Below are 72,089 nucleotides of genomic sequence, written 5' to 3' on the forward strand. Positions count from 1 at the left end.
TTTTGTTGTTTTTTAAATCCTTAACCCCCTACTGTGAGAGTGGTGTGTACTTTATCTTCCTTCCTGTCATTCTTGTGCCCACGATGGATTTGCAGTATCATGTATGATGTATTCACTACTGGGGCTGCATCCTCAATATGTTTTATTTAAAGTAGTGATTCATTTTTAAAGACTGTTTTGTTATGTTGTTGGCAGCCGGCTGTTACAATACTCTACTCCAAGAGTTTTCAAACCAAACAGGAGACCAACTGCTATGGATGAAACTTAGCTACTACTATAGTGCAGCATGGATGAAAAAATGCAGAAACAGAGTAGGTAAAAAGGAAAAAAAACATAACAGTGAGTCCTTGCCATAGTTCCTGAAGAAGATGGCTAAGGAAGGTCCCAGTGTTAGCATCCCACATACAAACCAATCAAGAGAGGAACTTATTTGTATGGCTTTTGGAAGTGGCATGGCAAAGCTGCTTACAGGAAATGAACTGACTGCAGAAGCCTCAACTGGAAAAACACCACAGTTGTGATAAATGCTGTTGTTACCTGCATATGATCCCATTAAATCCCTCTCTACTACTTTGGTTTTCTCCTGTGCTGAGTAAGTACCGTGGTTACTAAAGGAGTGCCACAACCAAAGGCTGGATCAGCAGTTGGAAAAAGCCCCAAACAAACAGTCATGGCCCTACAAGTGGAAACTAGCAATGTCGATGGGCTTATTGGGACTTCTCTTTTTTTGAGAAGACAACTTTTATAATAGAGATTATAGAATTAGTGGCATGTCTAATTATCAAGTTGCTCTAATTACCATACGACAGGGACTTTTCCAATTAGTTTTTGGTTCACTTCAGCTAATTTCATTGTTCATTTCACTGTTGTTGCATCCTTGTTTTGTTTTAGTAACAGCATTTTAAAGAGAGAAATGGGAGCTATAGAAGTGACACCTTGGCATTAGGCAATCCCAAGTTTCCTAGCTGCTAATTGTTTTTTATGTATGTCATATGGGCATGGGAGACTGACAGGGACCAAAGATTTGATTTAATAAGGATTTCAGCTTTAATTGCTGAGTAGGGAGGTCTACTCCAGAGTCCCTGGGGTAGGGTCCCTTGCTTCTGCTGCTTCAGCCCAAGCTTCCTCAGAACAGTCACTAAGCCACTGCTGCCTCTGCACCAGCCATTGCTTCCAAAGCCACCTCAGCTTTACTCTGTCCTCTGTTTTGTAACTGCCTTATCTCAGCTCTTTAGAGAGGGATTGATGGAATATAGGACCCTTGACACAATCCTCCCCAGCAGGGAGGTACTCCCAGAAAAAGGTCAGAGCCCCTTTCTTCTTTCTGTTTCTTTAGCCATCTCCAGGCTCCCTTACCCAACCGAATTTGACCATTTGATCATGGTCAGTCAAGGTGACCCTTTCCCCCAAGCATAATTGGTGTAGATCTCTTTTCCCTTCCCTTCCCACTAGGGACAGTAACATTTTGTTGCCCCTAAACTGAAAACTTAACTGTATTTTATCCAAACTGTCCCACACTGTAATGCAAATGGGGCCTGGCCCATTCAATCATTCCCTCTTGCTCACTAACAGATGCTGGCAAAGAGCTCCCTCCCCAGCAGAACCCCTGCCCATCTGGAGCTCTCAAGCAGCTCTGGGCCGCTCTTTTCCCTGTTCACCAACAGGAGTCACTAGTGAGCTCCCTTTTCTTGAGGCCTTCAAGCCACAGCAGTTACGTACAGCTACACAGCAGCTCAGGGTGAATTTCAAAAAGGACTCATTTCAAAATGTTCTTTTTGCCAAAGTTAGCAAGTTGACCAAAATAACAAACTGTCTAAAATACTATGGGAAATTCAGCTGGCCTGTGAAGAGCGATGCATTCAGCTGGCCTATGAAGCAATCTCCATTGTCTACATGATATCTCTGAGAAGTCTCCACTTTTATAGGATAGTCCTTGTGAGTGTGGTCTTCCTTTATTGGGCCCTCAACAGCATCTAGCTGCTCCACTGTTGTACCTGAAAGGCTGGTTGTGGATGTTCCCAATCTCACAACATATTTCAGTAACACACACATAGCAAAACTTCATAACTCCACATACAATGATAGCACATACAATCCAACAGGATATTAATGTTCAACAGATCAAGACTTTAAAATGATACCTGACAGGGCATACTTTGTATACAACATGTCATAATTATATGACAGTGGTGAATACAGGGGTTCCAGGGTGCTGCTTTGAGGCACAGCGTGCCACACCATCAATTTGGCATTTTCAAATCTGGCCACTTCATTTAAGTGCCTAAATGCAAGTTAAGTTCTTTGAAAATCTGGCCTATAGTGTGTGGAGAATAAATTCACTCATTAGAGTATGAAGAACGGGGATTTTAGTCCGCTTCAAGTCCAACTTTCACTACAATATTAACTATGGAGCTGCTAGGGCAACTCCACCATTTCATAAAGTCCAAGGATGAAATCCTAGCTCAACTGAAGTCAATGGTAAGTCTCCACTGACTACAACAGAGCCAAGATTTCACCCCCAATATTTAAAGTGAACTGCTGATTTGAGGGAGGAGAAATACCTTGGTTATAGCAGCTGGTGTTGCAGCTGGAATGATTTCTGTTCTTGCCACTGTCAGTGTAGACATTGCAGTGAGCACCATTTGCCTCTTGGCCTTTTGCTCTATGAGGCAGGAAGTACTGGTTAGGCCACAATTTATTTCATTAACTTACTTTGACCCAGGAGTCTAATTAAGCAGCCAGCAGCAAACATTTCTGTTTTGTTGTAGTGTGAGAAAATGAATGTACAAAGTTTCTACATACGAAACAAAGCATGGAAAAAAAATCTCTTAGTTTTCTTATCTTAGTTTCAGTATCTCAGATTTCACTGAATAGGCAGAGGCTTCTCCGGAAAAGCTCTTAAACTATAACCTTATATATATTCCTTGATGAGTTTCTCTAGAAGTAGGGCCCACAGAAGAAAGAAAAGCCCACTGGAAATTCCAAGGTGAACTTCATGGAGTTTCCTTCCCATCATGGGTGCAGCAGTATGTGACTGAGCCTCCAAACAACCATCAGATTAGTGATTTTCCCCACATGTAGCTTTTCCTTTTACTCTTTTCCTTCCTCTTTTCTCCTGATAGCTATCCCCTCCTCTATCACCATCACATGCAAACACACTTTACTCCTTCAGGTGCTCACCCCTTCCATTTCCTATCCTCCCTCTCCTTATGAAATGTAGGGATAATAACCTATTTTGTACTGATACAAGAGCAAACTGTGGCCCAGCTTTATATCCCTCTTTCCCGAACCTCTGCCAAGCAGCTTCCCTAGATCACCAATCCAGAATCAGGGGGAGAACAGGCTGTGAGAGTAGAGAGGGAAGAGAGGCAGGAGAGGGTGAAGCCTTGACTCCCCTACACTCTGCAATGTGTTAGCCAGTGGAGTCAGCACAGGTGGGGAACGTAATCAGCTTCTGGTAAGGGGCTGTAGAGCAAGGCAGAGCAAGGGGGTGCTGGAGGAGAGGGCTGGGGGAGGGTACAAGGGGAGAGGTGCAGGTGAAGGGAGAGTATAAGGGGAAGGGGTGCGGCGAAGGAGCGATGGGGGGAGGTACAAGTGAAGATGCTGCAAGCGGGATGGGGGGGTGCAAGGGCTGAGAGGGGCAGGCGCTGACAGCTGCTTCCCCAGCCCCGTGCAGACAGAGCCGAGAGGACAGGCACTGACCCCCAGGTGCCCGAGCCCCGGGGCTCCCCTGGCAGGGCAGTATCTGCTGCCCCGCTGGGAGCTGGGCTCTGCCTCTCCCTGCCCAGGTCAGGCAGCGCGGGGCTGAGGTGGGGGAGGTGTGTGACGGGCTGGGTCACAGGAGCAGGAGGGGGTGGCAACAGTTCCCTGGCAGCTTGGGCTGCCCAGCCACTCGCCCTGTCAGTGCGCAAGCCGGGATCCGCGCCCCCTGCCCAGCCTGGCGGTGCCCTGCACAGCCCACTCTGGCGGGGAAACGCCGCGCCGCCCTAGGGAGACTCAGAGCAGCAGCAGCAGTGGTGGTGGCAGCAGGACCCCTCCTCCCTCCCTGCATCCCTGACCCCACTTCCCTCCCTCCCCGGCTCCTCACACACTCCAGGAGCCCCTCTCGCCACCGCAGCCCAGGCTCGGCTCCAGGGGACAATGCTCTGTCTCTCTAGCGGCAGGGCTCTGGCCAGGGCCGGCTCCCAGCTTTTTGCTGCCCCAAGCAAAAAAAAAGGGGGGCCAGAGTGCCGCCCCTTGGAAAGTGCAACCCCAAGCACATACTTGGAGCGCTGGTGCCTAGAGCCGGCCCTGAACACAGCTATGCCTGATGTTTTACAGTTTCCCCATGTGTGGGGAAAAAATGTATCATCTCAAAATCAATTTGATTTCTCTCATTGTCTACAAGATAAACCAAGATTTTAATAACAGGACTTCAGTCAATGAATAGCTTCTATGGAATACATTATCTTTGTAAAGTGGCAAGCCTTGAGCCACCTTCAAATATCTATTTAACCCCCATGACTTCTAATCTCTGAGATTCTCTTCCTTCTAATATGTATTATAGATTCCATCACCCCCTCTAGGTCTAATCAGTTTTGTTCTATGTATCCTGGAATAACCACCTGAGAACTCAAATAAGAAGTGCTGCTTTTAAATGCCCCTTGGCTGAATTCTTTATCACAATTCAGGGCAGGGATGACTTAGAGGAGATAGGGATCAGAGCCCCCATGGGATGAGATAGGTGTGGAGTGGAAGAAAGAGAGGTTACTGCTGCTGTATCTTGTTCTATCACTTGTTCTTTCCCTTTGATAGCGGAAACACTGCCTGCCATTTTCACATTATGTATTTTCTCCTCTTAGGTTTTAGGATGTGGTGGAAGGTGCAGTGAAGATGGATTAAGTTAGTGCTGGTACAACATTTCTTCTCCCTGACTGCCGCTGATTTTTCACATTGTTTTGTTTCCTTTCATCTCCCACGTAGTCTGTCATACTTTCCCACAACTGTTTCCTACTCATGTTCTCTGCCACACAATCACAAAACAAAAATTATTATGAAGCTGTTCTGCCATAATTATATGGCTTGGTGATTTATCACCTAGTCCAGTTTAAACAGATCAGCCTCTATTCTGGGCAGCATTCCTTCTAACCCAGTGGTTCTCAAACTTTTGTACTGGTGACCCCTTTCACACAGAAAGCCTCTGAGTGCGCCCCCCTTATAAATGAAAAACACTTTTTACTATATTTAACACCATTATAAATGCTGGAGGTGAAGCGGGGTTCGGGGCAAAGGCTGACAGCTCGCAACTCCCCATGTAAGAACCTCGCGACCCCCTGAGGGTTCCCGACTCCCAGTTTGAGAACCCCTGTTCTAACCCCTTTACATTGTTCCTTGCAAAAGTGAATAAAGTTCAGTCTCTCTTACAAGCCCTCCGCTGTGTCACATGCGGTCAGAAGGAAGCTACATCTTTCACAAAAACAGAGCAAGTGAAGCTATCTGAATTTCTTATTATGGAAGAGAATAGGGCAGAGAATTGGAAACTTTAAAACTGTATGAGAGTACTAGCAACTGATGTGAAAAAATCCTGCTTCAGCAAACAGAGCAACTGGATGATTTAATAGGTACTCTTAGGGCTTGTCTTCACTACCCGCCTGGATCGGTGGGTAGAAATCGATCTCTCGGGGATCAAATTATCGCGTCTCGTCGGGACGTGACAATCGATCCCCGAATTGACGCACGTACTCCATCAGCCCAGGTAGGAGTAAGTGCCGTCGACGGGGGAGCCACGGCGGTTGATTTGCTGCCGTCCTCACAGCGGGGTAAGTCGGATCGGATACGTCGAATTCAGCTACGCTATTCGCGTAGCTGAATTTGTGTATCTTAAATCGATCACCCCTGCCCCAGTGTAGACCTAGCCTTGATCTCCAACATCAATGATTATATGATTAAAAGGCCATCATAAATACACGTATACAATTACTCCTTTGTCTCTCATAGGTTAATTCTTAGAGGACCTTGTGGTTAAAACAACATTGTCAGATGTATTTAATATGTTGATTGTGCCTTTTTATCTAGAGATAGAACTAAATTGCAACACTTTGGTCTGGATTTCAAATACCGCAAAGATGTATAGTGTTTGCATTCAAGGTTTTGGCTCAGCCAGTTTTAGACAAAGGGGACAGAAGCAGAATTTGTATCCAGACCTGCTCTCAGCAAATGTTGGTGAAACCCACAAGCAAAGTGTGTTTCTCATCCTCCTCTAGTGATGGTCCATGTAGAGGATGACAACCTGTTACTGCTATCATTCTGCCATTAGCTCAGGTGTCAAAAGCCTATGTGGTAGATCTGAAGTTAGGAATGTCAGAATTGAGGTCTCTTTGTGTGTATGCATTCTGTTACAGTCTATAATTACATGGTCACATACTATTTTTTCCATAGGACCCTATCTCATTCAGTACACTGTATGGACGTGCTCTGGGGATGGAGCAGGGTAATGCAATAAAGGAGACTTGTCTGTAGGACCCTGTCTTCGTTTGTTACAGAAAAGAGTGACTACAGCTATGCAAATAACTGATTTTTTTGGCTCATTCCAGTTCATAAAAAAAAAAAAAATGTTTTAGGGCACCCAAACTTGAATTTGTAAAAGATTTTCAGTGAACTGAAAAGTCAGACTTTGTTTTGGGTTTAAAAAAATGTTTTGTTTCATTTTGTTTCCAGGCATTTTTAACTTTTCATTTTATAAAATCAACTGAAATTTCAGGCTAGATTCGTAAAATCAAGGGGGATGTGTCCCACTTATAGTCAATAGCCCATTGGTTAGGGCACTCACTGGGATATAGAAGACCTGCTGCAGAATGGGGATTGCAGTGAGTGGGCTATTAGATACAAAGGAGCACCACTGCTGTGTTTTCTGAATCTAGCCTCACATTTCCCCCCATTTATTTTGACAAAACAATTGAGCAAAACCTGTATTAATTCTTAAAATATTTCAGTCAACCAAAGTCTGCATTTTTAGGTGGAAAAAAGTTATGGCTAGAGACAAGGGATTGTGGGAAGAGAAAGAATGTGCGTCTAGTTAAGACAGTGAAATGCTTCCCTGGAGAACTGGATTTTATTCCTGTCTCTGCCTCAGAGTTCCTGTGTGATGCTGGGCAATAGGTTGGCCAACCCTCCAGGATTGTCCTGGAGTCTCCAGCATGGTCGGTGAGTTCTATGGGCCCATGGTGCCTGGGCACCAGGAATATTCCTGGCCCAGGGCCCGGCTCCAGCAATGTTTGAGGCTGGGTCTCTCCCTTGGCCCTGCCTTCTGCCCCCACGCATCCCCCGGGTGATTTCAAATGGCCTGGGGCCCCCACCCACCACCGGCAGCGCAGCAGAGCTGAGCGACTTCCTGCCTGCACACTCCACGTGGCTGCCGGCCCCTCCCTGCGGCCCCTGGGTGGGGTGCGTCGGGTCTGTGTCCATGCATGCTGCTCCCGCCCCAAGCACCCCTGCGGCCAATAGGAAGCTGCGGGGGCAGTGCCTGGGGTAGCAGCACGCAGAGACCCCCCAGCCCGCCCTGCCTAGGAGCCCCAGGTAAGTGCAGCACCCCCCACTCCCTCCCAGAGCCTGCACCTCCATCCCTTTCCCAACCCCTCCAACCCCCAAACTCCCTCCCAGAGCCTGCACCCCTCATCCCCTCCTGCACCCCCACCCCCAGCACAGAGCCTGCACCCAGCACCCAAACTCCATCCCAGAGCCTGCACAACTATCCCCTTCCCACATACCCTCTCCTGTCCCCAAACTCCCACCCAGAGCCTGCACTCCCAGCCCAGAATCTGCACCCAAACTCTGTCCCAGAACCTGCATCCCTCACCTCCTCCCGCCCCCTAACTCTCCCAGAGCCTGCACCCCACCCCCTTCCCAAACACCCCCTCCTGCACCCAAACTGCCTCCCAGAGCCTGCATCCCTCACCCCCTCCTACACACCTGCCCCTTGCCCCATCCCAGAGCCTGCACCCCAGACTCCCTCCCTCACCCAAACTCCCTCCCAGAGCCTGCATCCTGCACCCCTCCTGCACCCCAATCCCCTGCCCAGGTCCTGCACCCCAGACCTCCTCCCCCCATGCAAACTCCCTCCCAGAGCCTTAGGCAGGTGGGAAGCAGAGTTTTGGGGGGGCCCTCTGGGCATTCTGGGAACCACCAACATTTCTAAAAGCCTGCCACCCCTGGTCTTGAGGAATTAAAGATTAATCTTTAATAAAAGATTATGTCGTGTGATGAAAATTCCAGGAATACGTCCAACCAAAATTGGCAACCCTACTGGGCAAGTCACTTAAACCAAAGACTTTACAGTTGGCCACTATGTGTTCCTCATTTTCTGTGTACCCAATTTGAGATTGCTGGCATCTGATTTGCAGAAGAGATGAGCACTCACAGCAGCCACTGAAATCAATGGGAGCTGAGTTTGAACATATAAAATGCAGTATAATGCTAAGGACTCTCGAAAATCAGGTCCTAGACATCTCAGATTGGAAACCTAGAATAAGTGGATACTGTTGACCTTAATCTCTGTGTGCCTAAATTCCCATCTGTAAAATAGGGATTATACACCCCACTGCCCTCCCCTCAGAAGCGCATTGTGAAAATAAATGTATTAATGTTTTGAAGCATTCAGATATTGATGAGTGCCATAGAAAAGCCCATGAGAAAATGAATAATTCTGTATTCAGAGCAGGGTTTGAACTGTGTGCAGGAAATAAGGCCTGGAGCCACACCTCAAATGTTTTGTGTAAGCAAAATATGGAATAGCTGCTGATTAAGTGAACACTGCCCATCCTGTGAACGAGACAGGAGTCGTGTAGTTGGAAAAAATAGCATATGATCACGTAATTAAAGACTGTGTCATAAAGCATACATACAAGGGGGCTGAATTAAGGTTTCACAAGAACCTGAATTCGGGCTGTGACGGTACCTCCCGTCTTTATGGAAATATGCTTAGAATGCGTTTTATGCTACATATGCCATGTAACATATCTCAAAGGTTCTGGGTCTATGTTGGAGTAGATGGGAGTGTCTGGCTTAGCAAGACAGGGTGCTAGAGTCCTGAGCTGGCAGGGAAAACAGGAGCAGAAGTAGTCTTGGCACATCAGGTGGCAGCTCCCAGGGGGTTTCTGTGATCCAACCCGTCTGCTCCAACACAGACCCAGGGTCTGAATTACTTGACCCAAAGCTGCAGGTTTACCTGAAAGCAGCTAAGAGAAGTGTGCTTGTCTCTAACACTCAGATGCCCAACTCCCAGTGGGATCTAAACCCAAATAAATCTGTTTTACCCTGTATAAAGTGTATGCAGAGTAAACTCATAAACTGTTCACCCTCTATAACACTGATAGAAGATATGCACAGTTGTTTGCTCCTCCAGGTATTAATACATACTCAGAGTTAATTAATAAGTACAAGTGATTTTATTAAATACAGAAAGTAGGATTTAAGTGATTCCAAGTAGTAACTGACAGAACAAAGTCACCAAGCAAAGTAAAATAAAATGCGCAAATCTATGTCTAATCAAAATGAATACAGATAAGATCTTCACCAGTTCCAGAATGCTCCCCTTTACAGACTAATCTCCTTTTAGCCTGGGTCCAGCAATCACTCACACCCCTTGCAGTCACTGCCCTTTATTTCAGATTCTTCCAAGTATCCTGGGGGGTGGAGATGTTCTCTCTTTAACCAGCTGAAGACAACATGGAGGGGTCTCCCTGGGGTTTAAATAGACTTTCTCTTGTGGGTGGGGACTGCCTTCTCACTCCTATGCAAAGTCCAGCTCCAAGATGGAGTTTAGGAGTCACCTGGTGTCAAGGCTGTATCCCCACTTTGAACTTTAGGGTACAAATGTAGGGGCCTGCATGAAAACTTCTAAGCTTAACTACCAGCTTAGCTCTGGTCCGCTGCCACCATTTCCCAATTAGATTCCCTCCCTGGGAAGCCCTGAGAAACCTTTCACCAATTCCCTGGTGAATACAGATCCAAACCCCTTGGATCTTAAAACAAGGAGATATTAACCATCCCCCCTTCTTCCTCCCACCAACTCCTGGTGAACACAGATCCAATCCCCTTGGATCTAAAACAAGGAGAAATTAACCTTTCCCCCTCCTTCCTTTCACCAACTCCTGGTGCATACAGATCCAACCGCCTTGGATCTAAAAACAAGGAAAAATCAATCAGGTTCTTAAAAAGAAGGCTTTTAATTAAAGAAAAAGGTAAAAATCATCTCTGTAAAATCAGTATGGAAATAACCTTACAGGGTAATCAAACTTAAAGAACTCAGAGGACTCCCCTCTAGTCTTGGGTTCAAAATACAGCAAACAAAGATAAACACTCTAGTAAAAGGTACATTTACAAGTTGAGAAAACAAAGGAAAACTAAGACGCCTTGCCTGGCTATTTACTTACAAGTTTGAAATAGGAGAGACTTGTTTAGAAAGATGTGGAGAACCTGGATTGATGTCTGGTCCCTCTCAGTCCCGAGAGCGAACACACTCACAAACAAAGAACACAAACAAAAACCTTCCCCCCCCCCCAAGATTTGAAAGTATCTTGTCCCCTTATTGGTCCTTTAGGTCAGATGCCAGCCAGGTTACCTGAGCTTCTTAACCCTTTACAGGGAAAAGGATTTTGGAGTCTCTGGCCAGGAGGGATTTTATAGTACTGTACACAGGACAGCTGTTACCCTTCCCTTTATAGTTATGACACCTTGGCAAGTCACATGTCCATGCATGACGCACAGTTTTTACAGGTAGCATCCATTGTTTACATGCTACCTTGAACATCCTCAGGTAGACTTCTTATGTGGATTGGAGCCTTCCAAGATGCATTGTCCTTTAAGTGTTTCTTGATTAGGTACTTAACTTCAACATTCCTTTCTCCAGGAACTGACCAAATGCTTTACTAAGGTTACTTAGAAAGCAAGCCAGTACACAGCCAATATTCATAACTTCGAATACAAGAATGATACATGCATACAAATAGGATTAATAGATTCAGTAGATCATAACCTTTGAGATATGTTACATGGCATATGTAGCATAAAACGCATTCTAAGCATATTTTCATAGAGCCTTATGGGAGGTACCGTCTCACAGGCATTTTCTAATTTTTGAGTGCTTGACTTTACAACCTTATAATGCTCTTGTCATTTAGTTTTTGTGTTTAATGTCGTTTTACTTGCTCAGCATTGAGACAGTCATTGAATCCAGTGCAAACTGAGTGCGAAGTGGACAGTTCAGAATGGCAGCATTTTATAGTCACTTGACTGCACAATGGAGTCTCATTGATGATGGAGACTCAGGCCATTATATCTGATATACATTGCTGCAGTCTCTTAGGGCAGGTCTACACTTAAAAGGCTGCAGTGGTGCAGCTGCCCTGTGGCAACTGTGCTGCTGAAGCGCTTCAGTAATGACACTACTACCCCGATGGGAGAGCTTCCCCTGTTGGTGTAGTTAATTCACCTACACAAGACATGGTAGTTATGTCAACGTGAGAGATAAGGGGTTAGGTTGGTATAATTGTGTTGTTCAGGGGTGTGGATTTTTCACCCCCCGAGTGATGTAGATACACTGATGTAAGTCTGTAGTGCAGACCTGGTCTTACGTGCGTTCATAGACTTTCAGCTGTTGTTTGCAATGATCATACTTGCTGACATAGAAGCAAACTGAGTCAGAACACTGGGGTGATGATAAATGCTCAACTACGAATGAAAGATCAAGTCAGAAAGTTCTGTAGTGTCATGCAGATTATAGTGATACGATGCAAGTGACTGAGAGGCAACAGGAAACTTCCAGTGGTCTACAGTGATAAATGTTTATGCTGTAATCACATGCAGAATCTACAACAGACAAAAATGATGCTTGACGGCAAGCTAAAAGTTAAATAGATAACATTCTTGCACACACATCAAAAATTAAAAATCATTTGCTCAAGAATAAACCCTGCATAGGGAAATCTGCAGGGATTTCTAAAGAACATAAAAATATAGAAATGTACATAAGAATGGCCATACTGGGTCAGACCAATGGTCTATCTAACCCAGTGGTGGGCAACCTGCAGCCCGTCAGGGTAATCCACTGGCGGGCAACCAGACAGTTTGTTTACATTTGCACGGCCTTACGCAGCTCCCGGTGGCTGCAGTTCTTTGTTCCTGGCCAATGGGAGCTGCGGGAAGCGGTGCGGGCCACAGGAACGTGCTGGCCACTGCTTCCCACAGCTCCCATTGGCTGGGAACGAAGAACTGCAGCCACTGGGAGCTGTGTGCGGCCACGCAAATGTAAACAAACTGTCTGGCAGCCCGCCAGTGGATTACCCAATGGGCCACGTGCAGCCCGTAAACTGCAGATTGCCCACCACTGATCTAACCCAATATCTTGTCTTCCAACAATGGTGAATGCCAGATGCTTCAGAGGGAATAAACCAAACAGAGCAATTATTGAGAGATCCATTCACTGTTATCCAGTCCCAGCTTAGAATAGCAAGATTGGAAGGAACCTCAGGAGGTCATCTAGTCCAACCCCTTGCTCAAAGCAAGGCCAATCCCCAGACAGATTTTTGCCCCAGATCCCTAAGTGGCCCCCTCAAGGATTGAACTCACAACGGGTTTAGCAGGCCAATGCTCAAACCACTGAGCTATCCCTCCCCTGGCAGTCAGAGGTTACTTACCTAATTCTTTTTTGAACCCAGTTATACTTTTGGCCTTCATAACATCTCCTGGCAATGCATTCCACAGGTTGACTGTATGTTGTGTGAAAAAGTGCTTCCTTTTGTTTGTTTTAAACCTGCTGCCTATTAATTTCATTGGGTGACCCCTGGCTCTTGTGTTATGTGAAGGAGTAAATAACACTTTCTTATTCACTTTTTCTACACTGTTCTTGATTTTATAGACTTCTATTATATATCCCCGCCCCTTTGTTGTCTCTTTTCCAAGCTGAACAGTCCCAGTCTTTTCAATCTCCGCTCATATGGATGCTGTTCCATGCCCCTAATAATTTTTGTTGCCCATTTTCCATGTCTAATATATCTTTTTTGAGATGGCGCGACCAGAGCTGCATGCAATATTCAAGGTGTGGGCTGGAAGGGACCTTGAGAGTACATCTAATCCATCCCCCTTCGCCAAGGCAAGGCCGTGACTGGTGTTTGTCTAACCTGTTCTTAAAAACCTCAAAGGACGGGGATTCCACAACCTCTCTAGGTAACCAATTTCAATGCTTAGCCACCCTTACAATTAGAACATTTTGCCTAATCCCCCAACCTAAATCTCTTTGTACAAGAGCAATTTCTTCTCTTCTCAAAAGTGATTACTTCTTGTTCTACCTTCAGTGGACATGGGGAACAATAGATCACCGTCCTCTGTAACTGTAGCTAAAATACCTTTTAGATATTTGAGGACTGTTATCATGTGCCCCCTCAGCCTTCTCTTCTTTAGACTAAACATACTCAGTTCTTTCAACCTTTCCTCATGGGTCAGGTTTTCTAAACCTCTTACCATTATTGTTTCTTTTTTGCTGGACTTTCTCCAATTTGTCCACATCTGTTTTAAAGTGTGTGCCTAGAATTGGACACAGTACCCCAACTGTGGCCTCATCACTAGTGAGGAGAGCAGAACAAATACCTCCCGTGACTTACATATGACACTCCTATTAATACACACCAGAATGGAATTTGCCCCTTTTGAAATGACATCACATGGTTGATGAGCAGATGTAAGTCTGAGCCCTTCCACCCACGGCTTGAATCTGAATGTTGCCATTCTGCCCTTCTTCCCATGCACAATATTTGTTTTCAGTCATGGATTAGTCCCATAGCTGGGCTGCAATGCAGGATTTACAGGGTCAAATTCTATGGCCTGTGCTATACAGAAGAACAGATTAGCTGGCCATAAGGGTCCCCTCTGAACTTAAAATCTGTGAAGGTGTACTAAGTCATATTGTTTCCTCATTGTGCTCTGACTGGGCTGACTAACACTGACCAAACTCTTTAGTTCCTCTCTGTCTGAGCGCACAGAAAATATTGTCACAACAAGTCTTATTCACTTGATACTCACCAATGATATAGCTCCTGCTTTCCTGCCTCCACCCAGCGCATCTCACCCATGCTTGGATGGGCACAGTCTTTACACATCTCTCAACAAAATGAGAATGCAAAGCTAGCACTGGTAGGGGCACTCTCTACATCAAAGGTGGTGGGGAATCACTGGGCATTGGTGAGACGCAGACCATGTATCTGCACCAGGTGCACTACACTTTCTTAAGTGAGATTGGAAGCTTCTAGACGTTTTGGGAGCTTCTGGAGACATTGTGTCTATGCCACCTAGAGCTCTCACTCTGCCTGCAATGAGGGGTTGTGCCCTATAGGCCCACTAGAGCCCTCAGGCCATATCATTCACAGAATAGTATGAACTGAAGGCCAGACTAATGCAAATTGGCTCCATTGAGCTAAACTGATTTAAACTGATAAACTCATTGAGCAGCTGAGCATCAGACCTTATTATTCCTTACTAATGTGTCTTCCTCCACTTCGTACAGCACAGAGCACACTAAGAGTGCTGTGTTGGTAATAAAAATACAGTGCTCTGCACTGCAGACAGGAACGACCAGTGTGAACTTTCCATTTGCATTTCCATCAGCTGTTCCATGGAATGTGTAGCAATGCAAAACCACAAAGAAGAAGAAGAAGTTATACACGGGCTATTGTTTATTTGGGTCCCTAGAAGAAGGAACAAGTAAATTGTCTGAGGCAATTTACTTTGCTGAGATATCCGATGATCAAAGGCCCTTTTCAAACTGAAGATGAGGTAGGGGAATAAAAAGGAGAGGAAGGAAGCTCGTGAGAGCAGCTGCAGATGCTGCAGGATGAGATAGGTGAGCAATTCTGAAAGCAGCTAATCCTAGGTGAAGAACACAATTGCTGGCAGAGGGCCAGGAGTTGCTTATTGGACCAGAGCCAAAGATCACTGAACTCAAAGGGAATATTTCCATTGACTTAATGAATGCTGGGTCAGGCCCTAGGAGAGAAGGCACTGTCCTTGCTCTCTGGGTGATTCTTTAGCAGCTGTCACCTGGCAGCTTACAGCCTTGCTCAGTTCAACCTCCTTCAGCATCCATGCCTATAAATGATGAACATGTTCTTGGTCTTTGCTCCTTTTGGGACTGAGGGAGGCTGTTTGGACCCTCCTCTCCATCCTGACATGGGGACAGACATTGGGGATGTTAGGCTGGAGCAGAGGGTCCAAACTAACTTGGCTATGGCATAGTCTCAGGGGCAAAGGGAGCAAAGACCAAGAGGGTGAGAGTGAGTTAATCGTTTATACGTCCCCAAACAAAGTCTTAAAACTGAGCTACGCCTTGATTCACAGGTGGCTGCCCTGCAGAACAGATCTCAGGGCTCACAGCATCTTAGTTCATGGACTGAAGATCATTTATCTGTGAAAAATATATAAAAACAGGTAACTACCAAGCTAACTGAAACGGTGGTTAACTCTTTCCCTGCTAGCTCCTGCAGCATCTCTGTGGAGTCAGTTTGTTTTACGCAGTCGGATTGTCGCCTAGGCATGCTCAAGGAGATCCCTTCCTTAGGGTTTGTCTGAGAACCCACTGAAATCAGTGGGAGTCTCTCTGTTGACTTTAAGGGGCTTTGGTTACAATCCCCAATGTCTTAACATGGGGATTGGTTTCTGAAGTCAATGGAAGTCCCTGAATGAAGAAAAGGGGAATGTAGTAGCCTTGACTTAAAATATATCCTTTCCAAAGTATTTCTTTAGTAATTATGGGCTAGTGAGGGGAGTGCTAAAGAACTTTTTCCTTGTGTCTTCTTTCCTCCCTGGGCCTGGAATAACAGCAGCACCTGCCCTCTTTCCTACAGCTGCAGTCCAACTGAGATTTAGCCAATAGAAAGTGTGGCAAGAAAAAAAATCATCTTATGGCCCTTGTACAGCAACCAGGGGACCACTTAGCTGCAGAGAGGAAAACATACTGCATCCTCTTCGGGGCTATAGCAGCCGCTGTTCTTCCCCAGAATGCCAGAATATTCTGCCCCCTCTCCTTTGCTTACTCCTGGGTCCTGCTCTCCCCCTGCTTGTGGAACTGTGGTCAGTAAGAGAGCCAGGTAATGGAGTGTGTCATCATGGTGCACTGGGTCCTGGAGTGCCTTCAGTGCTAAAAATACCCGTCCCCCAAAGCAGATCAGAGGCTAATAGGCATGATTAAGCCTTATACTAGTAATTATTATTATTCAATTACTATTATTCTTCTGCCTAACAGTGGTATCACATAATGTGAATAACATAGGCAAACACGTGAAGTGCTGCTGTCCTGTAGTAATATATATTTCATTCATACATTTGTATCTACATGAAAATTAATTTTTTGTTTCCTGTTGTCATTTCCTCTAGTTCCTTCCAGTCTCCGATATTAAGTGGATTTGCAAGTATGGGGTTAGTCCTTCAAGCCCATGCAGCAATCTTTATCTTGGGCAACCTGGTGGCTTCTCAACCACTTGCACAAAGTAAGTTGAACTTCCAGATATTAATTTTAAAAACTGATGTGCAGATTCACATTATTTATGTGGATGCTTTATTTGCTTCATGTTTTATCCAGTATAATACCTTTTAAAAAAAATAAGGCCTGCTTTATCACTGGTGTAACGTCACAGTAACATCAGTGGAGCTACACCAGGCATGAATTTGACCCCTATTTCTTTACAAATCTATAGGGATATAACAGAAATATTTAAAATGGTTTCTTCCAGTTAACATTCAGGGAAGACCTTTGTAAATTTGTGTTTGAAAATAATGGGAGGGCCTCCTAAAACTCTGAGGAGTGGTACACAGTACCAAAGTTATAAATTATGCTAGCAGGGATCATGTACAAAAAATAGAAGTGCAATCTTCTGGCCAGACATTCATATTAAAAACCAGAGATTAAAGTAAGACTTAAACAATTAATATTCTCTCATATTAAACAGTATGTGGGAAAATATGCAGCTATCCATTGACCTGTGGATACTGAAAAAGTATATACTTAATTATACATTTCCCAGGGGGAAAAACCTCATTTATTATTAATTCACAGTAACAGAATGGATATTTGGTAACCTGGACATTAGAATATCTATCTAAGACTTTAGTTATATTGCATAGTATCATTATTACTCATGCTAAGAAATAAACAGATTGACTTAAAAATCCATAAAGAAAACCCACCCAGCACACATGGGTGATAATTTAACCTTCATTCTTGTTAACACTAAGTTACTGTTTTTCATTTCTGAATTTCATGAAAAAAATCATGGTTTAAGATTCTTCTAACACTTTATCAATTTCTTTATAAATCTGTTCTATATTATATTATATGTCTGAAACATATCACTTATGGCAACTCAGTGACACACGGACCCATGTTCCAGTGCTAATTACCTGGTGCAGTTATTTACAAAGTGGATGTAACACTCTACTATTCACATATGTTAGATCCAATTTGAACAAACATAAATGACCTCACAAGATGGAGGGCTGTGGAGAATCAGCCTAGTAGTGCCTAGATACTGCAGTGTCTACTGATCCTACCAATTGTTTGCCACCTCCACCTGCTATGAAGCCCAGTAGATGTAATAAGGAATACATCTCCCCCAGGCATATGCACTCTCTTTCTCTCCACCTCACTCCCTCTCATTTTTAAGACAGGGATTCATTTACCCTTTTATTCTGAGTCATGCAAGCTCATTTCTTGCTTTTCAGTGCTTACGCTGAGTAGCGGTATTTCCTACATGTAGTTCTACTGACTTAGATGAGATTGCTGTCATGGATAAGTAATATTCAGTGCAAGTAGCGGCTGCAGGATCAGTTGCAGGGTATCATTCTCAGGTTGGTTCAATACAGGAGGCTAGGAGCTACTGCATGTGTGGTTGCTTATTAGGTTTTAATCAGTTTGGGGAAATCAGAAGTGGTTTTTCTTGTTTGTTCTGTTTTGTTGTTTTGGTGAGACTGCAACAGTTCCAGAACATTTGTGTTCCATTCTGTTATCTTTGTAGATAAGTGTTTTTTGTCTGTTCCATTACATTTCGGCTTATTACGGTGTTCCTTTTGGTTCAATAATAAAGAAAAACATAACTTGTGGTTCGCAGTTCTGCTGCTTACCTAATTGCTCCGAGTTCTACTTGCATAAATTATTGAGGATGGTGGGCTCAACTAATAGTTACATTTTCTGCTTATTTTTCCTATCAGACGACCTACTGCACATGCAGAGATCATGTATTTCACGTATTTATGCTTCTACACACTTCGGTGCATTCAGCGCTCAACTGTGCTGATAAGACCCTGTCTTTGAGGGCCATGTGGTGCACCATCAATCCTGTTGGAGTTCCAGCAAGAATTTTCCCACAGAGAACAAAAATAGAGTTCTCCCCAGAGCTGGAAGAGTTTGACCTTGCTGTGGCCCTTCCAGCAGTGCAGCAGGCTCCTGACTGAGTTCCTGGCCATGTCCACTGGCTAACACAGGAGAGCATGGATCCAGGACAGCTCTTCAGGGCAGGCACTGTCTCTTTGCTGTATGGTTGTACAGAGCCTAGCACAATGAGGCCTTGGCTTCCAGCCATGCTACAGTAACAAATAATTATAATGATAATAATGATTATTAATTAATAACCCTGCTTCTTCCCTGTCATTTTGGGTTGTCATGTGACCTCCCTGCTCTTGTGCAACTGTGGGGCAGTGGGCAAAATAGGGGGCTACAATTATTATGAAATGAGGCATCAGCTTGGCTTGTAAAGATCCTGACTGTGTGGATAGTTCAATGTTTGAGACCATCCCACTTTCCCTCCTTGGAATCATGAAGCCTATGAAAAGGGGAGAAAATATCTCGTTTTATCGCTCTACCCTGTTCCACCCCCCCAAGTTAAAATTCTCTGACTTCACTCCCATGAAAGCCACTTTCCACTGGCAGAAGATGGTTCTCCTTCCAAAAATGCAGTGTCTGCCCATAGAGGACAATAAGCATCCCTGCAGCAAAAGGGGCAGGAAGTGTGGTGCGTAAGAGGGGGTTGTCAACGTTCGGATAAGCTATGGAAAAGAATCCAAACTACTGGATGCTGATCTGAGTCAACCTTTTAAAATATTATATAATACATTTTCTTTATTTATATTCTTATTTGTAAAGATGCCCACAGTACTGTCCCAATACTTAAGGAGAGAGCATGGGTCCAGATCCTCAAAAGTATTTTACTCCCATTAATTTCAGAGGGAGTCTGAGGATCTGGTCCCTGGTCCCTTCTCTGGAACACATATTGTATTGGAGAGGGCTGTGAAATGTATATGTAATACTAAAGCAAACCCAAAAAGTGCAGAGTCTGATGTTCATTTCCTCAACAGCAATGCATACTTTAATAATCAAATGATTTTAAAATGTATTTAAAATGATATAAGTCCTCTGTAATTGAATACATTCTTTTAAAATCTTTAACAGGTTATGTCATCACTTACCTCTTATGAAGTTCCTAGAAACCAGAGTACATCAGATGGTTCCTACCTGACCAGATGATTTATTATAACTCCCTACTCTCTTTCTATTAATTAATCACTGTTTATTGTTAATGTATTTACAAAGTGTGCACATCAGTGACCATGTTTGCTAGATGTCAAATAGAGATGTGAAAATCTCAGAATTCCAGTCCATAATATGCAGCTGGCCTATAGTTACGTGCAGAATAAGGCCATGATTCTGCAAAGATTCCTGCATGTGGTTAGCTTTACACAATGCACATAGTCCCACTGAAGACAAGAGGACTAAATGTAAAGTTAAGCATATGGGTAAAGTATCAGAGGGGTAGCCGTGTTAGTCTGAATCTGTAAAAAGCAACAGAGGGTCCTGTGGCACCTTTGAGACTAACAGAAGTATTGGGAGCATAAGCTTTCGTGGGTAAGAACCTCACTTCTTCAGATGCAAGATTCTTCAAGAGGTGCCATATGGGTAAGTCTCTGCAGGCTCGGAATCAAAATGACAGTCTTTAAGGTCAAACAAAAAGCATATAAAGCCACAATATAAGGTCTTTATCCAGGGTTAGATTGAGCCTTTAAGGCACAGCCTATACTATAGGATAGTGTGGAGCTATCCTCCCACAGGAGACGGACCAGGAGGCCTTCTTCGTGGGAAGCAACTTACTCTGTCCTTTGTGACCAATCATCTCTATTGGCTTTTTCATGGAGGACAAGAATCCCTGGCCCCACCTCCTCCCCATCCCTTTCCATCCCCTCTGGGATGTCAGAAGGAAGTGATCACAGAGCCTGGGATTCTGCCTTGTGCTTATGAGGGATGTGTAAGGGTGGGTGTGTGTTCTCGCTAAATAGGAAGGATCTGACCCTCAGTTTCCCCAGCAGCCTTTATTTTCTTTTGAAAGGGAATCCAGAGGAGCCCAGGTGGCTTCCCTGATGTGTCCACTCAGAGTCTGCAGATCTTGAACAGTACATAGTTCCTGATGAGGGGCCTCTATGGGGTGGGGGGTTTATGGGGAGATTTGCCATTTAGGTTCCCCTTTGCACATGGAAGGGAAAGGCAGGATCTCAATCAAGGACTTCAGGATTTGGCCTTGAGGAAGGATTGGTTCAGAGGATCGATAATGGGATTACAGAACCTTTTACCTTAGTCACTGATTAGTATGGAGAGGAGGTCAGCAGTGATCAAATGCCCTTAGCATATGATGGCTGTGAGGTGTTCTAAGTAAAATAAGTTACATTTTCTGATCCCATTCTCAGTGCACTTGTGTCCACATCCCCAAACTACCCCAGCATCACAATTAGCCCTAGAGCTGGCATCCTTGTTGGTAATCTCACCATTGAGATCAAGGATTAAATGCCAATCTGACATCTTCCACAGGGATTAGTTATTCCTTGTTAAAAACAATAAATTATAGACTTGTTCAAAAGGACAGGAATTGTGGTTTATTTTTTATGAGTATATTGAGAGGTCCTTGTGATATGTACTAAAATGACGAGGAAACTTCCAGATATGTACTGATAGTCACCACAAATTTGAAGGGGAATTAACACAAAAATGTTCACATCTGGCCACCCACAATATTTCTGAGGGGTATATAAAGAAATTCAGACCAGAACTTTCCCTAAAAAAAGGACAGTGCTATATCTCACAGTTCCACAGGCCAATAGCTGGCTGAAAGACATTAAAGAAGTAATTCCCCTTGAGAAGGACACATATCCAGCAGACAGCATATGGGCTTCAAGGTACTCCAGAGTCATTTTGGATCCGACATACAAATGCTCCATGTGAATAGGAACACCTCTTTACTGCCTGCCATTATGTTTACCTATAACTCAGTGCATTCTGACATTGGAAAACTAAATGAGCATTGAATTTGACTTAGCCTTGAAAGTATGTGATTAAACAAGCATGCAGTGCAAACATTCACTATTTGTTTTTTATGATTCTAACACATGAAAGTTAACAGTTCCTACTTGGTTTATATAATGAAAAATTGTCACAATAATATTAATCAAAATATTTATTTGCCTGCCTCTACAGGCTGTTGTGACGACTAATGAGTTAACGTGTGTAAAGGGACTTCAAGATGTGCAGTGTTCCGTATACACTAATATAAAAATATTTCAATTTTTTAAAATTTAATAATATGGGATCTTTATTTAAAAGAAGAGATGTGATGGAAAAGTAAGGAAAAACACATTATACATTTGTCTAACTATTCACAGATATAATTTATGCCCACTTTAAGGCCATTTCACACTGCCAGAGATGTGTAAAGTGGCCTTTGTGTCAATAAGACTCAGGCCCAATCACCTGTATCCTGCAAGTGCAGAATTGTTCCCTATAGTAATTTTTCTTGTAATATATGATACATATTTTTAAATGACTCTGAACTGGAACCATTTATAAAGCTCATTTTTAGGAGTTTTGTTTCTGATATTCAACATGAATTTTCTTACTCTTGATTTCATTCCACTACCTATATTTATGCTTCTTATATAACCCAGAAGAATTCCTCTGGTTCCTTGATATATGCACCCTTCAAATATTTGTACCCTGTTTATCTTGGCTGTTAGTCAAGCTCTGAGGAATATTCTTGATATACCACTGTGGTATTCTAATCAAGCCTGAATAACTGGAAGCAGCATTGGCTTTGATTAGATGCCTAGAATCTGAACAAGAGGGAAGTCTGGTAGTGGGGAGCAGGAGGATGGGAGCGGAAAGAGGATGTGACGATAGTAAGATGCTCTGAGGTGACCTGGCCATAAGGAGGTAGGGAGAAGTGGCCAGGTCCATTGGGAGAAACCATAAAATTTCTTTTTATCCACTGATCCAAATCTGGGACACTAGCCAACTAATTCAGAAGGAGAGGGATAAAAAATGGCCAAATCAGTGATGCTGCATATACTATATGGAGGCAGTGCCTCTTTCTAATGATTCCACTTCAAGCAGGTATTTGAAATATTATTTGGCTGAAGCAAATATCAGAAAGTTGGCTAGATTTCCTCTGAAGAGCTATTCAAAGCTGAATTTCAGTATAGCCCCACAAGTTACCCAAATTCAGATCTGATACTTCTCTCAGACTGCAACCAATCTGCAGTAAATCTATTGAAGACACTGGAGTTACACCTATTCAAAACTGGCGTGAGAGAAGAAATCAGGATCATTGTTCTTCTTTCCCAAATACTTAATAATTTTGTATTGCTACTCTCTGCATTCCTCCTAATCTGCTGACATCTTTCTGGTATTGAGCTGCACAGAACAAAATGAAATATTCCAGGGCAGTTATGCTGGATTTGTATAATGAGGGATTGACATCAACCTGCTCTGCTGTGTGATGTCTCTGCACATGTTTATGGGCTTATTGTGCTGCCACATGGCCTTGCAGACTCATATCATTGTTGTACACTATTGGCTTGTCTACACTTGAAATGCTACAGAAGCACAGTTGCAGCACTGTAGACATTACCTACACAGACAGGGGGGTTCTCCCATCGGTGTAGGTAATCCACCTCCCTGAGAGACTGTAACTATGTCAATGGAAGAATTCTTCTGTCAACCTAGCACTGTCTACATGGGGGGTTAGGTCAGGCATCGCTCAGAGTGTGGATTTTTCACACCCCGAGCAATGCAGCTGGGCCGATCTAATTTTTTAGTGTAGACCAGGCCTAACAGTCCCTAGGTGTAGTTCATTCACTACTGTTCTCCAGGTTTCTCCTTCCAAATGTTTCAGATTATATTTCTGCAGAGGCCTTGTTTTGCACTTTTCCAATCTCAATGCCATTATTATTTTCCATCCATATTTCTAACCTCTCTAGGTCCTTTAGTCTTATTTCCCTGCCTTGCAAGTCTTCACATCACCTCTCATTTTTTCTGTCCTCTGTGACTGTGGAGTAATTAAATCGGAACTACTGGTCTCTTAACAAATGTGTGGTCATATCCTTGATTTCTGGGGTTGAAATTGTTTTGTTTGTCATTGCAATGACAGGGTTGAAAGAAACCATCAAAATCACAGCAGTCAATTTCAATGGTGAACAGATGCAGATCACATGGGCAGCTAAAGACTATTTCCCTGACAGGACTGTGACTTTTTTTTACAGGTAAGTACTGGCTATCCTCTTCCCCTTGGTTAATGGCTTTGCTTAGTGATTCTGAAAGTATGTCTACACTGCACTTAAATACCCATGGCCTCTGTCAGCTAACTTGGGCTTGTGGGGGTCTGGCAGCCCGTCTACACCACAACTTTACAATCCCGTAGCCCAAGCCCTGCGAGCCTGAGTCAGCTGACATGGCCACCTGCAGGTGTTTTAATTGCAACGCAGACCTACCCTTAGACATCTCACTCAGTCCAAGTTGTGTTTGAGCTACACCCGCAAATGAAAGAGAAGCTTATATTTGATTCAGATCAATATGCAGACTTGTTTATGTTCGCTCCACACCACAACCCTATTTTCCAAACTAACCATCAGATCTGCTGAATACTTAGTGGCATGCAGGTGGTTACACCCACAGTTTTGTCCATTCTTGTGATGCCCACCAGTGTATCAGAACATTTGGAGCCATTTTTCACACACACTCACAGCTTTAGCTGCTGTTTAATTGAGAGCTGTGTAGCAATCAGTTGATGCTGCAAATGGAAATGAAACATTTATAGTTGCTTTGGGTCAATGACAAGTCAGCCAGTAGGAGGTTTACTCAATTGTTAGTGGGTATCTGAGGCAGCATTCCCAGTAGAATGGTGTAGAAATAGGACACTGTCTGACACAGCTGTTAAAGCAAACCCTTCCCTTCTTAGAAAAGACAATATTAAAGAAACCTCACAATCTCAAATTGTAATGAACAGATGTCTGAAAAGTCAATGGGGGGAGGGATAGCTCAGTGGTTTGAGCATTGGCCTGCTAAACCCAGGGTTGTGAGTTCAATCCTTGATGAGGCCACTTGGGGATCTGGGGCAAAATCAGTACTTGGTCCTGCTAGTGAAGGCAGGGGGCTGGACTCAATGACCTTTCAAGGTCCCTACTAGTTCTAGGAGATGGGATATCTCCATTTAAAAAATATGGGAATTGGGTACTGGACTCCCCTTCTCCGCTTTGAAAATCCCATCTATAAATCTCCCATGCAAATATCATTTGGGAGAAGTATTTTAATAAGCTAAAGTGACAAAAAGCAGCTAACTCATTTCAATAGATAACAAAATAACTGCATTAACTAATTTTATTTTGTTTTTACTTGCAGATTTGGCACAGCTCTTCAAAACAGAGCTTGGAAGCAATGCCCCAACTATATACTTGAGCAAGGTTACAATTCTGGCTGTCTCTTTAAGACAGAGGGACCCACTCTTACCATCTCTTTAAAGGATAAGAATGGAAGCGAAGAGCTTTTCAATTATACGCTAAAATCTGATTTCTTTAGTAAGTGAGTGAGCAACGACATTACCAAATTCCTTGGTAATGCTAGTGCCTTCAGTGATCTTCTTTTGTATTGAGTCTGATATGAAGAGAGAGAACTATTTCAGAGAATAAAATATTATCAAGGAAGATGACAAATTAGTCAAGTGTATAAAATATTATCAGGAGGGACAAAATAGAATATTGTTCTCTGTTTGGGTATAGTGAGGCTGCTTCTTCAACACTTACTTCAGTAGTCAATTGTCTTCACTGGGGCTACTTGTTTTGAATAAAGGCCCCCAAATTCAGATCGAAATCTGGATTTTGAACACTCAAAAAGTAGGTATGTTTGAATTTTGAAATATTTAGTATAGTTGACTACGTAAAACATATAAACATACATGTAGCAACAACTGGAAGCCTTGGTTCCATTTTCATAGTGTAGGGGTAAATATATGATATCACAATGCCAGAATGACAACAGGTTACAGTGAGAAAGCACTGGAAGAGTAAGAGAAAGGCATTTCCATTTCTCTTACACTTTTATTGGTTTTATGTATGTAGCTGTGTCTTATGAGTTCAACATGTAATGACTATTATTGCAAAGAAATCTACAGAATAGTCGGAACGAATAGTAAATAGAATAAAATAAAATAAACCAGCTATAGAACATCATTGAGCATGTCTTCTAAAGTTAGGACAGCTTCCCAGGAGGAAGGGTAGTTTTATGGCTAAGGCACTGGAGTGGCATTCAGGAACTCAGGTTTAATTCCCAGCTTTGTCACAAACATCCTGTGAGAGACTGGGCAAGTCACTTTGGATCTCTGTGCCTGAGTCTTCCATCCCTAAAACAGAGATAATAGCGCTTCAGACCTCACAGGGGTGTTGTGAAAGTTCAGTAATATTTACCAGGTGCTCAGATACTACAGGAATGGGAGTGAAGTAGTTAGATTTCTTTGCAGGTGGTGTGGATCAAAAGAGAGGGTGCACTAATGTACTTGAGGAAGGGGTGTTATGCTCCAATTCCCATGAAGATGCAACTTCCACTGCTAAGAGGTAAAAAATCAAAGGGTTCAAAATATTGTGCCCATAACAGCTGACCATCTGTAAACAATGTGTCAATTTAGAACAGCACAAGTGCATGATGCCATGGGTCTGAATTACATTTTGATGTACAGAAAATAGGCCAGCTGGAAAACTAAACCTTTCAGGAGCTCTGAACTGCATGACAGTCTAAAGAATTCCAGAAATGTTTGGGCGTGGGGGCGATGGTTTGAAATGAGTTGTAGTGATCCATTTTAAGAGTGTATTGTGTAATTTATATCTCTTTTTTTCCCTCAGTAAAACCCAATCCGCCTGAAAATGTAACCTTCCATTGGAAAGGAGATACAGTTACTATAGAATGTAATAAACCGAAGACGGCAGCAAGGTGCTTGGAGCTTGAACTTCAGTATAAAAGCAAGTATGACAAAGAATGGCAGGTGGGTAGAGTTTGCAATTCTCACTTAACATAGGAAAGAGATGGGACTGGCACCTCCATGGAACAGACAGCATAGATTTTCCCAGCAGGCCCATCCCAGCCCATTAACATACATTTGATGGGCTGGAAGCAGAATAAGGACTAAGCTTCACTGCAAAAAAAAAGGTGCATTTTTTCCTTTGGGGTAACTAACACACATGTGCTATGCTGAGGTAAATACATGCTGAAGGCCAGACACTTTACTTTAAAGAAAGGTAAAGTTGTCAAGCAAAACAGTCCTATATCTCCTTCAGGGATTGGCCTTGAGGAGTTTACCTCATGGTTAACTAAGTGGCTGGTCTTCACTGTATTTTTACCTCAGGATAGCTCAGAAGTGTTAGTTACCCCCAGTAAAAAACACATCATTTTTTGCTGTGAAGGCAAGCCCTAACATTTGCTAGACTACTGGATAGCTAATGTGTGCTGAATGTCAGCATTCCAGTAAATGGCCACATTTCAAGGGAGTTACACTTCACTGCTTATGCACATGTCAAGAAGACATAGAGGAAAGGCAATAATTAAAGTATGGGAGCAGGGAGGTAGAGTCATAAATGGGAAATGAAGATGAAAAATGGGAGAAAGAAGAAAAACAACAGAGAACAGGAGATGGGAAAGAGACAATGTTCCAGGTATTTTATTTATCTAGAACATAAATACCAGCTTTACATTTCATTTCATGGAATTAATTCTTCCTAGGCTCATAACTAACATGTGTATGCTTTGTGGACCAAAGCTAATTTTGTTTGTTTCACTGCAAATAATTATTGAGGCATAAATGTAACAAAGAACTATATGTTAACTTAACTGTAACATTGTTTATGCTAGAAATGGGTCTGAATGAGGAAAATCCACCCAAGATCCAGAACTCCTAAACTTTTTGGGGATGTTCTATTTGTGTCAGCTCATTTCTTATGTTTGTTATTACAATGATATAGTATAATACTGTGAGAAGAAAAATATATGTAGGAACTAATCATTAATGATCAAATATCTTTCTGTCCAGTCTAGAAAATCTGCATGTTGCAAAGTTGAAGAGCAAGGGTTTGATCCTGAAAAGTGCTACTCCTTCCGGGTCAGATTGGAAAGAACATCTGTTTGCAATAGAATTCCTTATGCCAGTGAATGGGCAGAGGTAACAGTTTGGAGAAATGGCAGCTTACTAGGTAAATGCTAAGCTACATTCATATTCTTAGCTGGAAATATAATCAGAGGAGGGGAGGCTGGGAGATGGGATGTCAGGTGGTGCATCAGATTAATTCAAAGTAAAGATCTAGTCAACAATGGAACAACCGAGTCTAAAGCAGCACCGAGCATCCTGGCCTTTGCCCTGAAGTGCATCATTGATTTAAGACATTAATATGGAAGTGGAGAATTTCCCTTGAATCTGTTAAATACTTGGGAAGTGACACAGACAGTTGCTGCCATGTTTCAGGCTCTTCAGTGACTTCTGTGGGGAGGTCATGACATCAAGCTTGCTATGAAGTTGTGGATCTACACAACCGTGGTTATACCATCTCTGTTGTATGGCAGTGAAACTTGATCACTGCTCCATATTAAGTGGCAGGACAAGATCCAAAATGAGAATATTTGAAACTGAAACCAGCAGCCACCTCCATCAATGATGGTTTGGTTTCATTGGCTTTCTTGGTACAGAGATATTAATAGGATGGAATACCAATGAATTATGAAGCTTGTTTATCTAGGAATGCTGCTACACAGCTGACAATCATCTGGTCACCAAAAGCTTTGGTGGCACAATAAATTTGCCAGCAATAGACATAAACTGAATATCTATCCAGACCACCTAAGGAACCAGGTAGAGATTGATGTGGGTGGTGCTCAATCTACAAGGAGAATACATCCCTTTGCAATTTGCCATCATGATGATAGATGGATCAGGTTAATTCCTAGCCCTTTCAAACATAATTTGATTCATGAGTGCAAATTGGGGTTGGTGGCCTGATCCTTCAATTCACATCTATGTTACTACAGCTGTCGCAAGCAGGTACTGATTTGGCCAGTAACAAATAGGCTTTGTATTACAGTAGCACCTAGATACCCGAAATGAAATTAGTTTCCAATTGTGCTAGGCCCTGTACAATTTCCCTTTAAAGTGGGAAGTTTGTCACTGCACGATTTCAGAATTACAGTGACACTGATAATTATACACAAAGCTGATTCATGGATTGTTCAAATGTTGTGTGCAATTTTTCAATGACAGAGATAAAGAAGGAAAAGATGCTGCCTCTGCCATTGAGATCTCATATGTATGATTTAATGTTTTTGTTCTAGATAATACCTTTTCCTTTCTCCCACAGTTTTATCTACCTTGTCTGTCTGTAAGATATATATGCTGCTGACATACCTGTTTGATAGAACTTTTCAGGGTTCCTTGCTGTTATTTATTTATTTATTTTGATTTTGATTTTGATTTATAAATGCAAAATTCCCATCCATAGCTCTAGGAAATTTAGCTGTAGTTCATACTTCCAATAATCACTATGAGATAATACAAAGAATATAGTAATAGAATAAAATAGAATACCACAATAACCACCAATAAAAATAAAATTGAAATACCCACAGCCAATTAAGACTAAACGCCTTTAACCATCAGCCAACCATTCCCTACATCCTCCGAAAACAGAAGGGCTTTTCAGCATGTCTGGATGGTTAACTGATCCAGGTTCTGGCAGGCCAAAGGTGGAAGTATAACCCAGAGTTGAGTGGCCTTCACAGAAAATGCCACACCAGCAATCCCGTCATGTTCAAAATGGGAGAACTCTACCAGTGTAGGCTGAGAGAAGGTGTCTCCCAAGTAGCCAGCTCACTTTTAAGGATTTGTAAGTTAAAATCAACACTTTGTATTCCACCTACAAAGTAACAGTCAGACAGTGCAGCTCTCTGATCACTGCTGTTACAGCATCAATAAGCAAGTTACCACCTGCTTCACCAGCTTCAGTGTTTGGTGGTCTCAAGATGCAGCCCCCTCTCAAGATGCAGCACTCCAGAAAATCATGTCTCTAGCTAGGTCTGCTTCTGACCTTTTCTTTTGCACATTCCTTGCCAAGCACAATGAAAAAAAATGGCACTCTTGCCAGCAGCTGCTATATGAACATCAAGTAGAAGCTTTGGATCTAACCAGGGCCAGCTCCAGGCACCAGCTAAGGAAGCAGGTGCTTGGGGCGGCCAATACAAAGGGGCAGCACTCCATCCGGGTCTTTAGCGGGAATTCAGCGGCGGGTCCCTCAGTCCTTCTCTTCCTCTTTGAGCTGCCACCGAAGTGCCGCCAAAGAGGAAGAGAGGGAGTGAAGGACCCGCTGCCGAACTGCCACCGAAGAATAGAGTGGCGCAATTGAGCTGCCGCTGAAGTGCCACCGATTGGCTTTTTTGTTTTTTTTCCCCCGCCACTTGGGGCAACAGAAAACCTGGAGCTGGCCCTGGATCTAACAAGACCCCTAGTGCCATTCTGTGCCTCGTTCTTCTAAGTACAGTCTCAAAGACAGACCACATTAAGTTACAGGACACTTTTCATCAGCTTTAGTAGGTTGGATGATCCTTTATCGCTTTGCTGGAAAGCAGTACTCCCAATGAGTACCATAAACCAATAGAGAGAGTTGCTCTAGTTACATAAACACAGGCAGTCACTCAGTCCCCACACCTTCAAATCAGATCTCCACAAGGTGCCATTCACTAGGCTTTATAGGAACTTAGTCTCCCAGACCTGCAGAAGAGCTCTGTGTAAGCTGAAAAGCTTGCCTCTGGTTTTGGCTATACTACCACTTTTGTCAGTAAAACTTTTGTTGGCACCCCTTCCCCCGACATAAGTTTCACCGGCAAAAGTGCTGATGTGGACAGCGTTATGCTGGCAAGAGAGGCTGTCCTGCTGACGTAGCTAACACCGCTCCTTGGGGGTGGTTTAATTATGCCAGCAGGAGAGCTCTCCCTTCAGCATAGAGCGGCTACATGGGAGACCTTACAGCAGCACAACTATAGTGGTACAGCTGTGCTGATGTAAGGTCCGTACTGTAGACATAGCCTCTCTCACCAACAGAAGTTGGTCCAATAAAAGATATTACCTCATCCACCTTGTCTCTCTAACACCATGAGAAGGCATTTCATTGCAAGGGTGAAGGAACTGTGCTTTTCTTTTGCAGAGTTAGATTAGTTTGTCTTGTTTCTTCCTTAACATTGCTATTGTTTTAAAGAGAACATCTGCAATAGGTACATTTATAAATTTACATTTATAGAAACATGACATTTTAAAATATTATTTTTGTGATTATTTCTAGATTCATGTGCTGATGATATAAAGCCTCTGTCAGACAATGTGATCCTTTTAATTTCTGTGCTGGCAGTCCTTCTAGTAATATTCCTCCTTCAGATTTTTCTGTGCAAATGCCAAAGGTAAGTGTTACTGGTCCCTACTGATATTTGTATCATGATAATACAACATATGTAAAATATGTGCATATTTTGATTCTATCCTTCTTCCACCATCCATTGTTGTTTGTCCTCTTAAAGTGCAAATTCTTGAGGGCACAGATTGCATGTTCCTTGTGGTTGTGTCCTGTGCCTCGCACATTGTAGGTGATACTGGAAAACAAAGAATAAGTAAATATGCTCCCCAACCTAATATGCTCCCACTGATCTTTATGATGCCATGGAATCATTGCCCAACCAAAGAATCTCTGGCACCTTCAGCCTACAGACTACAGACTGCAGACCCAGACATTCACTCTTTAGTTTCCTGCTGCCATCCCTGTACAGAGCACGTCTCTGGAGTGCCTATAATCAGAGATCCCGACTCTCACCGCCATAGAAGCAGGGAACTCTGCAGCTGCAGACACATACTTTCTACTAGAGGAGCTAAGAACAGAAGGTGAGAATTTCCTTCTACCTGAAGAGTGACAGTTGGAAGGGTGATGGAGTGGCAGGGTGAGAAAGGCAGGGTAACAAAGAAGAAAGGATGGCAAAAGTAAAGGGGAGGAGTGCAAAAGATGTGAAAGGGGAAGATGGGGAGGTGGTGGTGGAACGGCTGAGCCAGAAAAGGAGGCAGGTAAAAGATGAAAAGGTGTAAAGGGTGATTACATGGGAGGGCTTCAAATAGTGGTAGAGAAGCAGGGGATAGGAGAGGTGAAGTGAGTGGCAGTCTCCTGATCTGTTTAATGGCCTTAACAAGACTACCATAACCCTCAGTGATGTTGTGAAGATTCTGTCAGTAGTACCTGGGCTGTGGGCCCCTTGGATGGAAATAGTATTATTGTAATAATCCATACTTACACTACTGCTTGAATGACAAATGTGGGATCAAAGCCCCAAGACATCTGCATTTGCTTTTTTCTTTTTTTTATAAATTGTAAAGATAGTTTAAAAATAGCATCTCCTGGCTGGGGTTTATAAAACATTGGCACTAGATTCTTCTTACCAACTCACTCACTTGCCTTCCTGCCCCATCCGATCTATTACAAATGAAATGTGAGAAACAAAAACTGAAACTTTGTGGCACCGAAGTGCACGTTGGAAGCAACATAATCGTAACAGCTGTGAGCACTCAAAAGAAAATCCATTTTATGAGCATTCTGTCTTGTTAACAGTCTTTCGGGCTTGCAATTCCAAGGAGAATTTAGGCTGTTTCTGTTAATTTTTTGAGCTACAGTACTAAATATTAAAAGGGTGCATGTTGCAAGAGTGATAGCTATTATGGAACTTGAATCATGTTTAAAGAAGCTGCAGTTGAGAATATTCATTATCGTTTGTATATTTCTATTGTATAACCATTATACATGGCAATTAGCAACTTAAATTAAGACAGGCACACTATAAAGGGACAAATATAGGGCAGGGATGCATGAGGGGAGGGTGGTGGAGAAAAGAAATATATATAGACCATAGACTAAAATTCTCCTTGAAGAAGTGTGCTTTGTGAAGTAACTCAGCCTATGTCTACACTGCAATCAAAGGTGTGATTTGCAGCTCAGGTAGGCATACTCATGCTAGCTTTAATCTAACTAGGTTGCTAAAAATAGCAGTGTAGACCCAGCAGCGTGGGCTTCAGCACAGGCTATACAAGCCTCCAGAATCCTGAATGTGTACTCGCATTGCTAGCCCATGGTAGGATGTGTATTGCCAGGTCTTCACTGCTATTTTAGCTCTACTAGCTAGATTAATGCTAGCAGGGGTATGCCTACCTGAGCTGCAATCACACCATTGATTGCAGTGGAGAATACCCCATGGCCTCACCTACTTAAGAAAGGTGCATTGGTTTAACTAAACACATTTAGTTAAACTGGGGCAAAGCCCAGTATGGAAATTTTTATTTTGGTCTAGCTCAAATGAGTTAGAAATCAGTTTAAGCTAAACCAAAATAAGCCATCCTTAAACTCAAATAAGAGCATCCATCCAAGGGTTTGCATTGGTTTAGGCAAATGTTTTAAAAACGGATATTAAGTTAAATGAGTACAACTTTCTTGTGTTGACAAAGCAGTAGAACAGGAAAGAGTGGAAGCATGGCAGGTGAGCCTGGGAAAGGGCCTCTGGGCATGAAGGCTACATGAAAGAAAACGTGTTTGTCCTAGTGCAGGGGTTCCTAAACTTGGTTCACGGCTTGTTCAGGGTAAGCCCCTGATGGGCCGTGAGACGCTTTGTTTACCTAAACGTCTACAGGTATGGCCACTCACAGCACCCAGTGGCTGGGAATGGTGAACCGCGGTCACTGGAAGCTACGAGCGGCCGTATCTGCGGACACTCAGGTAAACAAAGCATCTCGCAGCCCACCAGGGGCTTACCCTGAACAAGCCACGAACCAAGTTTGGGAACTTCTGTCCTAGTACAATGGGGTCCTGATCCATAACTGGGGCTCCCAGGCACTACAATAATACAAATAACAATAATACAGCTAATGGCTACATTTTGGAAGGCTTGACCTTAAAGGGTCACATCTGCCCATTTAATATAACACAAACTATCTCTTTCCAAACATCAATAGGACCTAAAAATAAACTAGAGAGACAGTCTCTCCCAGCTGAATTTCTGCCAACCTTCCAACAATGTGTGAGTTGTGGGAGGGCTCTAGCCCTTGAAAGCTAAGAGTTTGTCTACACTAGCACTTTTGTTGGTAAAACTTTTGTTGGTCAGGGGTGTGAAAAAACATACCCCTGACTGACATAAGTTTCACCGACAGAAGCTCTCCCGCCGACTCATTGGGGGTGGTTTAATTATGCCAACAGGAGAGCTCTCTCCTGTAGGCATAGAGTGGCTACACGGGAGACCTTACAGTCGGCAGCTGCAGCGATACAGCTGTGCCATTGTAAGGTCTATAATGTAGACATAGCCTCAGTCTTTCCCAGAGTAACTATGAAATTCCATACAGTGGCCTTGCAGCACCGCTTGATTTGTACTTGAATCAGATTGCCAAATGTAGAATCCCGTCTGAACACTGGCTGCCAGGAAGGAGCTACTTTTAATTCCCATGCTATTGCTGGATTTGACTTCAAGATCAGACTACATGGCACTCAATTACTTACCTGATAATGAAGTCAGCTTTAGAACATAACATAAGAACATAAGAACGGCTGTACTGGGTCAGACCAAAGCTCCATCTAGCCCAGTATCCTGTCTACCGACAGTGGCCAATGCCAGGTGCTCCAGAGGGAGTGGACCTAACAGGCAATGATCAAGTGATCTCTCTCCTGCCATCCATCTCCATCCTCTGACAAACAGAGTCTAGGGACACCATTCCTTACCCATCGTGGCTAATAGCCATTAATGGACTTAACCACCATGAATTTATCCAGTTCTCTTTTAAACGCTGTTATAGTCTTTAAACACTGCACTTTAATGGCTGCTGAGGAGCTGGAAGCCAACACCTTAATTCAGGCTTCCAGATATGCTGCACCGAGAACTTCCTTTTCTTGTACTTCCCCAGACTTTCATTTTCAGGGACCACTAGGGTGATTATGAGGGTGCAGAGGTGACTCTTCCAGTCCTATGAGGCCTACGGCCAGGACTAGAGTAGTTTTCCAGAGGAAATTAAAAAAAGAGTTTTTCAGGGCAAAATGCTATCTGTTCCACTTTATTTACTGCTCCTATTTAGAGTCCAAATTAAATCTTTAAAACCAACTGTTTTTTCCTATTACCAATAAGCTGACTTTCACTCCTTTGTTTCTCTGTCAACTGCCTGCTTCAGTACTGGACAAGATCAAAGCACCAGTGATCTTGGCATCAGTCTCTGTTGCACTGATGAGCAAAGTCAGCCCATACAAGATGATGCCAATGTTAAGATTTATGGTTTGCATGTCTGTGCTCATCATTTTAGATCTACAGTACACTTATTACAGCTCTACAAAAGCTGCCAACTGCCAAAACCACAGAATTACCTTTTTTTTCTCTCTGAAAAATCCTATGCTGTTGAACCACAGTTACATTATTGGAGATAAGTTACTGGAAAGTCCACGGATGTTATAGGCCCAGAATTGCTTCTCCTCTGCACTCTGTTTATGCTACTCTGAATAGCAGAAAAGCAGAGACAGGCCTCAGTTCTGTAGCAGGCATACAGCCACTATGACTGGCTCCTACACCACAACTCCAGAAGGGAGGGGACATTGCCAGATATGCTGTGCTCAGGTAATTCCCAGCCAGTAGATAGTTCCTTTGGGATAGTTACCAGCTGGCAGAGTTTAGAGCAGCTGAATGCTTACCGTACTTTGTTTTGTTCTATTTACAGATTTCAGAAGTCAGTCATGCCTGTTATACCAGACCCAAAGCATATATTTTCTGATCTCTTTAATGATCATAATGGAAACTTCCAGGTAAATATCCAAGCACTCTTGAACTTCCTTGGTGAGGTTGCATTCATTCCAACACAACAGTCCTACTTTGCACATAATTTAAAAAATGCAGCCTAGCTTTGTGGTCTCTTTTGAAGTTTAAACTAAGTGCTCTCTGGTCCAAAAGCAGCCTCTCACTCTACTACTTGACCACCTGGTCTTACAGAAGAATGATTATTATTACTTATTTGCACTGTAGTAGCACATAGGGACCTCAATCATAGAAGAGGACTCAATGTGCTAAAAACTGTCCGAAGACAGTTCCTGCCCAGGGGAGTTTGCAGTGAAAGTAGAAGAGAAGATATGTGGAAACATACAGACAGACAGGGTAAGACTGAAGCAATGGTGGCCAGCATGAAAAGCAGAGATCACAGCATGCCAAATTACTGTACAATCTGCTTTCCAGACCTCCTGTAACAAAAGGCCACAAGCCTTTGTCATTTACAAAACTAACCACGGTTTCCCAACTTGCCTGATTTACCACTATGCCCTCCAATCCTTTAGCACACAGCTTGCTCTGAAACAGCAAATCTTCAGACATCCTGACAGAGGAACGAACTTTGTGTTTGCTTCCCATTAAGTTGAAATGTATGTAGCTTACATGAAGAGCATTTTTATTTGAATACTCTTGAATCTGCCCAGCACCTTACCATTTAGACTATGCTATAGCTGAAAACAGCCTGGCAAAATAATTAGGAATATTCACTATCTGATGCATAATAGCTACTGGGCCACCGTTACAATGGTGATGAAAATGAAAACCAATAATAATGTTTTACTTGTGAGTCAAAAATGTACTTGCCCAAGGTAAGTTTGAAAAGATACAAAATAATAATAATTAATAATACAATGCAAAATAATAATAAAGGGCCTGATCCTTAATCAGGCAAATCTCCCACTGAAGTCAATTTGAGTTTTGATTGAGGTAGGACTTGGCTTAAAGGATTTGTAAAACCAGGACAAATGGAGGGGGGTGGGAGGTAATGTATTAATCTAGTGTATTTTGAAGGCACCTATCACTTAAGTGCTATATAATAATTAAATCCAACACTTGAAGGTGTCCTTAGTGGTAATTTTCTTGAAGTTTTCCTTGTTCTTTGTGTGCATTCATGTTTTTTGCTTTTGTCTTATTTCCTGCTTGCCTGCTATTTCCTTCTTTCCAACATGACATCCCCCAATTATGTAGGTCCTGGGGTCATGCCATTACTGGAGCAATGGTGAAGATCACTGTAGCCTGTGCTTGCTTCAAATGAAATTAGGGTGTTTGCTGACACCAACATTTCATTCTCCTAGGAATGGATTGACAAAACTGACAATGCAATGGGCCAAACCAAGATGGAATGTGTAGAACATGAGTGCATCATTGAGGAGAGAACTGAGCAGGAAGATGAGAAGGAAGCTAGTGAAAAGCTTTGTGAATTGTCAAACATGAATGAAAGAGATTATCTGAGTTCTGCTCATAACACTTGTCTGCCACCACCAGCCAGTGATACAGTTTCTTTCAGGAGTTTTAAGTTTTGTATGAATGAAGACATGTATGTCATCTTATGAAACTATATAATGCAGTAGGTACATATGGTGTCCGGAAAAGGCACACAGCATCCTGATGATTTTAAAGGAGCATCTAAGTACAGTAAAAAGTTAGGATCAGGCTTGCCTAGCATAACATAGAAAGCTATCCAATCTGGATCTGGATTGCAACTTTCCCAGAATTTAGCAACAACCTATGCAGGCCCATTAGAGAAAGAAGAGGGCATGGCAATTCAGTTGTATTTGGTTTAGGGGCTCTAGTTTGGGCCCATCTCTATGGCTAAACTGAGCCCCGTCCTGCATGGTGAGCGTTCAAAGAGCCCTGCTCACTCACTGCACACCTTTTAAGAGCTGGGCACAAACACAGTCCTTGATCTGAGGGAGTGCACGTACTATGTGCAGTTAATGAAAACAATAGCACTAGCCTCCCTGAGTGGCAGAAAATGTAATAGTTAGGGCAGCGCCATCGTCTGTCTTCTCCTTCTCACCCGGTAGCAGAAGATGGTGGAGTACATGTGACACCTTTCCAAAGGGGATGGCAGGAGCTGTGCACTCTCTGCTCTCCAGAAGTCATCCTTCCTGCCACAAGCGCAATGCTTCTAGCAGCTCTCATGGGTGGGTAAACATTTGCACTACACCTAATGGAGCTAGGATCTGAAAAAAACATAATCTGCCCCCAGGAATATGATAGTGAGGATGTACAGAATCACACTGGGTCCTGATCCTGCAATGAGCTCTGTTTGTGCAGCCCTTTCAAATGTAGTAGGGGGTCCATGCAGGCACAGAAGTCTGTGCATGTGGACCTTATTGCAAGATCAGGCTCATGGCATCTAGTCATGTCCATGTCCTTAAGGTTTTCTCTTCATATAGTAGACACATTCTTGTAGACAAATGGGATAATTCATCCTTAATGCTGGATTGATTTGACTGAGAAAGTCTCATCTTTGCTCGATATTTTAAATCTTCTTTTAGCATGTTCAGCAACTGTAGATTTTATTAATGACTTGCTATTCATATATCAGCCTTTTATTGTATGTGTTCCAACTTCAGCTAAAATATGTCATATTTTTGTTCTCTAACCTCATTTTGTTAGATAGCAGACTCGGGAAAACCCACTTGATTCATCCAAACTGTGTTTTTTATATCTTCCTACATCATTTAATGTGCATGCTTCTTGAAAGCAAACATTGTAGTCAAATATCTAGGATGAAATTCATCCCTGGCATAAGTCGATTTAAGGCAAAGTAGGTACACCCAGGATTAATATGTCAGTCTAGCGTCTCAGTTAGTGTAAGTTGACATTACCGTATGGAAATGGAGCTGGTCAGAAAAAAACACCGATGAAGTCATTTTCTGTGAGACAGTGAAGTGCCTTTGAAATAGAAATGCTTTATGAACTAATGTTGATTTTACTGAAATTTCATTGTGGAGAAAAATGAAAAAGAAAAAGAAAAAGAAAAAGAAAAAGAAAAAGAAAAGTCTCCACAATGTCAAAATGGCATGTTGATTTTTTTCAGGAAAATAAAACAATTTTGAAATTTTGAAATGACTTTTCATTTTGAATTTGTAATGTATTATATTATATATTATAATATAAAATAAAGTGTCAAAATAGAAACAAAACATTTTGATCAATTGAAACAATTTGTTGTTTTTGGACCTTTTGTGAATAAGTTATACATTTGGGAGTTTGTTCTGATTCAGAATGAAGCCAAATTTTTAAATCTCAAAATTCTTTTCAAAACAGAATTTCTGTCTTCCACATGCATCTAGACACATGCATTCAAAGCTGTTAAAAATATTGATTAAAGAAATAAAAAAGAAGTTTTCTTACAAGTGTTGAAGTTGATTCTTATGGTTACATGTGATAAGGCGTTAGTCATTCTGTGGTGTCTGAGAAACTAGCCCAAAATGTGTCACATATACAGTTTGGGAGGGGAAGTGAGAAAATGTACTATACCAATTAAGAGGTGTGACATTTAATAACTGAAATATAGATGAAATTTCAGAAAATCACTTGACTGCTATCATAGCCAAATTATTGCCACATCAGCTGTTCAAGATATGCAACTTATGATGCTAAGACTGTCTGAGGTACTTCAAATATTATTACAAACTCAAATATACTTCTGAGGACAATTTCTTTTCCATGATGTTGTTATATGAGTAACTGAATCAGATCCCATTTTTGCCCCCCTGTATGTAGTGGGAAAAACAAAAACCAACAGGATGTTGCGATAACCTTCCAAGTTCTTCCTATGGTCATCCCACAACTTAAGGTACAAATTTGAGTATTTTAGACTCATAGACTTTAAGGCCAGATGATCCTCTAGTCTGACCTGTTGAACAATGCAGGCCACAGACCAGGGCTGGCTCCAGGGTTTTGGCCGCCCCAAGCAGCCCCCCCCCCCCCCCAAAAAAAAAGCCGCAATTGCGATCTGCGGCGGCAATTCGGCGGGAGGTCCTTCGCTCCGAGCGGGAGTGAGGGACCGTCCGCCAAATTACCGCCGAATAGCTGGACGTGCCGCCCCTCTCCTGAGCAGCCGCCCCAAGCACCTGCTTGCCAGGCTGGTGCCTGGAGCCGGCCCTGCCACAGACCCTCACCCACCTACTTCTGTAATAGACCCATAACCTCTGACTGAGTTACTGAAGTCCTCAAATCATGATTTAAAGACTTCAAGTTACAGAGAATCCATCATTTACACTAGTTTAAACCTGCAAGTGACCCATGCTCCATGCTGCAGAGGAAGGCGGAAAAACCCCAGGGTCTCTGCCAATCTGACCCAGGGGAAAATTCCTTCCCAACCCCAAATATAGTGATCAGTTGGTCCTGGGGCATTTTGGCAACACCCAACAACCAGGCACCTGGGAAAGAAATTTTCTGTTGTAACTCAGAGCCCTCCCTATCTAGTATCCCATCACTGGCCGTTGGAGATATTTTCTGCTAGCAAATGAAGATTAGCTACATGCCATTGTAGGCAGTCTCATCATCTTATCATAATTTATTTTCTTAAAGACGCATACAAGGGAATTTAAGAGACTTTAACATTAATTTTAAAATGTGGTATTCTTTTACACAGCAGATTAAAGAACGATTGTTTTAAGAGTTCTTTTGTTAGACTCCCCAGTTCCAACTGAGTTCATATTTTAAAACCAAATTTCTCAAAAGTGATTAATAATTTGGGGGGGTTGAATTTTTGGGTGCCCGACTTGAGATACCTAAAAGGGGTCTGATGTCATGTGGGTGGGTGCTTAGCACTCTCTGAGCATTCAGCCCTGCCAGGTGTCTGAAGCTGGGCCCTCCTCCACACACTGGAGGTAACTAAAATCACTTGAAAATGTGGGCATGGAAATCTGGAATCCACTTTTTATATTTTATTCTTCTCTTGTGTTGGGGAGAGGATTGCCAGCTTTTGGACTGAACAAAACTGAACACCCTGGCCCCGACCCTTCTCCAAGGCCCTGCCCCGCTCACTCCATCCCCCCTCTGTCCATCGCTCGCTCTCCCCCACCCTCACTCACACACTCATTTTCACCGGGCTGGGAACGGTTCGGGAGGGTCCCTTTTCTACTGGCTGTTCGGTTGAAAATTGGGCACCTGGTAATCCTAGTTGGGGACTAGAAGGCCATTCATGCAGTTTATTATTTGGACACTTTCAGGGCTTTGAGTTTTTCTTCCCTTTTTTGCAAACAAACAACTTCCTTTGTAGCAGTACACATTTTTTATGCTTTCTCATACTGGAATTCACACAGGCACAGTAGTCTGTTTGCATGGATCATAATGCAGGGCTGGGGCCTAATGCTATGTAAGGGGCTACCCCAGACTACCCCAGCTGATTTTCTTATCTGCACACCTGCTGGTCTTTTCAGTACAAGTGGTTTGTCACCTCAGGGTAATTTATAGCCCATTACAGCAAGATTTTTTCTTTAATTTAAATCAAGGGATTACAAGCAGTAGGGCTGCTACTTTAACTAGTGCAGTGACGTCCCTTCTTCCTAGTCATTCGTGTGACACACATTTGTTTTCCCTTGCCCTAGTTCCATCCATGCAGAGCGCACTTAGCCAAGCCCATCCCTGTCTTGGTGGTGCTATGATGCCATGCTGCCCACAGCATACCAGGCCCTGGCTTTTGTCAAAGCAACTTGTATAATATGATTAGGTGGCTAAAAAAAGATGTTGCACAATTCTCTACCTGAATTGCACAGATCCACGGGCCTGACCATTTTCCTGCCGTCATCCCACTCTTTCACTTGATTCTTTGTCAATTTACCTTCTTCCTCCAGGCCTGTTTATTTCTTTTTGAACGCCTTTCTGAGTGGAAAACAGTGGGTTCGTTGCCCCTGCTCTTGCGCTGAGTGACAGATAAGGAGAAAGAGATTCTTTGTGATTCAGGACAAAAAGGACTCCTGGAGCCCCACTCAGGGATGGGAGGACAGACAGTGCTGTCTGGTGGGGAGCACATGGAAACCTACAGGAGGTGGCAGCCCAGCAGGAATAAAGCTGTATTCCTGAGCCAGTCAGGAGTCCCAGAAGGTTGACACCTTCTTCCAGTCTAATAAAGATCCTCCCAAGCCTCTGACAGTGCCATTAAACATTGTGCATTGGTTACAATTCCACTTTGTGGTGCATTTTTCAGATTTTGAGCCTGGAAGCTGTCAAATGATGTTGTAACCCAGTGGTTCTCAAACTTTAGTAACCCAAGGACCCCCATTTTGATTTAAAATTTGTCACGGACCACCAAGCTGCCCTGCTCAGCCCCAGGCCTCGCTCCCAGTCCCAGGCTCTTCTCCCTCCCTCTCAGCACCTCCTGCATACTGGGAAACAGCTGTTTCGCAGCATGCAGGAGGCACTGGGAGGGAGCAGGAGGAGTTGAGGGAGGAAGGGAGAGGAGTTGATCAGCGGGGCCCACTGACCCCCTGGAATACTCTCACAGACCCTAGTTTGAAAAACTCTGTTGTAACCAATTAGCTTTACTGTCCAGTGCCTATGCTGTGGCAGAACTCTGTGCTGCATTGTAGCATAAATCAGGAGGCCTTGTGATGTGGCGTGCTGCCAGCCCTGGCCTACTATTTTAGATATTTTCTGAAGCAGTGACAGAGTATGACTAGCAAGAGCTGAAGCCTCTTCTTACAACTTCATTTCCCGGTGGGCCATTTCCTAACATTTTGTTGTCACTTTCCCTTCTGCCTGCAGCAGTGAAAGGATCAGTCACCTACTATCTTTGCTGATCATTTGACTGGATGGTTAAATGACCATTGAGATAAAGTATCAGAGTGGGTTTGGAGAGATTTGCACACCCCTAGTTATGTGAGAGCAAATTAAATAAGCAGTCAGAAAAAGGCATTTTCAACTCCCCACAGTGAGAAGGAGGGTAACATAGCAACTTTTCCATCGCCCTTTTATTTATTCAAAAGTTATCATGTTCTTCAAAGGGATGAGTCCTTCAGCTAGTACATCTTGTTCCCAATTGTATCTCATAGAAAGGGAAGAACTGTATATCATGCAGCTGAACAGACTAATTGAACTGTATTTTCACAACAAACAGGCAAACTGTATATTTGTGTCTCATGAAATGTATGCATTAGATATACCTATACTGAGCCAATTTGCATTCATATAGGTAGTATCTATATTGTTTGCTTTGTTTTTGATGTATGATTTCCAGTGAAAGGAAGGGTGGGAGGAAACCACACAGCTCTTTTAATTGGAACCTGGTTTGCAGCTTTTATTTTCACTCATTTTTTGTGTTTAGTTGTGGCTATGTTAGTGCTGTATAATTTCCTCAAAATTTATAAGTTTATTTATATGGCAAATACATATGTCTGAGCAGAACTTGCTTGCTTCTTTTGCAATGAAACAAACAAAAGCATTGTTAACAATGCACTGATGTAGTCCTTCTGCCAGATGTTGTTAGTGCCAAGAAGGTCTGGGTTCAAATGTCTGAAGGAAGGAATCTTCTAAAATTAACAAATGCACTGGCTCAAGCCCCTCCTGGGAAAACTAAATACCTCCTCAGGGCCACCTTAATAGGCTTCTCTCAAGGCCTGAGTTTGTGTATAAAAATAACAAAAATGATATATGGGGAAAAGGAACAAACCATTAAGGAAATACAACAACAATAAATCAACCATATGTTTATATAAATATAAGTACACACCCTGAATTTCTTGGCCATCTGCCCCTACAGTATCTTTGCCTCAGTTTCCCCATCTACCAGTGTGAACATCTGATGAACAAATGCCCCTTGATATCTCATTCCCCACCCCCTGACTTTTCCCTTCTGGTGCTACCCACTCATCGTTTATTTATTTAGTGAAGTTCCAGAGCCTGTGAATTCACTCGGGGCAGGTCCATCTTCAACCACTAGGAGGAAGCGTTGCCTGGCTTCCATGAAGAGACACCTTACTGCCACCTCTGAGTTGTCTCTCCCCGTGCTGTCACCTCTAATCACAATACTGCTATGTCTACACCAGCTGAGCTTAGGCCTAAGGCTGATGGGGGAGGGATAGCTCAGTGGTTTGAGCATTGACCTGCTAAACCCAGGGTTGTGAGTTCAATCCTTGAAGGGGCCATCTGGGGCAAAATCAGTACTTGGTCCTGCTAGTGAAGGCAGGGGGCTGGACTCAATGACCTTTCAAGGTCCCTTGCAGCTCTATGAGATAGGGTATCTCTATTTACTATTATTAAGGCATGAATAATAGTGAATTCAGTTCTGTGAATGGAGGGCAGAGGGGCCATCACTGGAGTTCACTCAGACCTGTTGTTGTCCTCTGCAGTTTCAGGGGAGAGCTACTATAATCTCTGACTATGACACCAGTTCCAAGTTCCAAGGCTCCACCAAATAATCCATAGTCAATAGCATATAACACTACTGAGAAAGGTTCCTCCCACAAGAAATTCAGTCCTCCCTACAAAACAAAAGCTTTCTTCCTTACACATGTCAAGCTCTACTGCCCAATGTACATGGCAAACTTTGGTTTGGTGATTCCCTCTGTTAGGTCATATTATGTATAGTTCTGCTGCCTTTTAGAGACACAATAAGGATAGCATTTCATTACCCCTATATCCAAAACTTAAAGAATTTTAACCAAAACAACCAAAAGGTACACACTGGCAAAAAAGGAGGCACTCATGCAAATGAGGTCTGTTGATTCTCTCTTTTCGCAGTTCACCAATAGATGGTGGCAGAGAGGTCCTTCCCCATGATCCCGCCGATCACTGGGCTACACTAATAAAAGCTTTTAAAGCCAATTTTTAAACCATTTATTGGTTGCAGCTTACATTTCTACAGTAACTGTTTGCACTCGTACAACACAAATCTCCTTATCCCACGGCTGCTCTTCCTGAATCAGAAGTGAACTGTGGCAAGCAAGGATGGAAGTAGCGAAGGGTTCTACATGTATGGCTAAAGATACTCTCATGCATAAGTATATCAAGGGTTACAGTGGGTTTCACAGGAGGGATTTAAGCACCCAGCTGCCATTTTAAGAACCTAAATCCAAATTTTAAATACTCAAAACCCACACTCAATTGCGGCTGCCTAACTCTGTAGCCACTCCTTAGGCATCTGAGGCTCCACTGATAAAGTCCTCTACATTTCTGTCAGTAGCATGTGCACAGCCCTTTCAGTTCTGATGCCAATGAGCAGCTGGGCACCTAACTCATGCCTAAGTCCCTACAGGATTCACAAACTAGGCATTCCCCCACCCAGCAGGCCCAATGGTAGACATTCTCAACTGCCTCCTTAGAGCACATCTGCCAGATTGAGTCCTGCATGCAGGGGCAGCTCTATGTATTTTGCCGCCCCAAGCACGGCAGTCAGGTGGCTTTCGGAGGCACGCCTTGGAGAGGTCTGGCTGGTAACGCGGATTTGGCAGCATGCCTGCAGGAGGTCCGCCGGTCCCGCAGCTTCGACGAACCTGCCGCCGAATTGCCGCTGAAGCCGCGGGACCGGCGGACCTCCCGCAGGCATGCCGCTGAAAGCCGCCTGCCTGCCGCCCTCACAGCGACCGGCAGGCCACCCTCCGTGGCTTGCCGCCCCAGGCATGCGCTTGGTGCGCTGGTGCCTGGAGCCGCCCCTGCCTGCCTGGAACCAGGGGGAGGAGGTAGTAGTGCCTCCCATATAACCTTTAGCCCAGTTGTAGTGGTTGGAGCCCTTACCCACAATGTGGGAACCCAAGTTCAACCCCCCTCCTCCACCCAATGTGGAGCAGGGAGTTGAACCTGCATCTTCCACGAGAGTGCCCTAACCACTGGAGCAGGTACTTCTCAATGTCTCCTGTTGGAGTTGCTGTCCTTTGTATAACTCATTAAATATTCATTAGTGCAGAGATTTGAACTTGGGTCCCCACCTTTTCAGGTGAATGCGCTAACCACTGAGCCTACAGTAGTTCTCACTCTCTTTTGCCCAGCAACTATTACATATTTCATACAAAGTGGAAAAGTTTCAACAGGAGAGATTCTGAACTCATTTTGCGGAGGTGCAATGGAGAATCAGGCTCTGTGTCACTGAGTTACCACAGATGGTATGTATCTTACAGCTAGTACAGTGCAGAGCTGATTTATAGAAAATGATAAGCTTCTACAGTAATCTGAAACAATGATTTTTTCTCTTGAAAACCAGTAGCTAATAGATGGTTATTTTGCAATGTGGTGAATTAACAAGAATAATCATCCCCACACATTGATTTTACAATTGATTCCTGTGGTTTTTGGGCTTATTTCTTAGCATGACTTATAGTGACACAAGGCAAAATAACTAAGTATCAGACATTTTCTATTATTACCAAATACCCAACTGATGCTGCTCTGAATTAGTAGTGAGTGGTGAGGCTTTACCTTTACCTGGTACAATGGATAACTTTCCTTACACTGCTCTACCTTCCTTTCTTTCCTTCTATCTTTTCTCATATAAGTACGCCCAGGAATTAAAACCATTATTTGACAGTACTGGCTCCCTGCTCTGTGCTGCCCTATAAAGACTTCAGATGAAAAGTACCCTTGGAGTGCTGGGTTTGTGGCTATAGCTTAGGCAGTATTCACAACTTCCTGGCAAAAAAGATGCATTGCCAGCTAAAGGGAAGAGGGGAAAGGAGATTAAAGGAAGTCTAGGCCATAGAAATGGGCTTCTGCCTCTCTGGGTCTGAAACCTCTTAACACAAAAAGCAAACAACCCATCTACTGCCCTACCTGATGGAAAGAAAGTACTTCAGGAAATTTTCCCCACCGTGACTTATCACAGAGAATTGGGCTGAATGTCATTACATAGTGCCACTATTGTTTAGAAAAGCTGCATGTTGGATTCTCCACTCAGCAAGCTCAAAATGTATTCCCATGGTGTCTGCCATCTGTTATATACTGTGTTAGAGTGAAACCCCACTAGCTGGAAAATGGAGACAAGACTCTTTCCATGCACCAACAGGAGTAAACACCCCTCGGATCTAAGTGTGACAGGGGTAAATCAGCAGACCTATCTTCTTATATGGCCCCCAGCACCACACTATCTGAGAAACTCATAACATTAATTCGTTAAGCCTCACAACATCCCTTTTAATCATTATTGGAGAACCAAAGCACAGAGAGACTAAGGACAAGATTCACAAAAGGATTTAGGCACTTAATTGCTACCGCAGGCACTCAAATCCGAAATTTAGATCCTCAACTCCCTGCTCCGCTGCTGCCAAACTTTGCAGGCAATTCAAGTCCCTAAGCATTTAAATTTCTGCCTATCTAGTCCCCAATGGCATCTAAAAATCTGCCAGTGAGCATGTGCATAGCAGCATCAGCCTAGGAGCCCATCTCATGCCTAAACCCCCGCGGGATCCTCAAAGTAGGCATTCCCTTGCTTATCTCCGCTGTGGGACCCAATCTGGCGGGTGTTCGCAGAAGCTGCTAACTGTACCAGGCCCCCAAAAACAATGTCCGAGAAGGTGGATGCAGTGCCCTTTTTATAACCTTTAGCCTACTTGTCAGGGCACTCACCTGGGATGTGGGACTCCTAGGTTCAATGCCTCCCTCTGCCTGATGGGGAGAAGGGATTGGAACATGGGTCTCCCACATGCCAGCTGAATGCCCCAACTACGGGGCTAAAGTTTATAAGTAGGGGAGGGGGGCACCTCCTCCTCCTTCTTTTGTTTGCGAGAAAGGACTTAGGTACCTAACTCCAGGAGAGGGTTCACAGTACAAATCCCAAGCAGAGGGAGGGACCTCCCTCTGGCCCCAACTTAGTCACCTAACTCCCTTTGAGGGGCAGGACTTAGGACCAATCTCTCGCCTTGGCATTTCCTACTGGCTAGCTTAGGTTGAACTCCACCAGAGAGGTCCTTGGGGGCCATCTGCCTGTCCCAAGTCAGGATAAAGGAGGAGGGTTGGGCGTGGGGCTAGCAACTCCACCCCATAAAAAAATTAATTTGCTACAGAAACGCCAACAATAGAGATAACAGAGACTTTTAGCCTGGAAAAAGAAGGGCCTTCAACTCGAAGATGCATGACGCTGGGTGGTGAAAGTCGTGAGGAAGCCACTAAGCCGATTACCCTTCTTGCAACTAGGAGGATACATGGAACGTGAGGACCATGTACGAGTCAAGAAAGACGGCGCAGGTCGCAGCAGAGATGAGGAACAACAACCTGACCCTACTAGGCATTAGTGAGACAAGATGGACGCAAGCAGGACAGAGACGATTGTTGACAGGAGAGCTGTTGCTCTATTCCGGACATGAAGAGAGTGACGCACCCCACATACAGGGAGTAGGCTTCATGTTGTCCAAGCAGGCACAGAGAGCACTGATTGGTTGGGAGGCATCTGGTTCCAGGATCATCACAGCATCCTTCAGAACTAAAATGAAGAGGATTAAGATGAATGTTGTACAGTGCTATGCTCCAACCAATGACAGTGAAGAGGGGGACAAAGACTATTTTTACAACAGACTTCAGAAAATATTAGAGACTCTCCCAGACAAAGACATTACCATCCTTATGGGAGACTTTAATGCCAAAATTGGACCTGACAACACAGGATATGAACAAGTCATGGGGATCCACGCTCTGGGAGAGATGAGTGAGAACGGAGAGAGATTTGTGGATCTGTGTGCACTTAACAACCTGGTCATAGGAGGTAGCATCTTTCCTCACAAACGGATCCACAAGAGTACCTGGGTATCACCAGCAGGCACGATAGAAAACCAGATTGATCATGTCTGTATCAGTAAGAAGTTCAGAAGATCTTTGCAGGATGTTAGAGTTAGAAGAGGAGTAGACGTAGCGTCCGACCATCACTTAGTGGTGGCCAGATTGAAGCTGAAGCTGAAGAAGAACGGGATAGACGCGTCAGATAGAGGAGTGAAGTACAACGTCAGCCTTTTGAAGGATCATAAGATCAAGGAAGATTTTGGACTGATGCTGAAGAATAAGTTTTCAGTACTATAGGATCGGTCTGAGGAAGAGGAAGACAGTGTATCCAACAGATGGCAGAAAGTGAGAGAGACACTTAGGTCAGCATGCCAGGAAGTGCTTGGAATCAAGAAATACCATCAGAAAGAGTGAATCACAGCAGAGACCTTGACTAAGATAGAAGATAGAAAGAAGAAGAAGGCAGTAGTTAATAACAGCAGGACTAGAGCAGCAAAGGCTAAAGCGCAAGAAGAGTATGCTGAAGCCCATAAAGTAGTGAAGAGGAATATTAGGAAGGATAAGAGAGATTATGTGGATGGACTGGCAGCAGAAGCGGAACAGGCAGCATACAATGGTAATATGAAACAGCTGTATGACATCACCAAGCGACTGTCTGGAAAGTTCAACAAGCCAGAATGTCCCGTCAAAGACAAGCAGGGAAAGTCTATAACAGAAATAGAACAACAAATGAATAGATGGGCGGAGCACTTTGAGGAACTCCTAAATAGACCAGCACCACTAAATCCACCAGACATTGACCCAGCCAACGAAGACCTTCCAATCAATTGTGATAGACCTACCAGAGATGAGATCACAAAAGCCATCACTATAATGAAGAACAGGAAGGCAGATGGACCTGACGACATTCCAGCAGAGGCCCTGAAAGTAGATCTGGATGCTTCAGTGGAAATGCTGTACCCCCTTTTTGAGAAGATATGGGAAGAAGAAGTGATTCCGGCAGACTGGAAAGAGGGATACCTTATTAAAATCCCCAAGAAAGGAGACCTCAGCAATTGTGCCAACTACCGAGGAATCACACTTCTGTTGGTGCCAGGGAAGGTCTTCAACCGAGTTCTCTTAGAGAGAATGGAGGATGCCGTCGATCCACAGCTACGAGATGAGCAGGCAGGTTTCCGGCAAAATAGATCATGCACGGACCAGATAGCAACGCTACGCATCATAGTCAAGCAGTCTATGGAATGGAACTCCTCATTGTACATCAACTTTGTTGACTATGAGAAAGCATTCGATAGCATGGATCGAGAGACTCTCTGGAAGCTCCTTCGGCACTATGGCATCCCAGCAAAGGTGGTCAACCTGATTAAGAACTTATATGATGGCATACACTGTAGAGTGATCCATGGAGGGCAGCTTACAAACAGCTTCCAGGTGTGAACCGGAGTCAGACAAGGATGTTTGTTGTCACCATTTCTCTTTCTCCTTGTCATTGATTGGATTATGAAGACATCCACTTATGAGCGCAGGAACGGAATCCAGTGGATGTTGTGGACCCAGCTTGATGACCTGGACTTTGCCAACGACCTTGCACTCCTTTCGCATAGCAAACAGCAGATGCAAGAGAAGACCAACGTAGTGGCAGCCAGGTCATCACAGGTTGGCCTCAACATCCACAAGGACAAGACCAAGATCCTCAAGCTTAACTTCATCAGTAATGACCCAGTAACACTGAATGGAAGCCCTCTGGAAGAAGTGCAGTCCTTCACCTACCTAGGTAGCATCATCGACCAACAGGGTGGCACGGACGGAGACATCAAAGCAAGGATCGGTAAGGCAAGAGCAGCTTTCTTACAGCTCCAGAACATCTGGAGCTCCAGAGAGCTGTCTTTGGCAACAAAGATTAGACTGTTCAATTCCAACGTGAAATCAGTTTTATTATATGGAGCTGAAACCTGGAGGACAACTAAAACAACCACCAGGAAGATCCAGACCTTCATAAATAGTTGCCTTAGAAGGATTCTCCAGATCCGCTGGCCAGACACCATCAGCAACATCTACCTCTTGGAGAGGACCTGTCAACTTCCAGCAGAGGAAGAAATTAGAAGGAGAAGGTGGGGCTGGATAGGACACACACTACGCAAGCAGCCAACCAACATCACTAGACAGGCATTGCGGTGGAACCCCCAAGGCAAGCGGAAACGAGGCTAGAGGATAGAGGACTCTGGAGATCTGTGGTTGGTGGCCCATACCCCGACTGGGGTGACTGGCATGAGTGAGTGAGTGAGCTTAGGTTGCTCCTGGCTCCTGGCTCAGATTGTTTGTTTTTGCAGTTCCTTTTTTGGGTGCCTAATTCTCCCCAGGCACTATATAGGGAGCCTGGGCATCTAACTTGGGGCTGTGGATTGCACCAGGAGCCAGGGCCCCTAAAGTTAGGTGCTGCAATGCTGAGTCTAAGCCCCCATTGTGTATCTAACCCTAAAAGTAGAGTTTTCAAAAGCACCCAAGTGACTTAGGAGCCCAAGTCTGTTTTCAAAAGTGTTTTAGGCACTGAAGAGTGTACATCTCATCACTTCCATGTTCTTTACAGGGCTGAGCAGATTGTCAACTCTCAAAAAGTCCTATTATTAGTGGATCACAAATACCACTTCAGCAGCACCTCTGCAGCCTCCTACCTGAATACCAAGCTTACCCGACCCTGTTTACTTTATGAGAAACAACAGACAGAACAGCACAAGACAACATAGCAGCAGGTCAGACTGCAACCTGCCATAAAAGAACACTACAATAAAAAGCCACTGACAACACATGCCTTTGTTCCTTATCATATTCTGCTGATGCTGTTGTTAATAAAAAAGTTGATGCTTGTGTGTTTTTTTTTCACTTCAGAATACTTGAACTGCAGCACAAAGTACAGTGGTAAACACTAGCACAAAGAGTCTAGCAGATGTTCACGATTATCTCTCATGGCATCTATGCGTGCAACCATCTTGAAAGAAACTCTCTTGCATGCTACTTTGCAGGAGGTTTCAGATCACAATCAGCAATGAAAATGATCCGAAAGCCCATCTGTTGATGGATATTTCCTCATCAGAAAGGTCTGTTAAAGCTGAGCACACTGGCAGGCAGACATGGGTAGCATGGGTAATATGTTGTCTATTAAAGATGAGAGGTAAAACAAGTATCTTTGTGTTTTCCATTAATTTTAGCTAAATCCTTGACTGAAAGGCCATTCTCCCGTTTAGGCTGAAATCAGACAAAAAGTTATTTTCAAAGGCCACTACCCAGTAAAACACACCGGGTTACAGTCTGCTTCTGCTCCTACTGAAATCAATAGGACTTCTCTAATCATGAGTGCACTCCAGGGAGTGAGCACCCCTATGTATCAATATTAGCCAAAGAACAGTTTTTACTTTGAAACAATATAAGCCAGTTTCCCCACACACGAACCAATTTGATATGAAAGTATCATCTAAAACAAATGTAAGGTTCAAGAGAAACCCCTCCCTCCTACATTAACAGGCTCAGGTGTATGTCAGGGAAGAATTTGCCTGGACTTCCCGGCATTCCACTGGGCAACCTACACCATTTGACAGCTGTTGAATGCTGAAGGAAACTCCAGTTGGTGTTTGTTCTGTTTCTAGATATTTTGATGTGGCTCTTTGAAGCTCAGAAACCAAAGGAGTTGAAAGACAGAGAACTTACATAACCTTTTGAACAAATGTTGCATATGCAATAACAGGGAAATTCATAGAAAAATTAAATGCCTCTTTCAAGAAGGAAGAGCATTCTTACTTGCAGGACACGTTTCTTCAATGATTAAAAACCTCACTTAAAGCAGCTACTACCTGACTTTGTTATGAACTTAGCTACACATTAACTGAGCCAAAGAGTCTCAAAATTTAGACTCAATATTATACAGGCATCCTCCATAATCATTAGTACAATTACTTAAACTGCATTCTGAACATCCAGCACTGCCTAAGGAAGGCATTTAAGCATCATTCCTATAGAATAACAAAGCAGAAACTAAAAAAAAAAGAAAATTAAAGGGTATATAATAAGATTACATGTTCCTTTTTGTTTTTCTTTCGCAAAGAAAACTCAGGTTTTTTGGGTTTCAGAGACATGTGGCCTCATTTAGCTGGATGGGGAACATGCTGCCTAAAGACAAACAAATTATTTTGCAAAAATTTAATTTAAAAGTGAGTGAGAATTGTGTGTAAGATGATTCGGATATTTAATACCCAGCTTGCACTGGTGTAAATGATGGCACAAGTTGTAGGACAAAAGAGAATCAGGCCTATTGTAATAATATCCACCTCTTATATAAAGTGTAATAGTAGTAGATTATCTTCTTGAAGCTATGACTTTAGTCTGAAGGTTTTGCCGTACGTGAAGTAAGGTGAAAAGACAGAATAACAATTTCACTGATGCTATTCACATAACTCTCATTTCAGCATCAGTGCCATGTCAGCTTTTGCATAGGTTTATAACTTCATCTTCTGAAGAATGAAAATAAGTCTAGGCAGAAGGTTTGCAAACAAAATCAGCCTGAAGAGCAAAACTATTTAGCAATTTGAGGGGGGAAATATCCCTTTAGATATGTCTAGGCTGTCAGACCACACACAAACACAAAATAAATCTTAGTAGTATCAGATGTGTTTCTGTACTCATACTACTCAAGTAATACAGGTCAAAGTGCCTCTAGGTATTTTGGAAAAAGAAACCATTATAAAAATGCTCCAGGTTAATTTGCTTAGAAATTCAGCTTACTGCATCTGCACATTCATTTTTTAAATTAAAAAAAAATCTTCTAAGGACTCTTAGACTCACAGAACACAAGCATACATGTTGCAACCAAAAGGTCTATGGAAATGTTAGAGGCGCTGAGTATTTGGGGACATGAAAGAGCCCAGAAGGTCTGAAGGAGCCTAATCACAAGTCAAAAATTAAGTTTTCATGAAGTCCTTAAAGTGAATGGGAAAGTCAGTTGTTTCTTTTAAGTTATGAACTGTTTTAAATCCCAAATCATTGGCAGATTTACAAATTACATTGCATCAAGTAGAAAATTATTTCCTCCTTTGTTTCCTTACAACGACCAGGTTTTAGGATTTTGTATTTCTCCTACTGGAGTCGAGGACATCAAAAGTCACTCGGAGTTTGGCCCTTTAGAACTTTACTCATACAAGTAATCCTCACTCATGTAAATAGTGCCATTGACTTTACTCATGTCTTCAGTGCAAGAATTATGCCTGGTCAAGGTTTGGCAGGAGTCATTCACTATGCCAGAGCATTTCCCTGCACTGGTGTAGCATCTGATCTTGCAATCCTTATTCAAGCTAAATTCTCATTGATATAAATGGGAGTTTTGCCTGAGAAAGAGCTGCAGATTTGGATCCAAATGAATTAGAGAAGCACATTACAAATGCTTTCCTTAGATGAATATTTAAACACCTAAGCCTAAATCATTTTCTATGTAGATTATCCTCACGTAGGATAGTACAAACTCTCCATCACATGACTTAAAGATCCCAATAAACAAAGAAAAAGAAGAGAGACCGCTTCCTTGTTATTCTTGTGTGGCATACAGAGATGTCCTACATGCCCAATGCTCCATCTGGGTGTAAATGTCTCTGTGTATGTATGTGTGTTTCATGGCAATTTTAAGTATCTTTCAAGGCAGACACTAAACCCCAGTCTGTTGTTTAATTAGTAAAAGATTCCCCAGGTAGAAAGAAGTGTTCATTCTAAAGTTGCTAGAATATGATTTAATGATCTAAAGATCAACTCTGTGTAAGCCTGCCATAAAGGCAGTGCATGGAGAGGCAGAAAAATAAGTACAGTAAGTACAGTGAAATAGAAGTTTCCTCAGTGGGACTTAAGGGGAAGTGCTAATGTAATAAAGGAGCCATTCTAAGAGCTGTGTTTTCTTGGGACCAGCCAGGGAGATCACTACCAGCTTTTGGCAGTCTCCCTTGGTTGAGACTCTTAACTCTCTTGGGTCAAAGTAATTCTTCCAGGAATTCTATAATTATCTTAATTAGTTGTTGTGTTAATTGCACATACTGATAAGTTGAACCATTGATTTATTTCAGTTGTAACCTTGATTTGATCAATGCATTATGTTAATTTTATTTCTGACTGAGACTTCAAACTGATTGTTTTTGTTCCATCTTTAATCGATTTAGGAAAGTTATAGTACATTCAGTTTGTAAAATGTTTATTTAGTTGTATGTTTGCTTGCTTACGCTTTTAAATAAAATCTATCAAAAACACTCTGGACTGATTTATCCATCATAAATATAGTGTGGCTGAAAAACCTAAAGGTATATAAGGGCCACTCACCTGTCCTTGAAGTAAACCCTTATTATCACTAGATGGGCATGGTTTAAATATCCCAGGTGGCATTCCTCAACCTCACGGGATTCTATGTTATTGTTAAAAATTATTATAATTATTTAGATGGTGCTTTAAGTGTAAGCTTTAATAAATTTGAAATAAGATACAAAAAATATATGAGCAAAGAGGGTCCTATTGTGCAACTGTCTCATACTCATGAGTACACCCACAAGTAATCCTACTGGGGGACATACAGTATCAGTGGGACTACTTGCATGTGTAAATACTGACAAATATTGGAAAGGGTTGCAGTTAGGAATGTTGGTAAGTGCTGGGACCTGCAATTCCTCCCCTAAAAAGCTTAGGGGTTGAGCAGGTACAATTGGCTCAGATCCTTTTCTGAGTTGCCATCGTGGCTTCTAGCCTCAGGGTGGGAGGGCACCTCAGCAAAGCAACTGCCAACCCAAAGATCGCCCCTTTTTGTTATGAATGAAACAGACATATTTGGGGTTGAGATGGGGGTTAAAGATGATCTCACTGGCTTCCCTCAACATCCTAAAAGAGGCCCTGATTTAGAAGACTATTGGGGAGTGAGTGGTGTCCTGAAAAGAAACTTAGGAAAACCGGAATTGCCAGAATGGATGAGGCCAGTGGTCTGTCTAGGCCAGTATTCTCTCACAGTGACCGATGACAATATTTCAGAAGGTATAAAACCTTCTCAATGGACAATGAAGCAATAGCAAGAACCTGGGGGAAGTTCTCCCTAACTCAAGGTAGTCAGTGTTTGGCTTATGTCCTTAAGAATAAAGGTTAACATCCCTTGTATAATTTTATCCTGTTTAATGACCATAAACTAGTAAATGAGCTAATGAGCTGCCTACTGATGATTAAACAGTGCAATGCACTGTTAGCCTGAGCTAATATCCTTTGCAGTCAGTGAGAAGGCTCCCATTGACTTCAATAGGTCTTTGAACTGGGATCTATAATACCTCTGTTTTAACCCCATTAAATAAGACCAGCATTGATTGGATGTTCCGTCTTGTCACTAACTATAAGAATCACTGATAGGGTTCAGGGCAAATAATCTTTGAGTCTATTGAGGCAAGCCACACCCTAATGCCCCCAGAAATCTCTTCATAGGCAATATTTACGGTGGTATGAGAAGCTTCTCTGTTCCCACAGTTTTCAGGGCTGGGCATGGGGGTAGAGCTCTGTGCGGGAGCTTTGGGGCTAAGGACAAGAGACCAGCCCTGCCATTAAGTCCTACCTTCAGGTATGACCCTATAGCACAGAAAGGCAGGGAAAGAAGGAGTTGGATGAAAAACTGTTGCTGGGACCCTGGCAGAGGAGAAGCCCTGGGGCAGCAGGAGGCTGGGGAGTTGAGGAAATGTGCTACCGGGGCCCAGGTAGAGAAGTCCCAGGGCAGCAGAAGGCAGAGAAGTGTGGCTGCAGTGTCAAGACAGTATAGGAAATGGCTATGGGAACTGCCATCTCAGGGGTGAGGAGAGGATAAGTACAGTCTCCCTCTGGGCACCCATGGAGCGGTGTGCATATTTGTGTGCATTAAAGGCTGACTTTTTAACCTGAAATTATCACACATGCATAGACAGAGGAATAGTGGGGAGTTAAAAATGCAAAATACAGTTAAAATATGGTTAGATTAAAAAAAAAAAAACCTCATGATTTTTTAGGCCTTGTCGTTTTTGAGAGTCTGACTCATTATTTTTGATCTCTTGAGGTTGCCATCCTGTATTTAATCATTTTGCTCTGAAGTTATTAGCAGACTCTCCAATAAATGCCTAGCTATAAAAGTGTCCAAGAATATAGCTGTCAACGGCTCCTGTTGCATCTTTTGCTCTTTACAGAACAAGAATAACATGAAGGAACCACCTGGGTACAATTCGGTCCCAAATAAACATGTTTGCTAAGCATACACATACTTGCAAGGTCTGGCTACATACTGACTGGTTTTTGGCGGCTTCTAAAATACAGAATGCAGTGAGCACCACTAGAGGGCTCACAAACCATTTAAAAAGCATACTGTCTTATTCCTATACACAATAGCTACCCATTAAAAAGAATTGGTAGACTTTAAAATGTTACCTGAACTCACAGGAAACCAAAGAGTCTGGCAACAGGAAATTTTAAACCTCTCCCAAGCCTCCCAACCAGGAGGAGAAAGACCCATATTACAAATGACACCCTATGTATATATCCCAGCAATCAAATAATAGGAGTTTCTCAGTAATCATACACATTCTGTGGCACATTTCCCCTTTACTGCATTCCCTCCTTCAAAATATTTCCTGGTGGTCCATCCGAAGGTAGGATATGTTCTCTCTCACATACATAAAAGCCAACCCCAATTCTCAGCAAACAGTTTCCATGTGAATATAGGGTTTGCTCAAGGGGGATACTTGAGGAAATTTAAAACAAGTTTTGATGTTCCAATAAGATAATTTCAGACCACACGGACAATTGCCCCTATGAAAATATTAAACACAGACTCCTTTGATCTCACACAATAAGACGACATTATAACCATTTAATACAAGATTACATAGATAAAAGTAAATGGAAACATATCAAATATGATTTTTTAAAAGTAGGTTGAGAGGTTGCATGTTATGTTTTACTTGTATCATGTGAGGCATATCTTTTTCTGGTCTGACAGGTTATATGCCATTGTGGGCCTTATTTATTCATTTAAAAATGTTTTTATCTGAATAAATTTTCCTTTCAAAGCTTTTGCACCTCTACACATATTTTTTAAAGATGGGCACCTACAGTTAGAGTCGAAGTCCATATTTAGGCAACTAAAATCAGGACTTACACAACAGACCTTGAACATCTTGTAACTTGAACAAAAATGTGCAGAAAAGAAAAGAAAATGCAAATAGATAGCACAAGAATACTGGTTTCTTACAGAAGCAGAGGCAGATAATCAGGCATGCACTATGTATAAGTTAATTATTAGTGTTAATTTAGTACATGGCTACACTGTAAGTAACTTCCAGCAAGTCCTGAGCATGAAAGCTTGGGAAGGGACTTTCAACTAGCAAAAGCAGAACTATCCCATGGGATTCATAGATTCTAGGACTGGAAGGAACCTCAAGAGGTCATCGAGTCCAGTTCCCTACCTGCATGGCAGGACCAAATACTGTCTAGACCATCCCTGATAGACATTTATCTAACCTACTCTTAAATATCTCCAGAGATGGAGATTCCACAACCTCCCGTCCAGGGATGCCCTCCAGGGATGCCTGGAGCAAGGGCACACTGTGCTGTGGGAGAATTTGCTGAGGAGCAGGATGTTGTTAGCATAACTGACTGGACTGGTGCAGCTGCCACATAACTTTCCAGGACAAACAAAAGTCAGGAGAAATTATTGTCTATAAATATCTTGAAGAATCCAATCTTGAGGGGAACTGGGATTTTACTGAGACCTAATATGTAATACAACTTCTAATGACACTGTCCTAACATACAAGATGCTTAGCAAACGCCAAAAGCGAGAATGGAGAGCCTTCCCCATATGGGGCTGGGTAAGCAGGAAATGAAGTTAGGAATAAAATACCTATAGAGCAATGTGCACATGGGCATATTCATATTCAAATTACAGGTGGACTAAAGTTGTAGTTTAGATCCAGCTTTTAATGTCTCCCAAATTCAGGTTCTAGGTTAATGAATCATCTCAAAAATGGAGGTGAGGGTCAGTTGTGAAATCTGGATTTAGATTTGAATGTGGCTTCTAAACCCTTCATAAAGTTGGATCAAGGGTTTTGGTTTGGGCCCATCTCTAATTATAATCTAGCCATTTTGTTGCAGAGAATCACTAGAATTCTCTCTCTTAGCATAGGAAGACAATTTCTACTCACAACTTTAAATAAAGCCAAACAGAAGAAATTATTATAATTAACAGCAAATTACTGGCATGGGACAGCATAGACCCCCAACCTGAAGATGTTTCTGAGATGACTATTTTTACTATCCGAGTAACGTGAAATTGAATGCAGAGTTCTGGGTAAAAATAAAAACTGAAATTAAAAATGTTCAAAGTGGGAACAAATAGCATGTCATCAACAGACAGGAGATAGGCCTCAGCCTCTGATTGCCAGAAGATGGTACAGGAGGAAAGGGAGAGGATTACTTGATAATTGCCCTGTTCTGTTCATTTCCTCTGAAATACCTGGCACAAATTAGATGGCAGAATGACAGGATGCTGGGCTAGATGGACCATATTAATCTGACCTAGTATGGCCGTTCTGATGTTCTCATGAGAAAGGCAAATGAGTACTTTATAATATTCAAAATATATGGCTCCCAAGTATGTCATTATACCATGTCATTTCTCAGCCATGCCGTGGACTTAACTAAAAAGATAAAAGACAAGATCAAATGTTCTTTCTCCTTCTTCGGTGCATAGTGGAGCTCTGGCTGTACATACAAAATAGTGCAAATGTCTTTATAACCTTTGAGTTACATTAATATAGACAGTGCAGATAGCAACACTGCTAGTTAAGGTTGCCTGTCACTTTCCATTATAAGACCCTGTTTTCAGTTGCTTATAACTTTGCCAAACTGAAACTGTTTGGGATGAAATTTTCTATGCTGGGTGTCAGCTTAAGGCTGTTTTTTTTTTTTTTTTTCAAATTCAGCTAAAATGCTTCAGACATTTATGAGACTAAGGCTAGGGGAAAATATACTAACTACACTAAACTTGCCCATGTGAAAAAAATTCTTACCTTAAGAAGATCTACCACCTCCATGCTTTGATACAAGGCCTCAAAATTTAGCACCAGACTCACCCTCATGTCAGGGACGTGTCTTTTTTCTGTCCATGTGAAAATTTGCCAAAATTTGGCCCAGTGATAAGAACTGAAAATTATCTCAGTTCACATATGCTGACTTGTTAGCATGGCAACTAAATTCTCCAAAGATTCTGTCTGCACTGACCATGTGCCATCCTCTCACAGCTCCTACATGCTGACCAAACAGCTTGGATCATCTCCATAGAGCAGCTGAGCATAATCCATCGCAGGGGCTGAGCAAAACTTTAACTGCTATTGTTCTTCCTGACTGCTGCAGGCCAAGGTGGCATAAGGCACCAGACCAAAGGGAGCCTTTCTCTCTTGTCTGCTCAGTACATCCTGCTGGCACTCAGCAAGCATCGCAGAGAAGGAGGAGACAGGCTGATTTGAATGCAGGAGTGGGAAATTTGGGGAGGCAGTGGGGATAGGGATCTGGAAGGGAGGCAATTAGAAGCAGGAGCAAGAACAGTGGACATGAACAGAGATGGTCAGAAGATGGAGAGGACAGTTAGGAACAAGGATGGAGAGAAGGACAGGACCCATGGAAGGTGGGGAGGATAGGCACAGATGGGGGGAGCAGGGTCAGGATCTGTGACAGGATGATAGAAAGAGCAGGAAGGCAGGGGCCGGAACTGGGTAAGGGTGCTGGAGTAGAAGGGGAAAGGGAGAAGTGGGAGGAGACAGGGGCATAAAGGTCTGTAACCACTAGAGAACACTCCACTCCAGAACCTGGAACAGAGCCCATTATTCCAGAGTCTCAGCATTTCTTCTGTCTAGCAAATAACTATGAAACGCCCTGGGAAATTGTGTGCCTCCATCCCCCCCAGTGGCAGGTCCAAACAAAAAATAAGTTTTCTTCTGCTACCATTTAGTCCTTATTTCAAGTGCTAGAGGATTGTATTGTGGTTCTAATGTCCTCAAGATGGCGGGGGGAGGGGGAGGGAGGAAGAGGACAAGGAGGGTTCACCTTTTCTGTTGTTTTTTTTTAAGTCAGAAATTACATTCCAAAAAACTGTGTTAAAAGAATGTTAAGGTTGCAAAGGCAATCGCTCACAGTTAGGAAATGCCAGAATTAAAGGTGCCTGTGCAAGCTTAATTCTGCACCCGTGTGTGTATGCTTTATGCTAACGTCTTTAATTACATGATCACATACTTTTTTGCCCACAGGACTCCTGCCTCATTCAGTGCACAGAATAGATGGTGCTCAGGGAATGAATCAGGCTTGTGCAGTGAATGAAGCTGTTGTCTGTAGGACCCCAGCCTCACTTCTTGCAGAAGTTTGAAGGTGTATAATGAATGAGACAGGACATTTCAGGAAAAGAAAGAATGGTCATGTGGTTAAGGCAGTTGAATGCTGCCCTGAAGAACTCTGCCACAGAGTTCCTTTGTGATTCTGAGCAAGTCACATAAATCATAGTTCTCAGAGGTGGCCATTGTATGTTCCTCTTTTTCTGGGTGCCAAACTTGGGACACTTGTAGTCTGATTTGCAGAAGTGCTGAGCACTTGAATCACAGCTACAACTGCAGTTAATGGGAAGTGTGCTTTGAACATATAAAGTACTATGTAATGCTAAGTATACTGAAAAACCAGGCCATAGGTTTCTCAGATTGGGTGCCCAAAATTAGTTGACATAAGAGTGGCCATATTGGGTCAGACCAAAGGTCCATCTAGCCCAGTATCCTGTCTTCCGACAGTGGCCAATGCCAGGTGCCCCAGAGGCAATGAACAAAACAGATAATTATCAAGTGATCCATCCCCTGTCACCCATTCCCAGCTTCTGGCAAACAGAGGCTAGGAACACCATCCCTGCCCATCCTGGCTAATAGTCATTGATGGACCTATCCTCCAGGAACTTATTTAGTTCTTTTTTGAACCCTATTATAGTCTTGGCCTTCACAACATCCTCTGGCAAAGAGTTCCATAGACTGACTGTGCGTTGTATGAAAAAATACTTCCTTTTGTTTGTTTTAAACCTGCTGCCTATTAATTTCATTTGGTGACCCCTTGTTCTTGTATTATGAGAAGGAGTAAATAACACTTTCTTATTTACTTTCTACTGATTTTATAGACCTCTATCATATCCCCCCTTAGTCGTCTCTTTTCCAAGCTGAAAAGTTCCAGTCTTATTAATTCTCCTCATACAGAAGCTGTTCCAGACCTGTAATAATTTTTGTTGCCCTTTTCTGAATCTTTTCCAATTCCAATATATCTTTTTTTTGAGATGAGGTGACCACATCTGCATGCAGTATTCAAGATGTGAACGTACCATGGATTTATATAGAGGCAATATGATATTTTCTATCCCTTTCTTAATGATTCCCAACATTCTGACTGCCGCTGCACATTGAGTGGATGTTTTCAGAGAACTATCCACAATGACTCCAAGATCTTTCTTGAGTGGCAACAGGTAATTTAGACCCCATAATTGTATATGTATAGTTGGGATTATGTTTTCCAATGTGCATTACTTTGCATTCATCAACATTGAATTTCATCTGCCACTTTGTTGTCCAGTCACCCAGTTTTGAGAGATCCTTTTGTAGCTCTTCACAGTCTGCCTCGGATTTATCTTGAGTAGTTTTGTATCATCTGAAAATTTTGCTGCCTCATTGTTTACCCCTTTTTCCACATCATTTATGAATATGTTGAATAGTACTGGTCCCAGTACAGACCCCTGGGGGGCACCACTATTTACCTTTCTCCATTCTGAAAACTGACCATTTATTCCTAGCCTTTGTTTCCTATCTTTTAACCAGTTACCAATCCATGAGAGGACCTTCCCTCTTATCCCATGACAGCTTAATTTGCTTAAGAGCCTTTGGTGAGGGATCTTGTCAAAGGCTTTCTGAAAATCTAAGTACAGTATATCCACTGGATCCCCCTTGTCCACATGCTTGTTGACCCCCTCAAAGAATTCTAGCAGATTGGAGAGGCATGATTTCCCAAAAACCATATTGACTCTTCCCCAACAAATTATGTACATCTATACGTCTGACAATTTTGTTCTTTACTATAGATTCAGCCAGTTTGCCTGGTACTGAAGTCAGGCTTACCAGCCTGTAATTACCAATTTTGGCTTTAATCTCTGTGCCTCAGTTCCCCATGTATACAATAGAGAAAATAATAGCCTTCACTTTACGAGGAGTGTTGTGAAGATACATTCATTAATGTCTGTAATGCAGTAAAACAGTACAATGAGAGCGCCACAGGAAAGCTCATGAGGAAATTAATAATTCTATATTCAGTGCAAGTTTTGGATGGTATGCAATAAATAAGGCCTGGGACCACATACTGAAAGATGATGATAAAAATAATAGGCCACCTTAATTCTGACATATCCTAACTTCTGAGTGCTTGGCTTTGTAAGCTTATCATTCTTTTAACAGAGATTTTTGGGATGTTGTGACATTCCCCTCTGGTGTTATCTGGACCATTGATCAGTTAGATCACCCCAATCCTTGTCTCTGGGAGCCAGCCTTACCCTGCTCTGCTGTGAGACCCCCCACTCCTGGGCTGTTCACACTCAGCCTCTGGCATGTAACACTAGTCTACAATTTTTGAGAAGTCGTCTGCTTCAGAGATAAAATGTGCTATTTAGTATGTATTTTGATGTGCTGAATTCAAATATGATAATTAAAACAACTGATTGGCTACTGTTTCTAAGATATTTAAGTTTTTACATTTTATGTCTATGTATATTGTGTAGATAGTAGAGTTTTAATCATAAATTGTAAACCTAGGTCTTTTCATGTGTTTATGGTTGCTTTACATGATAATATTTCACCTGTCCTGTTTGTGTAACACTTTAAAAATCAGCAAAAGGGTTATATAAATAAAATGTATTATGAAACAAAAGGCAAAAAACTATTATGTACATAGTTTAGTCCTATTCAGTGTCTACTCGGCGCTTCTTGGCTTGTCTCTTGTATTCAGTAAATGGAGCATCTCTTGTCACTGTCCAGCAATAGTCTGCAAGCATTGATGGGCTCCATTTGCCCGGATAGCATTTCTCCATTGTTGCAATGTCCTGGTGAAATCGCTCGCCGTGCTCGTCGCTCACTGCTCCGCAGTTTGGTGGAAAAAAATTTAGATGAGAGTGCAAAAAATGTATCTTTAGTGACATGTTGCAACCAAGGCTTTTGTATGCCTGGAGGAGGTTTTCCACCAACAACCTGTAGTTGTCTGCCTTGTTGTTTCCGAGAAAATTTATTGCCACTAACTGCAAGGCTTTCCATGCCGTCTTTTCCTTGCCACGCAATGCATGGTCAAATGCATCATCTCGAAGAAGTTCACGAAACTGAGGACCAACAAAGACACCTTCCTTTATCTTAGCTTCACTTAACCTTGGAAATTTTCCACAGAGGTACTTGAAAGCTGCTTGTGTTTTGTCAATGGCCTTGACAAAGTTCTTCATCAGACCCAGCTTGATGTGGAAGGGTGGTAACAAAATCTTCCTTGATTCAACAAGTGGTGGATGCTGAACACTTTTCCTCCCAGGCTCCAATGACTGTCGGAGTGGCCAATCTTTCTTGATGTAATAGGAATCTCTTGCATGACTATCCTATTCGCAGAGAAAACAGCAGTACTTTGTGTATCCAGTCTGCAGACCAAACAGGAGAGCAACAACCTTCAAATCGCCACAAAGCTGCCACTGATGTTGGTCATAGTTTATGCACCTCAAAAGTTGTTTCATGTTGTCATAGGTTTCCTTCATATGGACTGCATGACCAACTGGAAATGATGGCAAAACATTGCCATTATGCAGTAAAACAGCTTTAAGACTCGTCTTCGATGAATCAATGAACAGTCTCCACTCATCTGGATCGTGAACGATGTTGAGGGCTGCCATCACACCATTGATGTTGTTGCAGGCTACAAGATCACCTTCCATGAAGAAGAATGGGACAAGATCCTTTTGACAGTCACGGAACATGGAAACCCTAACATCACCTGCCAGGAGATTCCACTGCTGTAGTCTGGAGCCCAACAGCTCTGCCTTACTCTTGGGTACTTCCAAATCCCTGACAAGGTCATTCAGTTCACCTTGTGTTATGAGGTGTGGTTCAGAGGAGGAGGATGAGAGAAAATGTGGGTCCTGTGACATTGATGGTTCAGGACCAGAAGTTTCATCCTCTTCCTCGTCTGACTCAAGTGAGAATGATTCTGGTGCATCAGGAACCGGCAGTCCTTCTTCGTGGGGCACTGGGCGTATAGCTGATGGAATGTTTGGATAATGCACAGTCCACTTTTTCTTCTTTGACACACCTTTCCCAACTGGAGGCATCATGCAGAAGTAACAATTGCTGGTATGATCTGTTGGCTCTCTCCAAATCATTGGCACTGCAAAAGGCATAGATTTCCTTTTCCTGTTCAACCACTGGTGAAGATTTGTTGCACAAGTGTTGCAGCATATGTGTGGGGCCCACCTCTTGTCCTAATCTCCAATTTTGCAGCCAAAATAAAGGTGATAGGCTTTCTTAACCATAGTGGTTATACTGCGCTTTTGTGATGCAAAAGTCACTTACATAGCACAACATAGCAGAAGTTATCTGCACTATTCACACAAGTACGAGGCATCTCTGCTCACTTTGGCTAAACAGAAATGTGTCCCTTTGCAAAATCAAACACTGACAAATAAGAGAGCATGATTTCTAGAGCTGATATAGGGCAATTTGTTCAGCAGAGTGTTGTAAGCTTCGTTATAATTGCATCATCCATGACTTCTAGGAATAACATGATGCAATTCATATCATGTATGACGCAATACCAGCTTCAGATTGCATAATTCATTGTTTTGCCTAAAAAGCAAGTACTGTCCAAACCCAGTCATAGATTTATTCATAGATCCAGTCAAAGATGTATTTTAGTCATTTCTGGTTTAAATTGAGATCCCTTCCCTTTATAACTCACTTATCCTCCGCCATTCCCAAGTCAAGGGTCGTATATACTGACCCAATAGCATATCTTGAAAACTAGAGCCAATCAACAATTTTAAGCATCATTTTCGTTGTCAGTGACCCAGAATTAGTAAAGTTTGACTACATTTATTTCAGAAGCATTTCGGCTGTAGAGCAGTGTAATCTGCTCCTTGGATTGTGCAATCGAATGACGCTAGCCAATATCTCTGGTCCCAGACACAATCCTAGGAACCTCCAAATTGCAGTGTCCAGTTATGCCTGCTGGATGCTACAAGCTTTTATGAGTTTGTCAATTTAACAAAGAAATTGATATGTACCAGGCTTGTTATCCCAAGAGGAGACTCTACCATGCTTCAAACCAAACACACTGCTTGAGGTAGAATAAACAAACAGATTTATTAACTATGAAGATAGATTTTAAGTGATTATACGTCAAAACATAATGAGTCAGATTTGGTCAAATGAAGTAAAAGCAAAACACATTCTAAGCTGATCTTAACACTTTCAATTCCCTTAAAAATTTAGATGCTTCTCACCACAGACTGGCTGGTTGCTCTTCAGCCAGGCTCTCCTCTTTGATCAGCACTTCAGTCACTTGGTGTGGTGTCTGTAGATGTAGGTGGAAGAAAGAGAAAGAACATGGCAAATGTCTTTCCCTTTTATCATGTCCTTTCTTCCCTCTTGTCTTTGCCCCCCCCCCCTTTAGAGTCAGGTAAGCATTACCTCATCACAGTCCCAAAGGAAGGGGGTGACTCACTCAAAGTCCAACAGATTCTTTTGTTGCTGCCTAGGCCAGCGTCCTTTCTTCCTGTGAGGCTGGGCTGGGTTTGTCCCATACCTGCCCTGATGTGGTGTGAACTGCCTTTCTGCTCTTGGAGAGTTTTTGCCTGGGCTTATTTTAAGCCATGATGATACATTTTCAGCCTCATAACTAATACATGAAATTATAACCTCTAACATTACTATAACAATTACTATAACATCACTATAACAACAATTCTCAGTGCATCATGAGCCTTCCGAAGACACCCGATATGACAAACTTTGCATTGGATACCACACAATCATTTTACAAGGATGAACATAGGGGTGCTGGGTGTTCCCTCGAGGTACAGAGCATCACAGATGTAATTATATGTAATATGAAAAAATGCTATGTTAGAATAATGTTAAGGATGCAAAGTCCAACACTCAGAAGATAGAAAATTACAATTGCCCTTTCAACACTATTTCTCTGATAGTCTTGCCTGGCATCACCTAGAGCGTCCATAGTAGAGTCAGGAGCAGAACCTCAGTTTAGCATTTTAAGCACAAGTAAACATCATTCTCTTCTTGAATTCCCCTGTCTCATTCATTGTCTATCTTGTACACTGAATGAAGCAAGGGTCCTGTAGCACAAATAGTATTTAGAGACAATATCTTTACATTTCCTTTGGGGTTGTGAGCATACTAAATTCAGTTTGCACATAGAAAACTCTATAGTGCTTGATCATGCTCAGTGTAGTGGGTTTGCAGAAAGCTCTCCAGCACTGCAGCATGCACAGTGCACATGGATAGTTCAGAGATTTTAGCAGCAGGCTTCTGAAAAGTTCTCGTGAGCATATTGAAATGTAAATATACAAAGATCTATAACTTTGCCAAATCTGAGTGAATTTTCTTGGGGATAATAAAAAAGGCCCTTCTTAAGCCTAGTAATATACCCTTAGTAAATTTCATGTCCCTGCTTCAAAATATGGAGGTGCTACAGCTCTTCAAAGAAACAGTTGTAATTTTTGTTTAACATGGGCAAAACACTCCATTTTTCTCTAACCTTATTCTCAGAAATGGCAGAACCATTTTGCTGAAACTTTGCAAAAATCCAGACTGATGGAGGTGAGCAGTTAAAATTTGGCAAAGCTACAAGTCACTGGAAACAGGGGCTTATAATGGAAAGAGTTAGGCAATCTTGTAACGTGAAAGTTATGTAAGCTCCACAGATACTTTGAGATCTCTTATATACTGATCACCAGTATATCTTTCACTAATAAAATTTAGCTATTTTGTCAGTGTCTCATTTTGTCAGTGGTTGATTTGCTGCCAATCATCTTTACAGAGTCCTTCCTACCCAACATGACTGCTCAGCAGCAGCTACCTGAAATTGTCAAAGGACGTAATCCAAAGCTCATTGTAATCAATAGAAAAACTGCCATTGACATCAATGGGCTTTGGATCAAGCCTACAATTGGCAAGCTTCCAGCTAGAGATGAATGCATTCATAGACCTTAATGCCAGAAGAGACCACTGATTATGACCATCTTTGTCTGATCTCCTCTACAACTCCAGCCTAGGAGCCTCATCCAATAATTTATGCATCGTGTCAATAACCTCTGTCTGAACTATAGCATGTCTTTTACTTTTAAAAATATGGGAGGCAGGAGTAGGAGCTAAAGGTGGGAGGGGTAAGAGGTATAGGTCAGAGTAATGGCAGAAATGTATTCTGAATAATTAATTCATCCTGGCAATAGTTCTTTGGTTTTCAAACAGCTCCCCCTAGTGTCACTGTGCATAACTTTCTTATTGAAACTCACTGGGACTTAGGCTCCCAAGGGCTAGATTTTCAAAGGTATTTAGGCACCTAAAGACACAGAGAGGGGGCTAGCAGGATTTTCAAAAGCATCTATGGGAGTTAACCTGCCTAGGCACTTTTGAAAATCCCTCTAGGTGCCTCTCTGCATCTTTAGATACCTTTTGGGACCCCCAAATGCCTAAGTCCCATTTGAAAATAGGATTTGGACCCCCTACCTCACTTAGTTATTTTGGAAAATTTTACCCCTATTCTATTCTAGCCTAAGTTTTTATACTGCTGAGGAATGTAATTATTTTGCTGGCAATCTAATTAGCTCATTCTAGAAAAATCCCTTTACATGATTTACATCACTGCCTGGGTGGACATGGATATACTCTTGAATAAAGAAAATATGCACAATTGTATTTCATCCTGTAACTTATTCACTTAATCATAAAACTGAATAATGCTTACCCAGCCCATGCTGGAAAACAATACCATTATTTTATGTATTAGTATTCACATACTGAAAGCGCTCAGCACTTTGGCCAACACTGGCCTTTGTCAACATAGATTTAAGACTATATAAGTGTGACAAAAGCAGGGTGGGCTAAAATGCTGATAGCTTGCAAAATGGGATGCCAGTATGCAAACTAAATATGTTGTTTATGCTGTGTGAAATATATATTTTTTATTGAGTTTCCTGATTAAACACATCAGTTCAGATTAAATTGCACTTTAGTGTGCAGAGTGGTGTTCCCCCCCTCAGAATATGAGGACTTCTGTTTTACATGATGTTTCGCCCTATAAGACATAAATAAATCTCTTGAACAATTCTTTACTGAGTGGCATGTTTGCTCTGAATAAAGCCATTTTCTAATTTGCAGTGGGGATAGTGATTATTTTTTCCTTTGTCAAGTGGTTACACACTGACTGTCAGTGAGTTTTAGTTGAAAAAATGTTCATTCAGCAATGGGCAAATAAGACAAAACTTCTGTTGTGCGTATATAACCATGTAATTAGCTGAGTCCCTGCACTCAGTGAAACTGAATCACAACAGCAAGCTAAAACTAGCGTTTGTGATGGATGATGTGACAAAAAATCAAGCTAAATAAACAGGTCTGTTCAGAAGAAATTAGGCTCCAGCATTAGTGTTTATTAGGCTCAGACCAGTGTCTCTGATCCCAGTAAAAGACCCCTGTTACTTCAGGTGGAATTAGTTTCTGTTACTTTAGGGAGGGATCAGAAGTGCTAATTGTAACAGATGTCACCAAGGAACCCTGGTCTGATGAGGGTAAAAGGTTAGAGAAATGGCTTAGAAATTGGCATGCTTACAAATGCTATAAGATACAGCTAGAAAGAAAAAAATACTGGCAGCTTTTGGGTTGCTCTCCCTAGAAGAACCAATTCGAGAAATGCTAAAAGCTGACCAGCTAGCCTGGTGACCTTTGTGGCAGGTTGGCTCAGAAAGGGGAAAGCCAAGGCTAAGAGCATGGAGCAAGTGATCAGATGGACTCACTGATATCATTTGTGAAGCAAACGTGGAATTTCACGTTTCTCTTATTGTTGTTATTACAAAGCGCCCTAAGCTATAATTTTCTATTCAATTGACTTTATCTGTTGCTTGGGGAATCTGGTTTGGTTCTGTTGTGGATTTCTTCTCAATGTTATGGCCATGTCCGTACTGCTGTTTGAAGGGCCTCTTCCTTAAGATGTTTGATTCCCAATGGAACTGCCTTCCGAATCTGTTTGGAACTCTAGTGTTGTGAACAGGGTTTGAAGTGCAACATCTGTGCTCTAGAAATGCAGCTGTATTTCTCAAGATCATTGCACTCCCCATCAATCACTGAACAAAAATGCCAGCTATTATTCGATACTAATAAGGTGGAGTTATTGCAATTGGCTTCTCAGTTGGAAAGTTGCTGTGCTTTTCCATTGGAAAGGGGCTTTTATTTGCTTCTCAAAATTACACAATTGCTGCCAAGAAAACAGGATGCAAAGCAGATACCAAGGATGAGCAAATTGGTGGATTCAGATTATATATATATTTGGGGAATCTATCCATCCCTCCAAGGTGACCAATGTATCCAAACATCCCCTTCATCTTTCTGCTGTTCTGCTTTATCTGTCTCCTGGTCCTCTAAGGCTTGGAACTAGGTGGCACCAGCTGTCGCCTTCCTGCTAAATATCTATATGCCCTTTGGGCTTGAAGGCCTGGTGTTGGGATATGTAGTAGCTTGCATGGAATACAGAGGGATAAAACAGAATATGTGCTCTCCCAACAACACACAGGAAAAAGGGGAGCCTGGCTGGTTGGTGGCAGCTTAAGTGTTGTAGGGCAGGAAAGCAGTACTTGGAAAGCTCTTAGTCCCATTCTGCTGCTGTCGGACACTGCTGACAGAAGCAGGCAGGGATGGGGACTGATTAAATGTGCTACAGGAATTCAATGCTATTCAATGGAATTCATCTTGCAGGACAGGAGGAATGTTAAGGCTCCAGAACTGTTCATGAAAAGCTAACAGAGAAGGTGATGGATGGGATGGATTGGTGGGATAAGACAGGATTGCAGGTATATTATTCAGCCATTTTTGGTAAATTCAGGAAATGTTTTATCCAGGTCACTCATCCTCACTGAGTACTATACCTGCTTGTGTGATGCTCCTTCCCCCAATAGGGAATGAGTAATTCTTATATGTGAAATAATAATAGAATCCTGAAGGATCCCACAGTAATTTTTAACCATTTACCAAGAACTAAAACCTATTCATTTCTAGGGTGGAATTCAACAGCTATTCTGCATCAGCATCAGCAACAGTATGCAACAGTCTTCTTTTTAAGAACAGGAGTAAAGATTAACTGGGAATTTTAGGGAGGCATAAAGTACCATGATGTATTTTACTGACCACAAATAGTCAGGGCCAACCTCAGTTTGATGCTTCATTCAGAAGATGGCTGTAAATGGGTGGTGTCCCCACTCTGCTGTCAAACACAGCACATTAACAATGAGTTATTATCCAAACCTCGCCTTCGTTCCTGCGACTTTCCTTTATTCTGAAGTAACAACAAACATAACCTGAGCAGGCTGCACATCGCTTCTCCCTGTATGGCCTCCTGTCCTGCCTCTTGCTCTCATCCTTTTACACGTCTGGCTGCCAGGGTGACTCAACAAAATATCCTTGCACCTCCATGCCATGGCTTAAAACCAGGTGCAGAATATTCCCTGTTATAAAGCTGGGGTGTTAGTTCAATGTTGGTTCAAAGAGAACAATAATAGCACTGAGGATTTGCTGAGATGTTTCTCATCCTCATACTGACCTGGCTGCATGGTTAGTTTATTAAATCAGATGTGATCAGTGTGCAAAGGAGATAAGGCTGCAGGAACAGTCACAAACTTGGTGCAGGCTCACACAAACAATACACTGCAGTGAATTTACCTCTTAAAGCGGAAGCTAAATTCTTGATAATCATGCCATTATGATGCTTGCCATCTTTTCCCTTCTGCTATAAGAACAGCAAGGTTAAATAAAATAACAACAGCAACCCCCTACCCTCAAAGGAACTAGGGTCAGCGTGGCTTTCCTACCTAATTTCTTTACTTAATTTCCTATCCATTTATAGAAGAAAGAGAAAATGCACAAGGTTTTGCAGCATACAGAGTCACACACAAATATTCTCATCATATATGCAGTTCTTAATTGATTTATAGCACAATATGAAACCAGACTGCAATGGTGTATGTACACGTTCTCTATCAAATTGATCGGTACCATATAAGAAATACCTGAGACTATCAAACTCATAAATCTAGACACTTAGGGTATGTCTACACCACAATAAAACACCCACAACTGGCCAAGTCAGCTGACTTGGGCTCAGGATGCGAGGCTATCCAATTGCAGTGTAGATGTTCAGACTTGGGCTGGAGCCTGGGCTCCTGTCTACACTGTAGTTTTATAGCCCTACCGCCACAGGCGACTGAGCCTTCTCAAAAGTGAGGGGCGGCTCCACCCCCACACTCCTCTTCCCCCTGAGCCCACTGCCCAAGGGGACCCAGTCTACCCACAGCTGCTCGCGTGGCTCCGACCGGGGGGCGGGTTTCGGAGCTGCAGCCCAGCCATGATAAGAGCTGGGCAGGCAGCTTTGAGGAACCATAGTGGACCCTCAACCTGTCAGGGGTGCGGAAGGCCTGAGGAGAGCAGCCCCTGGCCCATGTCCCCACCTCGTGGGCCCCCCGCCCAGGGCAGGTGGAGGGTCTGCATGGCTCCCCACAGCTGCCCGTGTGACTTTTACCATGGTTGGGCTGTGGCTCCAAGTCTCCCCGTCCAGAGCTGGGTCATGGAGAGCCACATGGGCAACTGTAGGGAGCTGGCGTGGAGTCGTGGACCCTCCACCTTGACCTGCCCTGGCCAAGTGGGAAGTCTGGGGGGTGGGTGCCCAGGCATGGGGCTGCTCTCAGTCCCCCTGCACTGTGGGTGGGTGGAGGGTCTGCACAGCTCCCTACCACAACTTCCTGGGCTCCCCGGTTGGGCTCCACACTGGCCTGGCCGGGGGGGAGGGGGAGATGTGGATTCGGGGGGGGGGGAGGGAA

The 72,089-nt window shown here is 42.8% G+C and overlaps 1 protein-coding gene across 1 annotated transcript; it reads left to right on the forward strand.

Moving 5' to 3' along the window:
* Window positions 1–16,431: 16,431 nt before the first annotated feature.
* On the forward strand, window positions 16,432–38,182 carry CRLF2 (cytokine receptor like factor 2). Its single transcript, XM_054016527.1, has 8 exons — window positions 16,432–16,511; window positions 23,484–23,595; window positions 24,731–24,906; window positions 26,224–26,363; window positions 27,405–27,564; window positions 30,694–30,808; window positions 35,127–35,211; window positions 36,523–38,182. Exons 1-8 carry the CDS (start codon window positions 16,436–16,438, stop codon window positions 36,778–36,780), a joined length of 1,122 nt encoding a protein of 373 aa, XP_053872502.1. The 5' UTR covers window positions 16,432–16,435; the 3' UTR covers window positions 36,781–38,182.
* Window positions 38,183–72,089: the final 33,907 nt, after the last annotated feature.

Source organism: Malaclemys terrapin, chromosome 1, assembly GCF_027887155.1.
Source record: "Malaclemys terrapin pileata isolate rMalTer1 chromosome 1, rMalTer1.hap1, whole genome shotgun sequence".
Taxonomy (NCBI): Eukaryota; Metazoa; Chordata; order Testudines; family Emydidae; genus Malaclemys; species Malaclemys terrapin.

Coding starts and splice junctions, on each gene's coding strand:
- CRLF2 (XM_054016527.1), top strand. CDS start 16,436: ATGGGGTTAGTCCTTCAAGCCCATGCAGCAATCTTTATCTTGGGCAAC. Junction 16,512..23,483: donor TTCTCAACCACTTGCACAAA/GTAAGTTGAACT, acceptor TTGCAATGACAG/GGTTGAAAGAAACCATCAAA. Junction 27,565..30,693: donor GAGAAATGGCAGCTTACTAG/GTAAATGCTAAG, acceptor GATTATTTCTAG/ATTCATGTGCTGATGATATA.